The following is a 70,005-nucleotide window of genomic DNA, read 5'->3' as shown; positions in this document are numbered from 1 at the left end:
CATTGGACAGGGGTACATTTTTTATAACGTATCTGGTTCGGAGATACTAAGGCTAAGAGTTTTGCATAGATTTTGATAACTTGGGTTGTAGTTGAGTTGACTTACGGGTGGGCTTGATGTAGCTGTTCCCCAGAAGGTATAAGGCCCACTTCAGCTCCACCTCTTTGTATGACTGACAGTCGGATTGAGTCAGCATTTCCAATATGGCTACTGCCACCGTTGGCTTGAGAAATCCTCTTCAGAAACCAATGGGTGACATCACTGAGATTATGTCCACTACAGTTTATGAAGAATACAAAATGGCTTTAAAAGGTAAAGTTCAAGACTCCGGCTCCACCACCAGGAGCAGTCAAGTTGTGACTGGATGAGTCATTTTGTAAGGGAAATATGTCTGGAGCATTATATTATTTTAAATAAAAATATTTTGTGCTGGTAATACGATAATTTCATACGAGTAAGGCTGACTATATATTGCCACCACTTTACCTCTGCCAACATTGAGATGTTTTAGGGCTCCTGTCAGTCATGGGTCCTTAGAGATGTCCTAACTTTTCTCTCTCATACGGTAACCCTGAACACACCTACATCAAGCATTATTTTGTGGACTCCCTTTAAAGCCTTGTTTTTGTGTTTTTGTGTTTTTGTTGTTTGTTGAGCCACAGGAGGCCAGTTTTAGACAAGAGGGTTGGCATGTCTCCAGTAACGCAATCCATGACGGTTTATTCTTTAGTCAACTATTCAGTGTCAGTAATCCATGAGAGTTTGAACCCTGGTGGTAGCTGATGACAATTATTGTTTTTTTATTGGGCTGAAAGGTGAATTTGTGGGATGCATTTGACCATCTCCTGTTTAGCACAGGTTGAAACATATTTGCTTTTAAGATTTTTTGATAAAAATGTTTGTCTTTCCCTGCAGCACTTGTTAAGTCTTGCGTCAAGTCTTCAGCCTTTAACCCTGCTGCATTTGGGAACACGCATTTTGCTGTCAGGTGTTTGCCTGTTGTAAAAGTCACTTTTCTGGTCCTTACTTACTTAAACAACAAGAGTTCACTGTGTTCCCATATTTTATTTGTACTAAAGCTAACATAACAGAAAAACAAATGCTACACGGATCATTTAGTCATTCCCCCTAAACATCACGCATCCCATAGTTCTGCTATAATGAAGTCTATTTATGATGACTGGCTGTTATTCAATAATTATGTGTTTTTGTTTCAAAGCATTTGCAAAAAAGTATGGGCCAATAGTCATTTTTTAATGCAAATTTTTCACACAATCTCATTTTTCATGAAGATTCCTTAAATTTGACGTTTGTAACTAAGTTTTGTAATTATTGTCTTTCTGGTCAAAAGGAAAAGCCCAGTATCGGTGCAACTGCTCTAAGATAATGTCAGCCCATTCTGTGGGCTGGGCAGATTTACCATAAAGTCTGTGCGGTGACGTGCAACACACTTAGCTCTTAGCATTATGTTAGCTGAGGTGTGCAATTTGTTGCTATGAGCAAACTCGGTGTGCTGTACACCAGTACAGTTTTTCTTGAAGGGATTAACCATGCACCTTGCAAATGTTTTTTATGGAGTCATATAATGCGTCAGTACTGAGAGACAAAGCCTTTTCTGATTCTTTGGCATGCATCAGATGGCAATGAGTTGCAACAGGATGCTGCTGATGTGTGGGCTTACCAAGAAAATACAAGGTTTGGATGTTTTTAAGACATTCTTGGAAAATGATATTTGTACTAACATAATGATGGTTGACGTGCAAGAGACAGACCAGAAAAGAAATGCTCAAAATGAAAGAGGCAGAGCTGATGCTGACTTTTTCTTCCTAAAGGTGGCATAATGACTGGATTCTAAATTTTTTACCTTTTTACTTCACTATGGTGTGTGAAAAGTTATTACATTCCAACTTTATACTTTTGATTTATTGCCATTTTTTTTTTTTATCAATTTAGAATTTATTGCTTGATTGCTTGTGGTCATTGTCATATTTAGTAAAATGCTATGATGCTATGATGCTGCTTAGTAGCAGATTGGTAGCCACACCTTTTCTAAGGTGTTCCGTCCGTCTCTGCAAATTTTTTTCCTGATGAAGGTCTAGGACGGAAAATGTTGCCAATAGATTATTTTTTTTGCAAGTTGGACAGAGTGCAGGATTTTTCTTGTTTTCTTCTCACTCCTCCCCTATACACCATAATGCAGCTAAATGCATCCATTTTTTCAGGCCCTAAAAGTGTATTTACAGTTTCTCAATGATGGTTAAGCTGACCATTAACTGTAAAACTGGTGGCGCTCACCTTTAACACATGGCCAACATGTTTAGATAAACATGAGCTTGAACCGGCTAAAGTTGCAGAGGACACTATTGGTTGTTGATCTTGAGGGATTTGAGCGATGTGTCACTATGGATTTAACATTGGCACTAGTGATGATCGCTTTTTACAGCTTTAGGTAACAAATCTCATGAGGGTCTGGTGCAGTTGCTTTAGGCAGTGGATGGCACTTCACTGTAAATCACAGCCTCATATGCTTCATTGATTTATAGAACAAAAACAAACAGGTTTAGGGCTAAGAATGTGAGTGATAAATAAATCTGTGTTAAAAATGACAGCACATAATCTGCTGACAGGTGATGTTAAATTCTTTCTAATGTTTCAGTGACACTGGCTGCATAATTCATGAGGAAATGACATTTTTACTGCTCCCGTATCCACACTTATCATTTATGTCAGTGATCATCATTACAATGTCATTTTTTGTTACATCATTGTACTCAGTGCTGCTGTATTGTTAAACCTAGACTCTCCAATGTAAACGTATAATGTCTTTATGTTTGATGCTGTCAAACAGCCTGTTTTGTAAGCTTTATGTGCAAACTTAAGCCGTGTCATTCATTTTTGTCAAACTGCACTGTATCACAGAAATCACTTCAGAACAAAAGTTCAAGAAACATCAAAGTGAATATACATTTGGACAAAAACCTTCACCTCTACTTTCATTAAATACAACGTTTCTGTTTCCCTCTTTCTTAAACATCAAAGCTACCTGTGACCTGTGAGTACTCCCAGAACTTCTACCGAATTATCTGACGACTTAGTTTGAGTTTGTTTTAGGGGATGCATTTATTTATCTTCACTCTGTTGGTTCTGTCTTTATATTACAATCAACATATTCACATATCAAGATATTTCACATTATTTTTTCGCAACATTTTAATCCAAGCAGACAGTTTTATCTGAGGAGCTGATGCATCAACAGTAAAGTCTCGTACTTATCAACATTTGGTGATCATGTCTGCTCACGACAGCTCCACACTTCCACTTTAAAAACTCTAAAAGAAAATGGTGCCACCATGGTCATATTAACTGTTCACAACGTTTAAACTTCAAATAGCTTTATTTATTGCTCCCTCAGTTTTCTGACATTTATCCCAGTCATGTGCTTTGCCGTCTGCAACAGTGTCATCTTCAATCCTTCCACTAGGGGGCGCCAAATAAGCATACATTTTCCTATTCTAAACTCTGAGGCTTGTAACTTGTTTTCTTTTACAAAATGTAAAAGGTTCTCACACCAAGGGGTCTGTAACTCTGCTTATCTACAACAAAAACACAGTATGATATAAAATAGTCATAATAGCAAGAGGGTGCATAATTAAATAATGTGCAAATTAATTTTAATATAACAGTCACAGATGCTTTTGGTTCTTAAGAAGTCTACATTTTGCTGTCATGTTTGCAGGGGCCCATCTAGACTTCTTTGAGTGGTGTGGCACAACTTGGGCAATGACTCATGCAGGGGGTACATAAGATATACATTTATCTACTTTCACTACTGATGTTAAAGTATATCATTATACATTATACATTATTTATACGTTTATATGTATAATTTATTAAATCTTAAAGTAACACAACAGAGAGGCAACATCAGATCTTCTAAACTTAACTCTTTAAGGACAGAAAAAGAACATGTTTGTCCAAAGTCCCAATTGAAAGTAGCGTCCTTAAAAAGAAGCAGTAGCAAACTCAACGTTGTCTGATTATCAAAAATACTTATATTTGCAACATTTCAGGAGAGTTGCCAATAATGTGTTCTTGACATTTATATGTGCAGGGGTTCACTTTCAGTTTTTTACAGAATGATTCCTCTTCTTCACCCTGCTAGGAGAAATTGCTATTCCTTTTTATTGTACCTTTTATGTTCCAGCAAAAAATGTGCTGAATTGAAATTCAAAGAAAGCTACCAGAAGTCTGTAACACAATCTAAAATGCTAATTTTAACATAAGTCCTGCCTTTGACAAAGCAAGTAGCCCATCATAGTTTAGGTTTTTGGGGTGGCACAAGGGATGGCCAATCAGATTCCAGGGGTGGGGTGAGGGGGACATGCCACCTACAGTACATGTACCCTTAAGGACATTTCAATTTTTTAAAATTGCCTCTGAACAGCCTGGATTCTCTACCAGACAATGGTGTATATTGGGTAATGTTGCTGCGGTCAGTTTCTCTGTTTCATGTCATTTTTGAACTAGATTTAATCATTTAAGGGCCAGTCTCACTTCTCCCAGACACAATAAAGAAAACATGAACATGTTTCTATCTACACTGACATGCTTCTGTATAATGTATTGTCTGCACATGTTGTGCTCACTTCTGTTCAACACACTGTTCTTGGCAGTGATCCAGTGCAAAACTGTCATTCCGGTTACAGTAGACCAGTTAAAGGACAACTTGTTCAAAGCGTTAAATTAAAGCCGGAGCATGAAACCTTGCTGACGTCAATCCACCGAGGATCGTCTCTGCTCTGAGTCTGTGACACATTGCTGCATGAATGCTGCGTCTAATAGTCTTGAATAGTAGTTCCAATGAACTCCAAAATATCAAACGTTTATCACAATTTCCAGAAAATCAAACAAAAACATAAACATATGACTCTCTATTTTGTACTTTACACTATTACTTTCTGGGAAATTCTGGGTCATTCCTTTTCTGTGTTCAAACTTTACAATCAACATGTTAAGGAGGCACTCCACAGATTATACCACAAAGTTCTTTTTTAGTCTGTACAGTCAGTGGAAAATGTTGTCAAATATATCTGACTCTGTAGATTCTTAGAGGTTTGGAGTCACAAAGTGATAATAAAGAGTCTTACTTTAATAACTGAAGGCTCAGGGTTGGGAAGATGTGGGCTCTTATTGGACAGAAAGACACAACCAAAAACAATTCATTTAGTTTTTTACCTTTTAGGAAATATAGAATCCAATGTAACTGGAGTTAACTCAAAACTTATGACTAAAGGTCAGGGTGTCTCATGCCCGGCGGCTTTGGTGCATACTATTCTTTCCCACAAGACTTGCAAATTTATGGAAGTGTTTCTGAATCACTGCAGCAGGTGGTCCATTCATTTATTTATTTACAATGTTACAATGTTACAATGTCATTCAGCAGACGCTTTTATCCAAAGCGATGGACATACGAGAACAAGAACAACACAAGCAAAGATCTGGACAAGAGGAAACAAGATCAGTACGAGTAACAAAGTGCTTCAAGTCCATTTGGGTGCAGGTACTGCCAAGCAGTGTAAAGGCAATGCACAAAGTAAATAAGGAAGTTTTTTTTTTTTTTTAAATAAGGAACATCTACTGTAAGAGCCATATTCATGTTTTGAGCCAAGCTTTGAAACACATTGTTTATTGTGCCACAAGGTGTCATCATTTTGCTCATTACAGGCACAGGTATAAAAGTACGTCACCGCCTGGGTATCAGATGTGTGTCTTGACCCGGAAGGGCAGTTGGTTTTTGACCGTTGTTGCGTTGTCACATTGTTACGTTGTTACCTTGTCACGTTGTTGCCTTGTCACGTTGTTGCCTTGTCACGTTGTTGCCTTGTCACGTTGTTGCCTTGTCACGCTGTTACGTTGGATGCTGTGACGCTGCGTCGGCAGGCGGCATAGAGAACCGCGTCTAAAATGTTTGTTCGTGCAATGAATGAAAAAGTTGTGGACGCTGTCTAACACTTCGTACGGTGATGCAATAAATGGATTGTTTTGTGCTGCAAACCAGAGTTTCGCCTAAGACCTGTTATTTCAACAACTACAGTAAACGGTATTGTATGGACAAACAAATGACAGTACAACGCGTCAGCCAAGTCATTCCCGGGAGACATCAAAAAACACCGGCAGCTTTAGTACGAGACTAAGCTTCTATATCTACAATGAAGCAACCAAACCATTTAAGACATTCCGTTATCATCATCATCAACAATTAACATCACCACAATAATGACCTAAGTACCAAGTGCTGGGTCCCTCAAGAGCTGAACACAGATTCCCAGAGTAGAGCAGGACAGTGAGAGTCAGTTGTAGCTGGAAGACATGATCTGCCACCGGGGACAACAGTGGAGAACAGTCTAGCTAAGTACATAGTGCTTCTTAAGGAGCTGGGTCTTTTGCTGTATTTAAAGGTAGATTCAGAAGAACACAGCCGTCAGTGTGACCACAGACACGTTCTCAATGATGCTCAGTGTAGGGTCATTTTAATGTCATTATAAATCATTTCTGTGAGTGGAATGATGCTGTGTGAGACTGCAGCTGTTCTGTGGTTGCTTTTGTTGAAATTCAAAGAGTTTACACTTTGAGTCAAATGTATGGAAGACAGTTTCGAAGGATTTTCTGACTGTGTCCTCGTCTTCCAACTTTGTTATATTAAAATGATTTATACACTTTAAAGTCTTGTAAATGCGTACACCTACATGTGTTTAGTTTCAACACTACAAATTTACAGGACAAAATCAGTAAAGACTGCTTTATCAACAGGGGGCGCTAAATCCCCATAAACTAGAAGCTCTTCATAGGAGCTTTAAATAACCTATCCTGCTGTATTTTTGTTGATTTAAAACTTTACTTCCTGTGTATGAGATCAATAAAGTGGATATAAACAAATCATATTATACCACCACTCATCATTGTTTGTAAATGTATGGACAAAAAACAAGCAACTTTTGTGTCGAACTTCTCCTCTTTTGATATTCTGGAGGCCCATCTAATAATTTAAACATGTTGATACTCCCTGGCTGAGGCTTCTGGACTTGATTCAGACTATACAATCATCTTTAGCCATGAGAAAAAAGAGGCCGTGTCTGCAGTTTTCCTGCAGCCGTCGAAGCCCGATCATTACCAGATCCCAATCAATGCTTGTGTTTGGAGACAGTTGTTGAAGCAGCTGCAGTGTTGCTCAATTAGGCAGCTGTACAAACAAGCAATCCATCTGCAGAGGGCTACATACAGAGGACACAGGGAAAAAATGAGGTACCAGTGAACAGCTGGAAAAAGAAGTGGCTTGGTTTCGCATAAGCGGGACATCCGATCACCTCCACTGTGTGATTGTAAATGTGATTTATCAGTCGAGGAGGCAGACACAGGCCATATCTGTAGCCCACTGCTAGAGTTCACAAGTCTCTACTTTGGTCACACCTCAGACGACACTAAAGCTTTTGGTATAAAATGGTCTCATATGGTGTAAGGAGGGAGGTGCTACAGCAGATTTATGTGAGAGTATAAAAAGATCATGTAAGTGCGCCCCAACAAAATAAATCCTTTTTTTTTTTGTGCTTTGGTTATGGACAGATGATGTATCAACATGCTAAAGTGTTTAGCTTTGCCAGGTATTAAAGGAGACAAGAATCAGGATCAGTTTTTCTGTTTTTATAGGTTGGCTTGATGGCAATGACAATTAAATATGTTGAAATGTGAAATTAAATATTCCAGCCCAAACATTTTTTTTTTCAATAACAGCTGAAATAACTGTTATGACTGAAAATAAGCATCATCAATATAAACGTCATGGTGTGGTTGTCATTTAGAAACCCGATTCTCAATTAACCATAGAGTGCAGTGGTCAGTTTTCACCACTAGATGGCGGCAGAACAAAGATATGTCCTCATATACACATATAGAAACACGATTATGTTCTGTAGTTATCACTTCTATTAGCATGACAGTCATAGATTATTTCAAATATTGTGTGTTGATTGATGTCTAAAACAAAAAAGGTATATCAGGTCACATGATCAAAACAAAACTTTTAAAACTGCACACAGCAGAAATAACTTTTGAGCACTACACCTTGTCTATTACACATTTCACCTGCGTCACCTTTGACCCCAATAGTGTGAGAAAGAACCGAGAATAAAGGATGCAGTCTTAAAATTGAATTATCTGCAAAAGTAACGCTGACCACAAACTACTGTTCATTACACAGATTTCACTGTATGAGATATTATTATGTAACTGTTACTGAAACTGTTTCTAAAACTCAGCCTCTAACCCAAACAAAAGTAATATGTGAAATAGACTCAAGCTGAAAAGGATAAGCGCTCTGTGAAGAAATCAATCCCATTACGCTCTCATCCAAACATTTATGCTCTGCTGATAAGTTACATAACCTACCACATAACCCCTAATGTCCCAACATCACCCAAACATGAAGATAGATGGGGATGGACAAGGCAGCAAGAGCCAGCACAATACAGGGTTATCAAGTGGGCACCTCCCTCCACTGGTGTTTCATCAAGTTAGGCCCACGACACCTCAGGGAGGCTTAAACTCCAGTGTCCTGGAACCACCCCACTCCATGTCAGCTCCCCCTCCCCTCATACCCACACTCAAGGAGGGCAAAGAGAAAAACAGAGAGAAGAGTATAGCTCTATCTCCCCCTACTCCCTCATTTTTAAGAGCATAGAGGAGAAAATAAATACATGTAGAAGGCAGTTCTTAGTTTAACAGTAATGTAGTATTTGCTTTTGCATGTGGTTTACATAATGATACATGATGTAATCCTCCTCTGACTGGCACATCAGCCGGGTTAATGTTTGCTGACATGAAGGTGCTACAGTAACTGTGGAGCTTTTTATCAGCCTGGTGAACACGTCCATGTTCACAGTTCTGAGTGACCCACATTGATGAACTTTATGCAGCTGAAGGAGTGATATAAAACTTTGCAATGCAACAGGTACATTTAATGGACACTTTCACTTCAGTGGAGTTTAAATGCATCAAAACTTGATTTTTGTTTTTACCTTATGCTACGTTATGCTTCTGTTCCCTCCACCATATTACAGAAGGGAATTCTTAATTATTACTGAACAACTTTTATCACAACAAAATACATTTCAGATTTCAAGTCTCAAACAAAAGATATGATCAGCTTCTGAAATATCATGAAAATGTAAAGATAAAATTATTGAACAGAATATTAGGAAGTCTAAAAAAACAGCCTATTTGACGGTACTGCAATGCTCACTCTTTACAGATGTACTTTTACACCATGGTTACTCCCTGTATAACATATTTTAAGTGTATATAGAAGTAAGTGAGTATATATTTTTCGAATAACTCTGCTTTAAGTTTTCTTAGCTTTATGTTTGAGTTGAGTTGAGTATTGGGTATTTTTTACTCGTATTATCCCTTTCACGCTTTGTGCTTGCACTGCTTCAGGCCTGGATTATTAATATGGCTATGCAATACTGTCATATTGGTCAATTAAATAACTCAAAAAATGTAAATATAACAATAATAAAATCAAAGCAAAGGCACAATGACAAAAGTGAAACAGAGCTGTTTTGAATTACATTTAATAATGTTGCATAATACAAAACATCACAACAAAACACAGTTCATTCTTTAAGCATCTTTGCTTTGCACTCAAAAAGCAGCCAAGCGGTTCAGAGCGAATGAATAGTAGCATATAACTGGCCCAGTTTGCAAAAGGAGAAAACAGCAGAGGCAAAAGGTAGACAAAATCTGATATGGACCGCATACTTTTTAAGTAAATATATAAAAACACTAATTGTCGGGAATTCCAATAAAGAGTATGAAAATATAAATAGAACCTTGTCTGTTCAATCAATTAAAATCTTTACAAAATAAAATACTAGAGGAAATAAGAAATTAATCTTATTTTATGACCTACATAACAACTTTCATACATTTCTTTAAGTAAAAAAAATACTTTGGAAAAAGAGAGAACTGTGATTTCTGACTTTTCATGAGGAGGTAGCTTATCTCCCCGTGTGCCCTTTGTTAGGCAACTCTCACATACCAAATTGTACCTTGTCCTCAAACGTTCTGACTTTCAGATGACTAAGCCATGAACAGCTTCACAATAGCCAGGCCAGAAATGCAGTTAATATTGAGATTACTGATTGAAGTGATGTTCATTTGTTGCTCGAGCGTAAATAATTGAACAAAGCTGTTTGCAAAGGCGCTCTGATGCACAGCCATGTCAAATGAAAACTATTTAAACATGTTCATTTAGGTTAGAAATACCCAATCCAGAGAAAGACACGGGTGACTACTGTGTTTTTTAAGATTGTGTCACACAGGTTTGACACCCAAACACACACATCATGTGTGTATACTTTTTAAGATGGGTTTTCCAAATTTAACAACAGTAAAATTTTTGCATCACAAAGCTCCAGCCTTCATTAACCTGTGTCTACACACACGATGGACTGACAATACAGATTCAACAACTACAGTTATGTTAAGATTTGGGTCTGAGGCTTTCATCTTCAAAGCTCAATAAAAACTGCCTATTTCTGGCATGGCTAGTGGAAGTAGGACTGCAGTGTTCCACGGCGGCGGACATCTGTTGTCCAGCAGTGGAAGCCACCACCCAGGGAGTTGGCATGGCGAATGTTCACCTTTATGGTCTTAATACCTGCAGCACAAACAAAAATGCAATTAATTACACAGCATAGGACCTGTATGTTCTGATAATAACGCTTAAAGTACAGATTACTTCCCCCCAAAATAATCAGAAGTTCAAAATTACTGTTGAAATGAATATTTGAAGGACCAAAACTGATACAAAATAATTGGAGTATCTTGAATAAATGTGTTTACCGAGACTCTCAAACATTTTGTGGATGGTGCTCTCATTGGCGTCCACCATGACACGCTTTTCATCCAACATCAGGACATTCATGGACAGCCACTTGGAGGACATCCACAGGGGATGGTCTGCGATGAAGAGAATAATGCATTATTTTTCTGTGTAAACGTTCAAAATCTCAAAGTTTAGTTGAAAAACTCACCATCAGGAATCAGAGGTGTTGGAGGCTTCACGATAGTCCAGCCAGCTTTCTTGAACATGTCAATCTGAGGTCCAAGGGAAAAAGAGCAGTGGTGACAAAGGGGCACTTTGTGTTTTTTATAAATCAAACTTCAATATCAGTCCACCAGAGGGCAGCATGGGACACTATTATAAATCAACATCAGCCTCTCCCTCTCATAGTACCTGGCGACATGGGCGGTCAGGGTTTGACAGCACCAGTCCTGGCCCAATGATGTTAAAAGTGGCGTCGATGTGCATGGGGTTGGGGTCCTTGAATGAGATTATGTGGATCTTATACTCTGGGGCCAGATGACGACGCATCCACTCAATCCCCATATAGTTTGTAACCTGTGAAAAGATATTTGAAGAGGTTTTATGGAGCCCCCTCAGATGCAAATTCTAAATGTCTGCACTGCATCTTTTATGCATCTGTATCAGTTATTAGCGAGAACAATGGCATTCACAAACACAAAGGAATCTATGAGTTAAGCCATCAGTTTAGCAGTAGCAGATTGTTGCTTTATCTTATCTTTCATTCGGCATGTTGCATGTTGTTCAGCACGTGACTGACATTTGAGCAGAAGACTGTTGGATAAGAACTGGGAATTTGTCCTTGTGCATTCAGAGAAGCAGATGTTCACTCCAGAAAGTAGCAATGTCACCACGCCAAGGTTTAGCATCCTTCATACCTGACTCCTCTGGACAAAAAGATCCCTGCCAGCTCGGATGAAATCTGCAGCATCAAAGCAGGGCTCATGCTCTGTGGTCACAAACTTTCCCTCGGCAGCCAGCTTGTGTCTGTCCTCCACAGTGCGGATGGGGTAGTCCTGAATGGCATCATAAAAATAATACTTTACATTCAAGCTGTAATATACAGCTTATTGAGTTCAGAGTTCAGGGACGATATAGAGTCTAAGGTGTTTTAATGCAGTTCTGACTTTGTATTGCTTAGATACTAGTCCCATATCATCCTGCACACTCAAAACTATTAACAAGTGACAAGCAACAGTCTTAAACATTTTCAGCAGGATGCATTGCATGTCGTTGTCACTCAATGAGGCCTTACCTGATCATAAAGCTCATCTGACATGGTGGGTTTGGGAGCAGTGGTCCATTTAGCACCTTTTCTGAAATACTCCTTGATCATGGGTCTGTAGGCTCGATACTCAAAGAAGCGAGCCCTCCAGGCCATGGGGGCCTCGATAATCTCATTTCCCACAACCATGAGGATGTCTCTGGGCATGGCGGCATACATTCCTACAACAGATTTAATAGCACAGGATCAGGAGTCATAGAGTGCTTTATGGGATACAGTGTGATGCTGCGTCACTGTAAATGCCTTGCATGCGAACATATACCTTACACATATACAGCAGATTCTACATAATGAACTGAAAGTAAAAGAACTAGGCCGTGCTTGTGTTACATCATTGTGTCACAGGACTTAAATAGGGCAGACATAAAGAAACATTGTTTCAACAATTATCTTAAGTCTTTGCGTACTTAAACTTATAAGACCTTAACATCTTTTGTAAAGTGTTCACATATTTAGGTATATATTTTCAGTTTAAAGCAGCATTAAAGTGAAATACTCAAAATAAAACTACAAGCACCTTAAACTAACTGTGAATAAGTACACTATGATTTTTGTCTTCATGGTTTTTTAGCTTGTTATTGATAACTACTTGTTTACACACACACATTTTAGCCCTAATAGGATATTAAAGAGAACAGGAAATAGATTTCCGACATGCAGATTCATGTTTTGAGTTTCTGTTGTTCTTTTTACCTGATGATGCGAAGTCTGGAGTTTTGTACACCATAGACCAGTCGATGGGTTCAGGTCTCATCACATTTACGCCCTCATGGCGCAGAATATTGCACATTTCTTCAATCTCGGCAACAGCTGTTTTCAAGTGGTCCGCAGGAAAAGGCTGGCCCCCATACTTCTGGTAGAAGGGCCAATACTTCTCGTATGTGTTTGCCTGCAGAAAAGTGAACAAAATGACAGCACGGAGTTAATCCCAGTTCAAGTTAGGTATCATTTTACAATTTAGACTCTCTGTCAGTAAGAAACATGCAACATGAGCACTGTGTATCTTACTTTCACTTCCACAGTGAAGGGAGGCACATGGGCATTTTCAGCACGACCCACGATCACCTCCTCAAGAGGGTCCCATTCATTGTAGGCGCAGACAGGGCACTCCTGCTGCACAGGCTCAGTAACATGTTCCTCTTCAACTGCACGCTGTGATTGTGCAGCAGCTGCACTCGAAGTGCTCTGGAAGGTCCTCTGCACCCATCCAGTCACCGTCCGGCCAAGCTGGGGTGGCAAAGGTATTTTTTAAGTCTTTTGTAGCAAAAACAAACAAGCAAAAGCCCTCAGTGTTGTGCTGTGGGAGAGACACTAAGAAAGACTTTAAGGTACATTATGCCAATTCTTTAGACTTAGTAGACTATTTGAAATATAGGCTGCAACTAAATGTAATTTATCTGAAATATAGTTGGGAGACCTACTGATAAAAACAATATGTTTGATAATTGTACGCAAACTATATGTTATAACCACATGCTGATGTTTTTTCACTTGATAATTCATTTTATATGTGTTGGCTGGTAGCCAACACATATAATGGCTATTCCAATTAAAGTCAAACAGTGCAGGCTGATAAAAAAGTCAAAGTGACCCCAGATATCCTCGCAAAAAGCCTTATGTTTGCCAGGTGCCAAAGTACACGTGTTATTAAGCAGCGTTATCTGCACAGATAGGCGTACTGTGGCCTCTGCTGGCTCAGGAGCAGCTCAAGTGTCTCTGGGTTTGGGAGCGCATCTGTGCCAAACAGCTGTTCACTGTCACTCAGATAGCTCAGAAAAAAACTCTCTCAGCGATTAGAAACTTATCAATTCTTGGACCAAGGTCTCAATGACACAATCAGGGTTTTTGAAAACAAAGTTCTCGACTAGATTTGATTTTCTTTAAACGACTGTTTGTATTTTTGTCAAAAAATGATAAAAAAAATAATAAAAAAGAATCAATATATCAAGCAAACTGATCAAAAGTGAAATAATTAGCCCAGATGTAGCCTGGTGAAAAAAAAAAAAATCCAACATATTTTTCTTTATTCGAGTTGACTGAAATGTGCTTTTTTCAAACAAAGTAAAACTTTTCCTAAAATTTTGGAAGAAAATGAAGAGCATTAAACGTCCAGAATACCAACCATGGCTCCGATCAGATGGGCAGCCTCGGCCCCCCTGCTACCTCCTCTCAGACATCTTACTCGCAGCATTGTCCAAAGTAATAGTGAGAGTGTCAGTGAAAATAACACGTCAGCTCAGGATCCACCTCGCAGTTTGTGCGTGAATGAAGACGCCTGGGCTTTATAGCCGTGGGTCTACGTGTCTGGAAGACTATTGGTTGCTTCCATGTTGTGGGGCAACAACGTGACTTGAGAAAAAGCATTTCTGAAATACAATCCCTTACGCCAGCAAATTCTTATCAACTGGGCCACTAGCGTTAAAAATTTCCAAGGCGAACATCTGAAAATGTCTCAAGAATTATCATCCCTGTGCAGAACGTGTTTCGTCTGGAAAGCTGTTATACTGAACTGACTGAGCTTTTGTTTAAGAAAATAAGAAAGTTTAAAAAACACAAGGCATGTTTGCACTGCAAAAGAAACTCTGCAATGCTATAATGCATCTGGTCTGAATCTGGAAATATACTAACACTGTTGCATACTTTAGAACACGAAAACTTAGCCTTTAAGGGATTTATATCATTTTATAATACAAAAGATATAGCCTGAAAAAAAGAGGAACCTTCTAGATAACTGAGAGCCTTCACAGGCTTAACAAAAAAAACATTTTTCATCCCTTGTGTGTTATTACCTTCTCTGTTGGTCACAGTAATACCCATGTTTTATTTTCTTTTAAACAGAAGCACTTTAAATAAGTCTACCTGACAACAGCTCCAGACTTCACAGATAAATATTTGCAGGGAGTGATATGATTCATTCAGATCATGCATGCTTAATTGGATGCTTTGAATATATTATAAGAGCATTGACAGTATCATTTCGAAAAGTGACCACTGCTTCCCACAGTCCAGAGGGTGCAGCAAAAGGTGAAAAGGAGCTCACATAATCAAAGAGATAGATAGCCTTGTGCCGGCTGTGTCACCACATGCTTCGCTGCGGTGTGCTCACAAGAGTTTCACAACTCAAAGACCTCAGTGACCCTCCATAATACTTGTCCTCAGGAAAAAAAAATCCCTGGCTGATGCCCAAGGTTCAAAGGATACACATAGAGGATACCCTTCAGCTGTGAATAGAGTAGATCATTTTATTACATCCTATCACCAAAGCTGCAATAATACATTTTTGGTCATATGGAGGTATACAAAAAAAAAGTGAGCAGATATATGCACAGCTGGACTACTTTGAGTTTCCATGGCTGCTCTTATGAAGAGAGCAAGAGTTCAGTTAGCAGGACCGTCACACTTGGGGGTGAAAGGGGGATCCACAAAAAGCCCCCATGTGAGAAGGGCCCATTTAGATACAGAAACAAAAGGCCATGGATGTTGGGAGGTGCCCATAGAGAATTGCTACATGCAGGGCACAGTATTTCATGCTATAACTAGTAGTCCAGAATACAACATGCTTCAGATGTTATCAGACAATTAAACTGGCTGCTATCAGGTATTATGCCTACTATTAAAGTGTTTCAGACAGACCGACTGTATCTTCCATAAGGCCAGCAGGTTCATCATCACCATTTATAATAATCTTCAGGTTTACAGCATAGACTGATTAAAAGATGGAGGACAAGACAGCTCTCTAAAAGTGATGCTAAAACATTTGGAGCTCCCTCTACTGACTGTCTGAAATAAGTCATGAAGCCTGATTTATGAAAGAGTATTAACGTTTTAGAGAAGTTTAACTTTAACTCTCTTCTCTCAGCTCTGTTGTCAAGTGCTGCTCCTGGAGGGAGCAAGAGAAAACAAACTAGCACAACAGTCCTTCCCCTTTGTCCTGTCACAAGTTTTCCCTTCAAACTGACAAATAAAGCTGTTACTCAGTAAACTTTGCTGACTTCAGGGATCCTTGCTGTTTTATCAGTAAGTTAAATGTGTGATTTTGTTAGCTGAGGGGTCTATAAGTCAATACTGTGGCTCTAATAGCCGATCCCTGGCTCCAAATGACGTAAACAGCCCAATATTCCAGTGCCTGTTGTGGGGCTATTATGACTTCACTTTTGTACAACTGGAGGAGATGGAGATGCTCCTCCATCTTTACATAAGGGAAATGATACTGCATCAGGCGGAGCATTACCAGACTTTTGTGGTCTTGGTAACCAACAGGAAAACACCAGGTTTATATTGTGAGAGAACCAGTGGTTAAAAGACGGTACCAGAAAGAATCAAAAATAAAGCCGCAAGCGGCGATGAACGGGCCCTCACACACCTGCAGCCGCTGCCTATGTGAGCCACCGCCACATATAAACCACCGCCTGATATTTGCCACCACATGATGTGAAAGCAAGATCTGAGAGTATATACTGCCTGTGTCCCTTAGGTGGTGCAAATGTTCCAAGTTTTTGGCAGATTGCCAAGAAAACCTCCAAACTTCAGAGCCTGCCACACCCACAATTTTTGTCTAAACAGAATTCATTTAATAATTTTTAATTGTCTATGTGTCTACTATAGAATGTGCCTACTTTGGACTGAATCGGAGAAAAACCCTAGGAGGAGTTGTCAAAAGTATGTTGGAAAACTGTAGGGGGCGCTAGTGAGCACTTTTTTGCTAATTTTTTTACGAGACCAAAAGAAATCGCAAATTGTTCACCAGGCCTGATAAGTGTGTTGGATTTGGTGAGATTACGTGAATTTTAAAGTCCCAAAAATCTATTTCCCGTTCATGGCGAGACATTTTTTTTTGATGCACCGCCTCAAAGTCTGCCACGCCCACAATTTTAGTCTGAACGGAATTCCTTTAATAATTTTTAATCGTCAATATATCTGCTATACAATGTGCCTCGTTTGGACTGAATCGGACAAAAGCCCAAGGAGGAGTTAGCGAAAGTATGCACCCTTGTTTGGACACCTTTCGGCACCATTTTTCACGTTCAAAGCTAGATGGTGCACTTCCTGTTGAGCTTCGGATATGGGTGCAAGAGGCTTTTTTGTGCGCCCTGATGCCATGAATATGCATATTACTTTTCATGCATGTAGCTCAAAATAACTCTATAGGTAGGGGGGGTTTACCTCTAGGGGGCGCTACTGAGAAAAATTTTGCGAGACCTATAATAACTTGCAATTTTCACCAGGCCTGATGAGTGTGCAAAAATTTGGGTGCTTTCATTCATGTTCAGGGTTCCAAAACTGCAATCTCCTAGGCAGAAGAATAATAAGAAGAATCCTTAGGGTTTCAATCGGGCCTTTGCCGCCACTGCGTGGCAGTGCTCGGGCCCTAATGAAGGAAATATATGAAATATATATGCTATATTTTTTTCTGTCGCATCAAGTAACTCAACTGTCTATTGTTCTTTCATGGGACAAGAATCTTGGTCTCCTTGGTATCAATCTATTATTTGTTTGACCTATTAGTTTGATGAAGCAATGTTTCCTGAGCAGACTCTCTCGCTCTTTAGGCTATCGTATGTGATTTATCAACTGTGCTAGTAAGCTGTAACGGTGCTATGGTTTGGTAATAATTAATGACCCTTTTATGAGTACCCCTCTTAATGCAAATACAGAGTGTTCCACCTCACAATAAATTATAATGACCTACTTGGTTCAAGGCTTAACAGCGCCCTACTATCATATAGCTATGCCACCTTTGACAACTGATAAAGGCAGTTTGATGGGCTAACAACACTTAAATCCACTGGGGTCATAATCCCAAGTAAAACTCCAACCTGTCACTTATTATGCTGGTAAGTGAGTGAGCTCCAGATCTGCAGGTAGAAAGTATTTGTTACCTTGGAGCTATGCTAACTAGGTTACCCTGTTTCCAGTCCATGTGCTAAGCTATGCACACACCAAGCTTACAAGCAGCTGCATCTAACCTTCTGGTACATACGATGTGTGCTTGTTAATATTGTGAGCTGTTAGGGTATGACCCCAGACAATGTTTCGCCATCTAAAATGGCAGCATTTGGTCCCGTTTTCCAACCAGAGTTCATATGGACAGCCTCCTGGTCCCCAGATGAAGGAACGGCCAACAATTGCTCCTGGTTTTAGTCAAGGGTTAAACCTGGTCCCATGGGGTCTAGCTGACACCCTTACCAGTTTCTCGCTGGAGTTTTAACCCAAACCTGCTTTCTGTTTCTGTTATCCACAGTCAGCAATGAGGCAGACAGATCTCCTATCAGTGGTCCGTTTGATGCCTGCTCCTGGTTCTTGCTGGTTCAGATAGAACACGTTCATGGTTTCTGTATCTAGCATAGTGTATTGGAAAATTACCATTGTAATATAAGACAGCATTATAATCCATCTCGTATGTCCATGTTCTTGTATTACCCATCCAGTACACAAGGGTGTAATCACAAGACAGATCAGAACATGCTTGTGTGTTCTGAGCCATAACTGTAAAAGACAATGCCTTGTGACTCATGCTCACAAGGACATGTACCTGTACATGGTCTGGATCATGTAAAACCCTCCTTCCTCAATTGGTCTTTCCTGTTCTGTATATAATATCAATGTACATTCCCTTCCACAGACCTGATGCACTGTTGAATGTTTGACCTTGAACAGTTACTTGCTCTTTTCCAGACAAGGATGTTCCTAAAATTCTAAAAAAATTCTAATACAATAGCATAGTTGCAGGTTTCTCATAAGGCTGCCCGATGGTCTCTGATAGCTTACAGCATGAACTCTCTGAGCCAAGCTGCAGTCTGTAGTTCCTGTGCTACTTTCTTTAACCCCGCTCCAAGGCTCAGACGTCGACTGAAACTCCACTCCAGCCCACAGTACCTGGTCCGGCAGCCCTATCATCACCCCTCTGTCCTTTTCTCCAGCCTCCTATCCCCTGCTCAGCTCTCGAGTGATCAACTCATCCTGAACCCTTTCCAGCCCTTGGCAGCACCAGCATTTGCCACGCAGGCCACCAGAGCAGTAAGGGTCTAGAGCTGCTTCACCTACTTTCCCTACATCCTTTAGAGCAGCTCTTTCCATCTGGTTGACATCTGCCTCCTCCAAAGCTGTCCTCAAAGCTAGGTGAGTTCTTGCCTATCTGGATGTCTCTCAGAATAATCTTGATGACCAAATGGAGGGCAATTCGATCCAGTTTAGCATGCTAGCTGAAGATTAGATTAGATTAGAGATCTTTATTAATCCCCAGTGGGGGAAACTTGTGTGACACTAGGGTCTATGGCTGTTGAACATAAAGAGAGCTGTCTTCGTTGCTCCGTATGTGCCTCTTCCTTCCATTCTTCTTGCATCTATGTTTGTCTTATTCTGTTGCATTTTGTCTTGTATGTGAACAAAATCTCTAGATGAAAAAAATAAAAGTCTCAGGCTGCTTTTCTGAAGTGGAGGAATAAACTCTGAGTTTGAAGTACCTTTCATAAGAGATAATGATCAGACAAATATGAAATACAAACCAGCTACATCTTTGACAAAGAAAACAACATTTTAGTGTCAAAATGAAACAGCAAATGTTCCAAATTGCACTATCATTGAAACTATATGCACTCAAATGCTTATTCTAAGTTATGGCCGTTACATTATACACAATTGTTCAGTGGCAGTATAAAGAAAGAGTGCCATCTGCAGGAATTTAAAACTGCTGCAAGGAAACAAAGACACATCTGGGATATATCTAATTTTGCTAACAGGAGTCACCAAAAACAACACAAAATAAAAACACATTAAGGTGAGAATTGTCTTATCACTAATAAGAGTGTCCACTTTACCTTTGGTGTAAGTTAGCTAAAATAAAGAACTTCAGCTCAAAGTTCTGAGGCTCTTACACTCATGAGCATTTCCATGGGAAAACCGCTAATCTACTTTATTCACAGTGAAATTGTACTTATGAATCTGCAGCTAAGCCCTGTTTTTAATTAGCATTTTTAATATTAAGGCACACAAATAACTTCTAAAAATAGGCATAAAACACATTGCTGTAGATAAAACTAGTGGTTATTGGCCTTGTTGCCCTTTGACCCCTTGGTCACATGTGGTATGGGATCCTGTCATTTATCAGATGTCTGAGCTGTTAGCTGATGAACCAAATTGTAGTTTCAGCTCTTTACTTCCATAAGGGTTTCCTTATGCAACAGTGGGTCTTACAGGGCTAAGGGAGACCTTAGTTATATAATTGTCCTATATTTTACTCCAAAACTGTATTACTGAATACCGTTCACATATATGTTTTTTTTATTGTTAATTTGACAGGGACAAATGCACAAACATTACTTCATAAAGTTACAAAGTAATGAAGATTTGTGAAGCAAAACTTCCCACAAAGCCTGACGTTCTCTCTGGACTTCCTCACCAAAAAATGTCCTCACTAATATGTTCATGAAGGTCTAATAACACATGTAAGAAGATTTAAACTCAACTCCTGTAGGAAAATTGACTGCAAACATTTATTTTGCACAAAAAACACTCCCTAGTGGAAAAACGACCACGCACATTTTTACACTTACATTCAAAAGTAGCTTTATTTGTTTTTTTCAATATCTCAAATACTAGTTACAAAACAATACTGCCAAAAACAACACAGTCAAATATCTCAAGAGTCTTGGTCTTGGTATTCTCCAGACTTTACATCCTCATGGATAGGGTCCTTGGTTATTGGCCAAATATGGTCTAATTTTCCCTGACCTTCATGGGATGCACTCACCTACCAACCTGTAATAATGTCAGAAGGCCCTTTTGTCTGGGTAGTGATCAAATAAACCTAACAGTGCACTTTTCTGTCATCTCAAACTTCCTTTACGCTGAGTAATCCGTGGCTCCACCACCTGCATTTAATCTCTGTCGAGTTGTTTTCATCAGATAATCCCAACAACCCCTTCCACCTGACCCAGAGATTGGGAAACAAGTTGGTGCGTTTTAAAATAGAATCCTCTAACTTTATTTTTCTCTCGTGCTTACCACTTCTATAAGCCACAGTGTATAGGCCACGTCAATGATTCCTCTTTTGCAATATGATGTTAATGGCAAAACACTAATGTTGAGTAATGTTCCCTTACATCGACCCTTTTCTTAATGATTCACTCATTTAACCCCTTCTTTGAACCAACGCACCCTATATTTGAGAAAATGCCCCGCCCCTCTGAAAAAAAAAAATCTTGTATGCAACATTCCCCATTTTGCAGAGCTGCACTTTCTGTTTTCTACTTTTTTTCCTCTGGACTTGCAGCTTTTAAAGTCGAAAGCATAATGGAGATGTACTCAGTTTCAATAGTTTTAGCAAGTTTTCTAATAATACCATTCGTACTCAAAACTTTTTATCCTTATGTTTGGATGGATATTCTGTACTTCAGGGATCTGCTGCGGATTTCAGTGAAGTTTCTTTCGAGGCGGAGAAAGAGACCTCTCTTCTTTGTTTTGGACCGTTTCTTGGAGCAGACTGTTGCACATCCAGACAAACCTTTCATTGTGTTTGGAGATGAAAGCTTCACTTACGCTTCTACGGACAAGAGGAGCAACAAGATCGCCCACGCGCTGCAGGCTCAGCCCGGTTATAAAGCAGGGGACACCGTCGCACTCTTTATGGGGAATGAACCCGCCTTCGTGTTTACCTGGCTGGCCTTGGCTAAATTGGGCTCCCCTGTGGCTCTCCTCAACCACAACATCCGCACCAAGTCTCTTCTACACTGCTTCAATTGCTGCAAGGCCAAATTGCTGATAGCAGCCTCAGGTATGCAGCTGTTTGTTTGTGTTTTGTGAGAAAACTTTTACTCAGGTCTAACATCTAAGTTAAGATAGGTTCAGGGGTGTGCTCAGAGGTGGGGAAGGGGGGTGATCACCTTTGTCCGCATGACTGAAAAATGCCAGAACAAGGGCCCTCTTGGATGCCTATTGTAATAGATTAAATTCAAAATGCCCTCTAGATGCTGTTTCAGTGGCAACATGTGGACATATTCTTGTAGGTGTTCTTTCAGTTAATAAAATGATATACTGCGCCCTCCAGACGCTGTCCAATGGCTACAAAGTGATAAATTGCCCTACTAGGCGTGTTGGACCTGGCTGTATATGTTTGGCTGTTCTGCAAATTTTGTGACTGAAGTTTAATACTCTGGAAAGTTTTTTTCTTCAAGGGTTCGATTGCTAAACAGAATTCTAGAATTTGATTGTGTGAGTTACATTGCACTATTCACCTTTAAACTGTCATAACACTTTAAATCTTACTATGATGTGAGCTTCATGCAGAAAGTAGAGTTTATTTTTTGTCAGTTATGTGTCTGTCATTTTGACACTCAATTCAATTTATTTATTATGATAAACCTCCTGAGGTGCACCGTCTCGTTTTCAAGGGGGTCCCTTGTGTTTTCCCTCTACAGTCATGGCCAAAAGTTTTGAGAATGACACAAATATTACATTTTCACAAAGTCTGCTGCTTCAGGGTTTTTAGGTATTTTTGTCAGATGTTTCTATGGTATAATGAAATACAATTAGAAGCATTTCATAAGTATCAAAAGCTTTTATTGAGAATTACACAGAATTCATGCAATAAGTCCATATTTGCAGTGTTGACCCTTCTTTTTCAAGACCTCTGCAATTCTCCCTGGCATGCTGTCAATCAACTTCTGGACCAAATCCTGACTGATGGCAGTCCATTCTTGCATAATCAATGCTTGGAGTTTGTCAGAATTTGTGGGTTTCTGATTGTCCACCAGCCTCTTGAGGATTGACCACAAGTTCTCAATGGGATTAAGATCTGGGGAGTTTCCTGGCCAAGGGCCCAAAATCTTAATGTTTTGTTCCCCGAGCCATTTTGTTATGACTTTTGCTTTATGGCAAGGTGCTCCATCATGCTGGAAAAGGCATTCTTCATCACCAAACTGCCCTTGGATGGTTGGGAGAAGTTGCTCTTGGAGTACGTTCTGGTACCATTCTTTATTCATGGCTGTGTTTTTAGGCAAGATTGTGAGAGAGCCCACTCCCTTGACCGAAACGCAACCCCACACATGAATGGTATCAGGATGCTTCACTGTTGGCAAGAGACAGGACTGATGGTAGCGCTCACCTCGTCTTCTCCGAACAAGCCTTCCTCCAGATGCCCCAAACAATCGGAAAGGGGATTCATCAGAGAAAATGACTTTACCCCAGTCCTCAGCAGTCCAGTCCCTGTACCTTCTGCAGAATATCAGTCTGTCCCTGATGTTTTTACTGGAGAGAAGTGGCTTCTTTGCTGCCCTCCTTGACACCAGGCCTTCCTCCAAAAGTCTTCGCCTCACTGTGCGTGCAGATGCACTCACACCTGCCTGCTGCCATTCCTGAGCAAGCTCTGCACTGGTGGTGGCCCGATCCTGCAGCTGTAACACCTTCAGGAGACGGTCCTGGCGCTTGCTGGACTTTCTTGGGCGCCCTGGAGCCTGTTTGGCAACAATTGAACCTCTCTCCTTGAAGTTCTTGATAATTCGATAGACGGTTGACTGAGGAGCAATCTTACTCGCTGCTATAAACTTCCCTGTTAGGCCCTTTTTGTGCAATGCAATGATGGCTGCACGGGTTTCCTTGCAGGTAACCATGGCTAACAGATGAGGAACAATGGTGTCATGCACCATCTTCCTTTTAAAGTGTCCAGTCACTCAATCATGACAGATTGATCGCCAGCCTTGTCCTCATCAACACCCACACCTGTGTTAATGTGTGTGACACCTGTGTGTCATTGAAATTATGTTAGCTGGTCCTTTAGTGGCAGGGCTGAAATGCAGTGGAAATGTGTTTTTGGTGATAAAGTTCATTTTCAAGGCAAAGAGGGACTTTGCAATTAATTGCAGTTGAGCTGATCACTCCTCATAACATTCTGGAGTATATGCAAATTGCCATTATAAAAACTGAAACAGCAGACTTTGTGAAAATTAATAGTTGTGTCATTCTCAAAACTTTTGGCCATGACTGTACACATGTACTTTCCTCAAGGGGTGTCCCTGTCCTGAACCTACTTTTTAAGTTTTGAGTGTCTGCCGATGCTGAGTCCTGATTGCTGTGCAGTATAAAATATTTCTGATTGCTGTGTAGTATAAAATATTTCCACACTTCTGAGATTTTAGCCATGCGGTTGCTAATGCTAAGTTACTACTACTAGTTACTGTTTACTGTCTGCCACATATTGGGCTCAGTTTTCAACAGCTGACAACAACAGGTGCCCATCTCCTTTTTCTTGCCCCTGCCTCTCAAACACACATTGCAATGTAACTGCAGGAAGTCTTTGTCTAATAACAAATGATTTCTCTGCTATTTAAGTTTTTATCATGCTTGTATTTTCTATAAAGCTGAACAGTTCACTACCAATATGAAGCTTCATTTAGGAAAGTCTGTTTATACTTCAGGTAACTAGTAATAATGATATCACTGTGTGTCCCCTGTGCAGAACTAAAAGGGGCTGTGGAGGATGTGCTGCCTTCACTGATGGAGCAGGACGTCACTGTCCTCCTGATGAACAAACACTGCGACACACCTGGAATACTGAGTTTCTCTGATAAAGTGGATGAAGCATCAGAAGACTCTCTACCCCGATCCCTGAGATCACACCTCACATTTAAGAGCCCAGCAGTCCTTATTTACACCTCAGGAACAACTGGTACTGGAGTGGTCAGCTTGTTTCCCTGTTTATGTCTTAATTTGTTCCCACAACAACAACATTATTGCAGATTGGGGATTATTAAGGATTGTGCTGTTTGTGTGGTGTTGTATTTCAGGTCTCCCTAAAGCAGCTGTGGTCAATCAGAACCGCCTCCTAACAGCTATGGCTGTTTTATCTTCAAACGGTGTATCAGCTAGTGATGTCATCTACGTCAACTTACCTCTGTACCACACTGCTGGATTTATTATCGGCTTTATTGGCGCCATCGAGACAGGTGAGAGTCAACAGCCCAAACCAAAGACTTTGTGAGGGCTGTTAGATTTCTTGCAGACTGATGAATACTATTCTGACCTGATAAGAGGCTGCTGAGTTATTTTGTACAGACCAGGCACTTATTTAATATAATGAAATGCATAAAAATCATGCAGATTTTTATTAATCTTCCTTTTTACTTAAATGTCTTGGGGAGAAGAATCGTTCTTGTCACTGCTGACACCCGCTGATGTCTTCAACACTGAACAGACATCTGGGTTGCAGGAGCTGAAAGCCAAATAACTGCATCACTAGTCCTCTGGAGTGAACGTTTTCGAAGCCAAACTGTAGCAAGAGGTTTAATCTGCACCAGAGAAAGTGTCATAGTTCACTATTTGAGTTTACAAATTTATCATTGATTTCTATTATGCGAGTCAAAGATCAAACCATCTTTCCTAGCATGTAAGCAGATCAAGCTGCTGTATGCAAGTATTTCTGTTCCTTACATCATATTAACCTTCAAGGTAACCATATCAAATATGATCATTTGTCAGTTATACTTAACAAGAGCAATAAATCACAAAGTTTACAAGACGTAGTGAGTGCAGAATTGCTGTTGCGGGGAATCTCAGCAGAGTGAGACGAATCATTTATGCAGATTTAGTTTTAGTTTAAATCACTGCTGTACAGTCACTGCCAGAAAACCAGAGGTCTTCATGTTTGAGTCATTGAAATCTTGAGATAAAATAATGTTTTAAGTTTTTCTTATTGGTGTGATTAAACAAGATATAAGACAAGCAAACTGTTTTAGGAAGCTGTTGGGTAAGCTAAAAACAGTGGGTAATCATCTTTAATCTTAAAATGTGTTTGTTCTTTTAAAGTTCAAACAAGGTTGGCTTTTAGAGATGCAACAGTTGACCTACAATAAACTCGGTCTTTGCTCAAGGATTAGCTGTGCCCTCCAAGATTATGCAGATACATGGAAGTGTTACTCTGTTGCAAGACCTTTACGAGGTTCTCACACATGATCGCAATATGAGGCTTGGTGCTGCAACATTGTTAACTCAAAAATGATGCCCACACTCCTCCTTCTCCCTCCGAGAAACTCAGTGAAAGAGTCTTTTGTCCCTGGGAAACAGTAATCTGAACAGAGCTGGGTCAACCAAAACCAGATTACCTCTTATTTCTATCTGCTTTTCTCCATGTGGGGTAAAGTTCATTCCAGTGTTATATGTCTGGTTACGCGGTATATTAGATACGTTTATTTAGAATTATCCAAGTCATGCATAAAACACTGTAACTTCTATGTACAACTGTACTGTACTTCAGCAAGATTCACTCTGAATACTGTGTTCAATATATCAGCTATATTTCCATATTTAACAAATGCCAACATGGAAAATGTTGGTCAATAGTTGAAAACATTTTGGACACACATCCTTAATTAAAATAATACTTCTGTTTGTCAATGTTGTGAACAATAGCAACACTTCTGCAGTAAAAGAAGATCAGTAGAAAATTATATTATATTCTTTTGCTGTTTAGCTGAAATTCAAATGTTCTGTTTTACTCTTATTTTGAAGGGTCAACTATTATTCTGAAGAAGAAGTTTTCTACCTCTCAATTCTGGGATGACTGCAGGAAATACAGCGTGACTGTCATCCAGTACATAGGAGAGGTGATGCGTTACCTCTGCAATTCACCAAAGGTAAAACTGCTTTTACTGTTTGTAACTGTTCACGTAGTGTTTTTTTTTTTTATAGAATAAGTAGTTTTAATTCCTTTTGCTCAAGACCATGAGTTCATTATTGTGTTATCTTATGAAAACAAGCATTGTCACCTCAGGATAATGAAGCAATCAAGCAGATATCACAAGAACACAGATGGTGGGTTTTCTCCATGTGATTGATTTGAGCAGAAAATGTCTGATCATAAAGTATCTTTCACTGATTGTCAGATCAGACTGTATCTTCATCAGTGTATTACACAGGCAGACATTACAATGTCTCTGTGTAAGAGATAACACTCAGATGTGTTCTCAGCAGTTCAGGAGGATCAGGATAGCCTTGCAGCTGAATCAGATGCTCAATTTTGGGTTCTCCGTATCTATCCCATGACAGTTGAAAAAAAAGTCTTAAGAACTTGGGTTACGTTAAGGTTTCATAACCTGAGTGTTTTAAACTCATACAGGCTCACAAAGGGTTTAGATAATGCTGTTGTGGGAGCCATATGTCATCACTGCAATCCTTACCCTTCAGGGGGGAAAAGATAATATATCTTCTTCACTAAATACATCTTTAGAGGCTGGGCACTTTGAACCGGCTGCGGCAAGATGCCATCCAGACAGATCTACTCAGAGGTTTACTTTCCAAATCTGTACATTCCTACAGAGCAGCACAGCTGGCTTACCAAAATAGAAATCATTAAATCTGTACTATCGGGTTCCTGCCTTCTGCGTCACCATCTGTAGGGGTCTGAACAGCATGAAACTTAAAGGAAACATTAAAAAAAATCCCAGCTTCAAAAGTAAACATTAATCAAAATGATTGCATTATTTTAAACTCCTCCAAATGTTTATTTACTGCATTTTGGAGTACTGTAAATATTCGACTTACATGTATGGCCATTCAGAGTATCTGGTTGCATCACATGAAGTGCAGTCTCGGTTTACTGCATGACCCTGTGGCAGGAGGAGGAGTGGGTTTGTATGTATCTGGTCACCTCTAGGAATAGATGCTGGCCTTTACGGAGGAAGACCATATCAAGTAGCTGGGTAACCAAATCTCACAGGACTAGTGGAGGACTTTAGGGTCACATTTATTACAAGGAATGATTTTTCAAAGAAAATTGCAGATTTTGGCCACTCAAGCTATTTTTGTTTAGTGGAACTAGTTAATTATTATTTTATGTAAACAGTTATATTTGATTATAACTCACAACAAGGCAATCAGTCAAACCAAACGATTGTTGTTATGAAGCATAAACTTTTCCCCATTCATTTAAAGTCATTACAGTCTTTTAAAGTTGATTCTAGTAGTTTAACTTTTTGAAATAATTAGGTCACTGATGGTTTATTTTGCATAATGTTTGAGCTACTTGTGTTTTTTTTATCTGACAATGCAGAGAGACAATGAAAGAGACCATAAAGTGAGACTGGCCATCGGGAATGGTGTCAGAGCCGAGGTATGGAGAGAGTTTCTCAATCGCTTTGGGAACATTGAAGTCCGAGAGTTTTACGCCGCCACTGAGGGAAATGTTGGATTTGTCAACTACGCTGGGAAAATTGGAGCTATAGGGAGAGTCAACTTTTTGCACCGGGTAAGATTTAGATTGAAAACCCTCTCATGTTTCTGTTATTAGTTCCAGATATTTCGTCCTGTGGGCATACAGTTGTGTGTAGCATAAGGACCATTTGTTTGTATTGCTCTTTCTCCCAGCGGTCATTCTCTTTGGGTCTTTTGGGTCATGAAAATGCCATATATCTATCAAATTAAAAACAAATTAAAATACTGCACTATTATTAGGGTAAAAGTCCTGCATTCATAAAACCAAGTATTGACTTAAAACTTGTAAAATTATGTGAATAAATTCAAGTAATACTGCAAGAACTTATAACAGTGTTTACTAAGCTTTCAAAGGTAAAAGTGCTTATTTGTAAAAATGGTCCCAACCACTTCATTTTACTTTATAAGATGTTATTGTATTTTCATCATCAGCAGTTCATTGTTTTATGAAAAATTCAGATAATCTGGAGAAATGTCTGTACAAAAGGGACTAGGCCAAAAACCAGTACCGGATGGTCTTGATCTCCAGGACCTCATGTAGCACTGCATTCAAAATAAACATGACTCTGTTGTGGAAATCACTGCATGGGCTCAAAATTACCTTCAAAAACCATTGTGTATGAACACAGTTTGTCACTGCATCCACAAATACAGTTTAAAACTGTACCATTGGAAGAGGAAACCATAAGCTCCAGAAATGCTGGTGACTTTTTTGGGCCTGAGGCGAAGTAGTAAAGTGGGCTGTGGTCTGACGAATCAAAATTTGACATTATTTTTGGGAATCGTGCACGGCAAATCTGTCTTAAGAGAAGGGTCCACCCATCTTGTTAGTGCACATTTCAAAAACCAGCATCCATAAGTGTATAGGGATTCAAAAGTGCCCAAGTTGCCACACATCTGGGATGCAACCATTAATGCTGGACAATATACAGTATACCAGGCTCTGGAGCAGCATATGCTTCCACACAGGCTCCAGAAACTGGTCTCCTCAGTTCCCAAATATTAACAGTGTTGTTAAAAGAAGAGGGGATTCAACACGATGGTCAACATTCCCCTGTGCAAAGTGTTTTGAAATGTGTTGCTGGCAAATTTGAAATGAGCAAATATTTTTCATGAAACAATAACGTTTTTCAGTTTCACTGATTTGAATGTCTTCTTTGCCCTATTTTCGATTAAATACATGGTTTACATGATTTGAAAACCATCAAAATCAGTTATTATTGACATTATACAAATGCTCCCAACTTTTTTTATGAGGTTGTAGTTACTTTTAACCCCTTAAAAGAAAAATATGTGAGTTTCATATTTTATTCAGCTGCTTATCAAAAGATAAACCAGAGAAAATAAGATTCATAACAAAACACTGACATCATTGTTTCCTCCTGTAGAAACTCTTTCCCTTCACTCTGATAAAGTACGACACCGAGCGGGATGAACCCACCCGAGATGAAAACGGACTCTGTGTGGAGGCACCCAAAGGTGAAGACACTGCTGCAAATGTTTAAAATAAATAAGAACACTTTATCATTGCCTCTTCTATTTGAGGTTGACATAAATATCTCTACATGTTGTATTCATCCCTGTTCTTGACATTGTATCCATTCTTTGATCAAGTCTGGGCTTGAAGATTGGGCAGTCATTTATTTATAGACAACTTCAGTAAAATATCTTTTTTCTTTTGCTTGAAGGCGAGACAGGTCTGTTGGTGTCAAAGATCACAGACATTGCTCCTTTTGTTGGCTACGCCCAGAATGAAGAACAAACGGAGAAGAAAAGGCTTCGCAATGTTCTTAAAAAAGGAGACCTCTACTTCAACAGCGGAGACCTGATGAGGATCGATAATGGCAATTTCATTTACTTTCAGGATCGCGTCGGTGACACATTCAGGTATAGAATGTCTGGGCGACATAATATGAATCTAAAACGTATTGTTATTGACATACTCCTATAGCTTTGTATACTTAAATAGCAGCTGTATTCTATAAAACACATGAAAGACAAACAAGAAACGGGCATTGACCAACTAACCTGTTGATAAAATGTATTACAGTGTAGATCCATTAGACTTAAGAGTGAGCCAGAGTTAGTGATCATTTGTTTAAAGCCTCTGGTAACCCAAATCAGCAAATACATTCCACCTATAATATTTATAGTCATGCATACTATTATATTATTTAAAATATTGGAACTGAACTTTAATCATTTTTTGAAATATTATCAGCCAAGTTTTTGATACGATTCTAACACTAGGGTAAAGAAGGCGGGGTTAACTTTGATATTTATGACGAAATAAATAATCTAACCAATCAGAGACCATTTGAAATGAATAATTTTCAGATTCTGGAGTTTTTATGTCTGTAGATTCAGAGTCAGACGGCTCAAACACGTAGGCTGTGAACTCTCTTGATGTATCAATCAAAAAGTTAGCCACAAAGTCCTGGAAATAAGCTGTTTTTGAACAGAGTTTTTTCATAGTTATGCATGTTTATTTTTCGCTCAGATTTTTGTTGATGCTTGATTACACATTACATTTTCACATTGTATATGAATTTTAAATATTCCATTTATGTTTCCAGAGGCTTTAAAGCTGCTGTTGGTAGGAATGGTGTAAAAAATGTTCCTTTTTTCTGCTGGGTTTGGAGAAAAGGTCATGATGTCCATCGGTACTCATCAGTAAGAGAAGTCATTTGAGACTATCGCGAAATCTCAGTTTTCCAATGCCTTTGTATCAAGCAATGTTACTATTCCCTCGTTCCTGTTATGACCGACCAATCACAGCTAATCTCCAATCCTCTGTCCTGATTGGTTAATGGGCAGCCTCTACTATGTCTTCCGATTGGTTATGAGTCCGGAACTATCATGACTGCACACGCCGATCTGTGTTAGGGGGCTAAGAGGAAATCTGGTTGGGAGGGATAGTGTTGACATTCAAAGTCCCTCTCTCTGAACAGATGTTTACTCTGTGACTACCAACAGCAGCTTTAAGTTTCTGCAGATAATGTTGATCTCTTCCTTGTTGACAGGTTTCATAAATATTCAGTTTTCATAACACTCTAGAAGGAGACTTTACTTTCTTATTATTTAAAAAATGAAGATCAGCTCTTTAGACAGTCTTTGATTGTAATGCAGCACTACAACTGTACAACCTTTATATGCAATATCACAGGGATGTTTTCTGTCAAGCCCACAGAACCGGTTTAAAGATAGTTACATTTAATCAACAACACTAAATGCCTCGGCTTGTTATGCACCAGGCGCTCATGAGAAAGTTTTGAAATTCTGAAAAAACTTGTGATTTGCTCAGACATGTCTGAAATTAAAAACCTGATATAAAGTCGTAACTTGTTTTATCCCACAGGTGGAAAGGTGAGAATGTAGCTACAACTGAGGTGTCTGATATCCTGACGATCAGCAACTGTTTCAAAGAGGCAAACGTTTATGGAGTCCAAGTGCAAGGTGATGGTCATTTTATCTTTACATTTTGACCTTTCATTATGATTTATTAGAGTATTATGAATTTGAAAAGGAAGAAGATTAAAATGATTCATGTTTTAGTTTGTAAAATCAAGTGTTTCCTCTGTTTTAAATTGTTGTTTGCAATGTAGGACACGAGGGGCGGATAGGAATGGCAGCTGTAACTTTGAAGGAAGGAGTCCAGTTTGACGGAAGTGAAGTATACAACCATGTGGCCAGCTACCTGCCCTCATATGCCCGACCCCGCTTCATAAGAATACAGGTAACTTGGAAACATCAAGTGTGTTTGCAGCATGTGATCAAAATGATGATCAGAGAGGGTACCAGAGGAAGTATGTTCTATTATTTTTTCCTCCAGAGTGCCGTGGAGCTGACGGGGACTTTCAAACAGATGAAGGTGAAGTTAGTGGAGCAGGGTTTTGATCCAGGATGTATTCAGGACCCTCTTTACATCCTCAATGACTCAGAGAAGAGTTACGTCCCTCTCACAGCTCAGGTCTACAGCTCCATCATTTCAGGAAACATGAAATTATAAGGAGGATGATGGTGTCCACTAAATGTGCAGGCTTTTCTCTAAGTGGCTGTATTGACAAATCTATTTTCCAGGAACAAATCTTGTTTTTTGTTACAAATTTTTATATTACTTGTGTGTTTTTATCATGATAATTATATGAAGACAAACACATTATATATATTTGTTTCAGCAGATGCAGCCTGTGGGGGGTGATAATGTTAATGTAAATACATAGATAAATGTATATTTCTATGAAAGTAAGTATATATTGCATATTCATTGGCAATGCTGCTGCCTCAGTCTAATATTTGTGTTGAGAGGTGTTTATATGCTTCTGAGAGTCTTGGTTGAAAAAAAAACTTTATTACAGGGCTATTTTACTTTCTCTGATGTAGTATCCAATGTACTTTAATGAACAGGTTGTCAGGAATTGGACAACAAATGGTCAAGAATTTGTAATACAGTGTTTTTAAGAACTTTCTATTTTTGTGGAAATATCTGTAAATGTGAAATACTTTCCTAAAAATTAAAATGATTCTATGTAAGAATTGTACTACTTTTTATGTCTGCTCTGATTTCAATGATCACAGATGAAAGAACAATGCTGACAAAAAAAATCAAAGACGAAACAGAAAATATTTAGGTGTTACAGTCATGGGAAACCACACGGTGGAGACAAATACACATGCTACCAGGGTCTTTCTGAAGTCCTCATACACACTGTACAGTGCTGTACATGTTACAGGATGACAGATTAATGTGGACATTGCAACAGCATAGTGGCGTTGGACCACATGGTTCAAATTCTGATACACAGCTCCAGATAGCTTGACACACAAAACAACCAGGGAAAGGTTAAAGTTATTTACCAGGTGAGGTTAAAATATAGTCAATACAGAAAAATTTAACCGGGCAGGAAAAAAGGAAAGAAAGCTAGGAGGGGTGTAAAGACTGTAAGTATTATAAGCCAGCGCTGTATATACAAAGTGAGATAACAGTGAAACTTTGTCTGTCAGCAGGTCGGGTTGATGTTATTGCATCTACAAAGACAGTGTGAGTTTGAAAAGGAATCAAGAAGCAGAATGATGGTGCATCCATGAATGGGGTTAAGAACTGACCTTTATATTGCCCTTTCAGAAGAAAATGCATCAAAAAAGTGCCCTCTAGATGCTCCATCTATGAAGAAAACACAAAAAGTGCCCTCTGGATGTCCCTAAAATGCAAAAAAAGAAAAGAAAAATACAGCCCTCTGGATGCCCCTAAAATGTTGAAAAAGTGCCCTGTAGATACCAATGTAGTTCATTATGTTATGTTGTGTCAATTATGTAATTTAATCAATAACAGAGAGAAATAAATACAGGGTTTTGTGTTTTCCTTTTTCATTATTAAATTTCCAGCAGAAATGGTCCTATAAATATTCACCATAATTCAGGGACATAATCCCCCCCCTTCCCCTTTTTGGGGGTTTGCGCCCCTGCCCCTCAAACAGCCTGAGTATGCCACTGCTTAGCAATAACTTCTGACTCATGATTCTCTTGCAACATACTTTTCTGAGAGTGTATAGAGTTAAAGCTTTACAGGTCATTATTACACTGGTGCAGTCTCTGGCGGTGCTTGCTCTGGTAACACGAATATTGAAGACATATAAAGTAGGACTGTAGAAGTAGCCTACACATTTTGCATTTCTATTGACACCAGTAACAGGAGAACTCAGTTCAACGCAGAAACACATTGGCTCTTTTGTTACACGCCCATTGGAGAAAGTGGTTCAAGGTTCAAGAGGCGTAACTCTGAACTTGAATACTTGGGGCTATATTCAGTTGTTATTTGCGGTTACAATTGTGGACTTCTCGGGACTCTACCAGCTGCAGAGCTCGCTCATTCCCTCTCTTTACAATGATTGCATATCTCATTACACTTCTGGCTGTTTTGCCGCTGTTGCTTTACTGGAGAAACCCGTATGTTTTTAGAGACTTACATTACACAGTTACTTCACTGCAAATTGGAATGAAGCTGGCAAAATACAGAAAAAATAAACCATTTTACAGTATTTTGGACTGTTTTCTGGACAAGGTGGCGAAGCATCCGAACAAGAAGTTTGTTATTTTCGAGGACAGCTCCTTCACTTACAGACAAGCGGACACAGAAAGCAACAGAGTGGCACGCGCTCTGGCCACGCACGCACACCTAAAGGAGGGAGACACCGTGGCGCTCTTCCTGGGAAACGAACCGCAGATGCTGTGGGCCTGGTTCGCACTGGCCAAGCTGGGATGCACAGCATCTCTGCTGAACTACAACATCAGATCCAAATCTCTGCTGCACTGTTTCTCCTGCTGCGAAGCTAAGGTGTTGGTTGCCGGTGCAGGTAGGCGAAGCTAACAGAAGATCTATGTGATAATGTACTGAGCTACCAGTCATATTGTGACTCAATCATGCAGATAGATGTCAGAGAGTAATACATTCAAAATATCGTACAGGAGTCTCGTGCAGAAATGAAACTCTCCTCTTCTTTCATAAGATATAAAAAATATAATATTAAGTTCCCAGGGCCCAAGAGGGGAGGGGACCCTTAATGGGCCTGAAATAAAATGTGTTTTCTACTACGCTTTTATTTTGTTATAACTGCTATAAGATAACTAAAATTGTCTGAATTAATAAACAAATGTTCAGAATTACATGGCTCTGGGAGATGTGTGTCTCATGCCTAAAGTGGGGAATTGTCATATATTCACAGCATCAAGTGTAGCTGAATCTGATTGAAAGTAAACAGTAGGTTTTCAGAGTTTCATTTGACTTCATGAGGTTAGATTATACCATATAATGCTCCCTTGTTGTTATTCAACAAGTCACTTGGCTTCAATTAATCTTGTTTAAAGAGGTGGACAGTCTGAAGGTCAATATTGTGCAGGTACATTTGGAGAAATTGTTAAATAAATAATATTGATATGAAGCTTAGATTTGAGTCAGTTAACCAGGATAGTTTTAAACATGTTTGTTTAATGCAAATAAACCAGTATTATAGCAGCAATGTTATATTTTGTAGGGTTGGCTGTGCTGATGGGGACCCCTGAGATATCTTATCAGGGGGCCCAGAATTCCTGGCGATACCCCTGTTTTTTGCATGACATTTGAGACCTGACTGATACTTGATTATTAAAGAAAATTCTGATACCAATATTACTCACAATTAAAGTGCTTTCTTCAACATAAGCGCATGACACAATCCAAAAATATTTTTAGGCTGAAAAGTAATTTAGCATTTCTTTCTGGGGAAGTATGACTCCAAAAAGGAACATGTTTTGAAAAGTAAAATGTTATCTCCAGAATTAAATACTGTATGGATGTGAAAACAAGAAACAGTTTAAACAGAAAACATCATCCATAGTAATTTTGTGTCCCACGCCATGCTCTCGAATCTAAAAATGCGTTATAGGTATATTTTTTGTAGTAACATATATTGAAGACTCTGTATCTTAATAACCTGCACACCCTTTTGCACTGTCATCCATGAAGCCATCACAAATTATTTGTTTTCCTCTTTCTTCATGCTTGTTCCAGACTTGCAGGGGGCTGTAGAGGAGGTGTTGCCAGACTTGAAGCAGCAGGGTGTACGTGTGTTCATCCTCAAAGACGACTGTGATGTGGATGGCATTGAAAGCCTCTCTGACAAAATCAAGCAGGCCTCAGATCAGCCGCTGTCACCTCAGCTGAGGAGCAACATTCACATGAAGAGTCCTGCACTTTACATCTACACATCAGGAACCACAGGTAATCTTTAAATCTTGCTCTGTATTTTTGGTATTCAGGTCTTCAGTAAAACAAAAGAAGACTTTTCAAATATGCTATGCTTGCTTTTAAGTTGATTGTTATATTTTAGGGCTTCCCAAGGCAGCTGTTATCAACCATGAGAGGCTGTGGATGGCAACTTATCTTCAGTCTATTGCAGGCATTCGCTCAAACGATATCATCTACATTTACCTTCCTCTTTACCACAGCGCTGGGTTTCTCATGGGACTCTGTGGAGCCATTGAAAAAGGTGAATTATGGCATCATAAAAACTACAAAACCTGACACCCAGACTGCATTCTGATGAGTTTATTCTAGGTTAAACTTAAATGACCTCAAGTAACAGCCAGTTGTCCTCTCTGATTTAACACTATTTGTATTTCAAAGTCCTAAAGGTCATAAAATGAGCTTTTAGGGTGAGATTGTACTGTGTTTCTAAAATCTGTGTCTCTTCTTTTCTAGGCATCACTATTATTTTAAAACGGAAATTCTCAGCCTCTCAGTTCTGGAACGACTGTAGGAAGTATAATGTGACTGTTATACAGTACATAGGAGAAATTATGCGCTACCTCTGCAACACACCAAAGGTAAAACTCTGGATCAACTCCGTTATATTCTTTCATTGCTTTATATAACTGATAAGCAGACACATAACTAAATTACCTCCGCTAATTTAAAATGACTTCTTCCAGAGAGACAATGACAGAGATCATAAAGTCAGACTGGCGATAGGGAACGGGATAAGAGCCGACACCTGGGCCGACTTCCTGCAGCGGTTTGGAGACATTCGCATCTGTGAATGCTACGGAGCCACGGAAGGAAACGTGGGCTTCGTCAACTATGTTGGCAAAATTGGAGCAATTGGCAGAGAGCATTTCCTCCACAAGGTATGATGCTGGAGATCAGTCTGCTAGTGCATTATGGGAAGGGTTCCAGTATTTATTTGTTTTGTGTCTACATTTAAAGGTCCAGAAAAACCTTGTTTCTCTCAGCATGACAACCTTTCACAAAAACAGTGATATTCTGGGCAGCTATGGCAAGAGTGGAAGAGTGGGTTGTTCTTCATTAGGTGGGTTGGTGGTCCAATCTCTTGTTCCCGTAACCCACTTTTGAAGTTGGCAGGACACAGAACCCCCTGCTCCTGATGAATTAGAAGAGATTACAGTAAATCACTACTGATGGGCAGTGTGGCACTTTCTTTTCCTTCATGTTCATGTGGAGTATGTGGGTAGATACTGTGAGGCTGTCAGAAAGTGTGGATATTTTGTATTTATGTTTTCTGTGCAAGTATACTCTGTAGATAATGGAAACAACACAGGTCTATCTATTTATTTATCTATTTATCTATTTATCTATTTATCTATTTATCTATCTATCTATCTATCTATCTATCTATCTATCTATCTATCTATCTATCTATCTATCTATCTATCTATCTATCTATATCTATATCTAGAATTCATTTTCTGAGTTTTATTCTTGAACTGTTTCTCAGATGGGTTGTCCGTACGCCCTCATAAGGTACGACACAGAGAAAGAAGAGCCGGTCAAAGACTCCAGAGGATTTTGTATTGAAGTCCCCAGAGGTGAGCCAGTTCCCTCCAAAAGTGTACATATATACAGTGTATATATATAGCTCTATCTTAGCATTGTATCTGTTACTTATTCATATCCTATGTTGGCTGTTTTCACCCTCAGGAGAAACTGGACTGTTGGTGGCAAAGATTGGACAAAGAACACCCTTTATCGGCTACGCCAAGAACCAGCAGCAGACAGAGAAGAAGAAGCTGAAGGATGTGTTTGTGAAGGGGGACCTTTACTTTAACAGTGGCGACCTTCTGAAGATAGACGATGAGGGATTTGTCTTCTTTCAAGATCGCATCGGAGACACTTTCAGGTATGTGAAGGAAACAATTTGAGCAGATCTGACTAACTGAACAAGTGATGAAAGTCATTAGTATTCCTGAAAGCTTTGCCAACTCAGGCGTGTAATTTTTAGACAGTAAGATGAAAAATGTGTTTAATTTGATCACAGTAAAATTGAATGTGTTAACCAGAGCAGAACGTTTTAATTAGTCTCTTTTCTTTGTCGTTCTTTCTTTTCATTTGTGCTATAATTGTATTTGTGTTGTAACACATTTTTCCCAGTGCTCAGTAAAAACATGCAGCTCAATGATTCATATTTCTGTCTTTGTTTTGTCACCTCAAATAGATGGAAAGGAGAAAATGTGGCGACCACAGAGGTGGCCGATCATTTACTCATGGTTGACTGTGTGGAGGAGGCTAATGTCTACGGTGTGAAGGTGCCAGGTAATAATGACATGGTTAAAAATGTTTGATGAAGAACAAACTCATGAGAGAAAAGTTATCAGAAAGGCCGTACATTAAAGTGTGCATCTTGAAAAGAAGGTCAAATGGAGTCACAGCTGCTCATCACACACAATCTGTTGAAGTGTTTTTAGAGTTTTAAAAGCTTCCTATATACCTCTTCACTACTAATGATTAATTTATCACACCCATGAACTTTAAAATGTGCAAATCAAGGTAAAAATATACAAAAAAATGTAGAGTTTGTGACAAAAAAAGCACTGTTATCCTTGATCTTTTCTATGTTATGAAACAGAGCTGTTAATTTCATCCTGAAATAAACCCTCTTTTTTCCCCCTCAACCTTGACTGATAAGGACACGAGGGAAGGATTGGAATGGCAGCCTTGAAGCTGAAAGAAAACATGGACTTTGATGGCAAAGCTGCATACCAGCACGTGAAACAATATCTCCCCAGCTATGCTCGGCCACGTTTCATTCGCATACAGGTAGACAAAGTCCTTCTGTGATATTGTCATCATAAGAAACAAACATTTAACAATGCGACTTCAGTTGTCTTGCAATTGTTATATATCTATTAAATGTCTCCTGGCAGAATACGCTGGAGTTAACTGGGACATTTAAGCAGATGAAGGTGAAGCTGGGAGAGGAGGGCTTCAACCCCGCTGTGATCGGGGATGCTTTGTTCTACCTGGAGGACTACAATGGCTACATACCCATGACTCAGGAGATATTCAACGCCATCACAGAGGGAAACACCAGGCTCTGAATGAGTTATTTTATTACCAGATCTTCAGTCTCAAATTGTACAGTTAATTTCTTAGACCAAACAGGATGCCAGATGATGATAAATGATGCACATTAAGGTTTTATCACAGCAAAAAAACCAAAAAAAAACCCACTTAACCTGCTGTGGGGATTTTGTACACAGAAACATTTCAACAGATGTAATTAATGTTAAATATACTTTTGAATAAATATATTTTTAAAACATGAGAATGGGTTAAGTATCCTCAATGAAGTGGCACACAGAATGATGTTCAGTTTGCATAGAACTGCTTGTACTGGCTCAGCACCAGTACAAGCAGTCCTGATACCATCCTGACAGATGGTATTGAATTGTTTTTCATCTCAAGCTGAATTTTTGTGAATGAATTAACTTAATGCTATTTTCAGGGCCTTCACAGGAGTGCGGGTGCATTGGCAGCTTCCATTTGACCCTGAGATTGACTTGTTTTGCCCACAGGAGAAGAGGACATGCAGGTCATCCTCCTGCAGGTGGAAGACAAATGTTTCTGAGCCGTATGTGGCACCTTCACAGGGCAGCACAGTGGGTGCCGGCTGCTCTGCACCCACTGGTTGCAGAAAATAGGCACGCTGTAGAACTTTGTCAGCTTTTTCAGGACCTGGTTTCCCAGAACATTTGAAGGCATCTGAGTAACCTTTGACTTAGGATCTTGTCCTGCTGTTGACTGTGTTTGCAGAGCACCTGTAGCATCTTCAGTGATAGGGCTTGTTTTTAAGCTGTAACCAGATATTGGCCCGATGTAAGTGCATGGCAGAGGCTCGCTGTTGCAGCTAAGAGAGCGCATCGGCCTCCTTGACTGATCCCACGCCTTGTCGATCCACAGCTCCACCTCAGCTTCCTGTCCAACTGCATCTAAGTCAGAGTCTTGTTTTTTTCCTGCTCCTATCACCTCTTCTTTCCCTGGTTTTGTTTGGTCTTTATTGTTCATAGCTGGTGTCTCGGACAAAAGAGTAGAAGCTGTTTTGGAGATGAGGTTCCAGTCTTTCAGGATGTCATCCGCTGTAGTGAACTGGGATGTCAACGTGAATCTGATGATGCGTTTGGTATGAATGTCTGCAGGGATGAGGTACATGGCGCCTGTGTGGGTCAGTCTCCTCAACAGCTCCTGGGTCAAAGCGTTTCCTCTCTAGAAAAAAAGAACATGAAGTAACCAAACCCCTCTTTCTTCCAAACTGAACAAGAGCATTTTCACTGACACACATTCAAGGTTTCTGCCTTTTATTGATGTATGATATTACTTTGACCTTCACATGTGCCTGATAAAACTAGTTAACCTTATTCAGTGGCTCACCTTTGGACAAGGTGTGCCTGAAACCTTGTACATTTGAACAATGATTAGCTTATATATTGCCCCAAAAGGATAAAACACAATCACATTTGTATGTATTACTGCATAAACTGAGAATGTGTGCTTCATACTTTCAGACAAAAAACCACCAGACCAAGGTGCCTTTCTGCAGGAATCTCAAAATGTGGGTCACTCCTGATGTGAGACTCTAAGAGCTTTGCCATCTCAATGCCCTAAAAAGGAAGAAAAAGATATGAATGTGAATTCCCAAACTCAAAGAAAAAGCTCTATTATACGTTATGTTTAACACTTACATGTCTGATATGAGCCTGGAGATTCTTCAGTCCAAAGGAGCGCATAACAAACCAAAGTTTGAGGGAACGGAAACGTCGGCTGAGAGGAATTTGCCAATGCTGGAGAAAAGGAAAAGAAAGTGTTTTTGTATGAAATGATTTGGTGGGACAACAGAATATTTCATTTGATGAAGAACTGACAGTTTAATACCATAAAGTCTGTGGCTGCCTGTGAATGATCATGTCTGAGGTAAACTGGATCAACACTGAATGTCTGTTGGAGCTTGTATTTATCCTTCACCCTGAGAAAACAAAGTTGAATTACATCTCCAACCAACACATCCTTCATGTTTACTCTGAATTCTTTCATTTCTATAGAGCTGAGATTATGCTTCTTTAAAATATAGTTAGATAAGGCTTTATTGTTATAACTCACCAGAAAGCTGTGCAGTCAAAATGGACCAACATCCACTTGGACGGGTTGAAAACAAAAGAATGAGAAAACTCGATTCCCTCCAGAGACCAGCGGAGCTCAGGACATAAGTATGCTGCGCCCGCGTACGCAGCATCCACATGGAGCCACAGTCCCTCCTCAGCACCTGTGAAAAAGATGTAAACACAAGGACTTAAACTCTCCTTGATATAACAATAGTTTGAAACTACAGGTAGTTTAACAGAATATGTTATTGGGGGGTTCATCTGAAAACATACAGACTGGTCCCAGTTCAGATAGATTGTCGAAGGCACACACTCCTGTGGTTCCCAGAGTTGCACACAGCTGAAACAAGAGACACAGTGCCAGAATATTACTGTTTTAGTCTTATTTCATGTGATAAGACTGTGGATTTTCACAATGAATTTGATATATTGTCACATGTAGTTTCTCTAATGATACAGCAGTTTGAGAATTGCTATACCCTCCAGTCAGCATCGTTTGTGTTTTGTTTCAGTATGATATAAAGTTAAAAGCTTAGCTGTATGCAGTCTAAGGTCAAGGATACAGTATTTGTTCGTGTAGATAGATAAGGTTTACAGTGAGTGAATCACCCTCCTTTTTTCACACACATACAAAGAACACAGGACAGGACATGATAAGCAAAGTGACGACCTTGTTCAGTACTAAAATATGCTTAAAAGAAGAGTACCCATATTTTGATGTTAAAATAGTTAAGTAGAAGTCCTGGATTCAAAGTGAGTAATTCTAGTGAGTAAACATATGTAAGGATTATCAGCACATAAAGTGTAAAAGTGCAACTATTTATTTTCATATATGGAATGATCAGGTAGTTATAAAAGGTGTAAACAGCATATTAAATATTGGATGTGGAGTTATTTCCAAGAACTTAATTAACAGTTCAGTAAACAGGAAAAAAACAGTAAATTAAATCAAATGGACACTTATTTGATTTTAAGATGTATTTAGTTACAATATAATCTGCTGAAATTTACTGACTAAAATATTGAGTGACTTTTTGACACACTGCGGATTTTGCTCTTGTTCACATACTACATACTACATTTTGGCCAAATCAGTACATACAACTAGTATAGTAGGCGGTTTTGAAAACAGTAACAATCAGTGACAATCTTCAGTTGACTTTGAAGTCTGAGATTGACCCTTAAATGCACCAACAGTAAAAGATTGTGAAACACTTTCAGCATGTTGCCACTAGGTGGGAACCTGACCTTGAAAATGAAATAAATGTCCATGAATGCCAAATGCACTAAACTCATTACTGCTAGTTCAGCTCCATCAAAAAGCACTCTGCCCAGTTTGTGATGTCAGCTAAAACATGAACAAAGACACTGGTATTGTTCATAAACTCTCTACCCCCTTATCCCCCTGATACCCATCCACCCGTCAGTGTCAAACACCCACCATGAAAGGGACCAGTCCCCTCCTCCTGTCCTCCTGAATGGCCTGTTTCAAAGTGTCTCCTCTCAGAGACAACTGCTCATCAGTGGGAAGAAACCTAATCTTCACCAGTGAGATCAGACCTGCTTTCTCTACAGAGGAGTGAGCCTGTAAAAGTATTTGCACATGATGTCATCATTTTATTTTGTCTAATTAGTAGAAAGATATTTCACATGCTGAAGCTACACTTACCTGGTCTGAGGCGTAGGCCACTAGTCTTGAATTCAGGATCGAGTCATCCACATCTTGGTCGATTTCAACACGAAGCTGCAAGATTTTGTCTTTTCTTGCAGCCAGCAGAGCGACCAGAGTGCTCTCACTGACCGTACTCTATCAGGAGTCAGGTAGGAGAGACAGATAATAAGCCCACAGTTATCATATACACTTTAGATTAAAACAAATAGATCAAAGTCTCTCAAACCTGTAGTATTCCTCCTCCTCTGCTGTCAGGATGGTGGTGCAGGAAGAAGGAGGGGAGCCCCAGAGCTTTACACAACCAGTCCATCACATTCATCTCCAGCTCTGTACAAGCAGGGCTGGAGGCCTGTTTAATCAAATGATATACTTTATTCTGCAGAGGTAGGAACCCTCAGAACAACAGACTATTTTAACCAAACTTCAGTCAAGACACAATATCATGGGGTGTAAACATTTTATGACATACACGATATAATGATAAAATACACTTAGTGATTTCTTGACGCCAAATTTTGACCCCAAAGAAAAGAAGTAGTCAATTTATTTTTTTACCTAATAAGATACATTTTTCATTCAGTGAGATTCAGACAGTACTGATGTATTTTGAACAATTCAAATTTTACAAAAAAAGGGAAGCAATCCTTTCAGAAACTGTCCCACGGAAATGATGCAATGTCACATAAATGTCTGTTGAAACCCATTCTGACCCCTACTTCCCCATGAGAGAAAGAATAAGCACCCACACACCCTCCAGAAGGACTTCAAAGGCTCCTGTTTAGCAATTGTAGTACACTACTACAATCTTATCTCCATTCACAAATATTGTTTATTGCCCTCCAAATGGATACATTATTACCCAGCAAAATATTGCAATACCATGCAGTTTTGCCTTTTCCCAACCATTCAGATAGTAAGACTCCATTGTTGTGATGTCCAAGCAACTTTAAAGAGATGTAGAGGCCTGTGGTGGCATGAGCCCCCAACCTGAAACCCTAACCCTCTAATGTGCCATACCATAAACTATGATTGACTATCTACCCGGTCAGGAGCTGGACTCAGGGACTCAGGGACTCCATTTTCCATGTCTGCACACATTCTGTATGCCACCCCTGAGGAAGTAAGTGCCCCTGCTGGGCCACCCTTGTAAAAAAGTATTCTGGACATACCCTTGTGTAGTGGAGAAAAGTGCAACTTGTCTCCTTACCCAGGTGAATCCAATACAGTTGATGGCATCAGCCAGCATGTCCCCGAGCATGGAGGGCCATGAAGTCAGACCTGGGAAGTAGGCGTGCATGTGAGGGCTCTGCCAGTGAACCATCTGGAGAAAAACAGAGGAGAAGATCATTTATTTTCCATAGTTTCAAACAACTGATTGTATTTTCTGTGACAGCATGGACTCACCCCAGGCATGATGACGTTCTCAATGTCCCTGAAGATGCTGTCCCAGCTCTCCGGCTCTGAGGGTGCGGTGTCAGGGAGAAGCTCCTTCATGTATCCGGGCTTCACATCTGGAATCACCTTCCTCTCCCTGATGGAGCTCAGGTACTGGGTGATGTAGTCCACCAGCTCCTTACCTGAGCAGAAAGTAACAGTATAAATGATATTCTTATTAAAATCTACCATTCATCTTTATTATGCCTCTTGTTTACTTCTCATTATCTGCAGAGAAATCATACAACACGTCCAGTCAACATTGTAAAAATAATCCTGTATTACCTCTACGGTTGTATTCCTCAGCCTGCATTTCTTTTAGATGAGACCTCTTGGAGTGAGATTGTTGTGCGTAACAGGTGGCTGCAGTGATGCTCTCTGTATTCAGAGACAGAGATCACAGGACTATATAGACTGTTTTGTGAAAGCACGCCCTAAACTGGTGACGCATTTGAACCAACAAATGCTTTTATTATCATTACAAATATTGATAGTGTTTTCTATTGACTTTGTATTTTATGCAACTATTTACCTTGCTGGTTATGCTTTATTTGCTGATGGCTTAGTGACAGGATTTTTAAAACAGCATAAGTGATAATAAACAACAATATTAAAAATCAATCTATTTGTTTATGGACCAAAAATATGTTGGTGTGTGCTTAATAACATGTAGGCTTATTCATTATAAACTGTGTGTTTCCATATTTTTCAGTTTGTTAATAAGTATATTAATTTTGTGACATTTGTTAAGCATATTTGCAAGATTTTACAGGAACTTTTCAATTTTTTAATATTCCACATGTTTTTTTTTACTACCAAGTACCCTTGTAAAAAGGAGAATTGAACATGTTTAATAATATTTTGTGGCATTTTATGCAATAACTCCAGGCAGTATGTGTTTATTTCTAACTAGTTGTTAAAAAGCCCATTGAAACATTAACGTGGCATTTTACTGTTGAAACTGGTTATAATATAGTGGAGCTATGTACATAAGATCATAAATAGAAAGACCCAGTGTGATTCAGGATAGCATGAGCTCAACACTGAACAATCTATTAGCAATCAGTTTCAGGATTAGGATGACGAGGGCAAACCCATTTATGTCACGGCTCATCCCTGCCTTTAAAACTCTGACAAAAGCCAAGGAATCACCTGGCCTGTTCACACACTGTCCTGTTTACTGTGCTTTGTGCACGGCATGTGTTCTTTGGATTTCTGAGGTAACCTGTGGTTGAAAGCAAATGTAACCATAATCCAAAAATGGAAAAAGCAGACACCAATGTCAAATCAGGAAGGCTATGTTGTGAAAGCCGTCATTTCATTCAGTGAAACTAACAAAGCACCAGAGGATGTTAAAGCAGTCATTTAAACCCCATTTTAAAACAGTATATTTATTTCCCATGAAATATAATCTAAAAATGTAATCTTCCTTTGATGTCCAACTTATAACCCCAATTCCTTTGAATCTGAGCAATAACTGCTGCACAGACTTTTGATCCTGCTGCAGGCAGGAAGCCCAACAGCAGGCAACAACTGGAGCAGTGATAAGTGTGTGTGGCATAATACACAGCAATAAGCAGAGCACACTGTGACTATTGTGCTCCCTGTGTGCCTTTACGTTGGGTGGTCTGAGCCTGATCAAAGCAAGTTTAATTGTACAACTGCAACTTGTGACATCAAAGTCAAAGTGCTTCCTGTTGGATCCTGTTTGGTTACTTTTATTCGAATAAGCTGATTTATTAGTATGATATCAGCCCATCACAAAGAAAACAGTGGTGTTGATCAATCAAACCAAAAGTCAGAAATAATTTGCAGACACAGGGTTTGGCTATTTATTTTGACACGAGTAAGTACACAAAGAACTATCTGTGAATGAAGGTGAAGATCATCTGTTGATTCAAAAAAATACAAGTACAATATATTCAGTTCAAATTAAGTGTTTCGCTTTAATGAACTTTTTGTTGCATGTTTTTCTTGCTGTTAGCTTCGTGCACAGTGACAGAGCAGCACTTACAATAGCCTCATTGCTGACACTGAGGTGCCTTTGAGCAAGGCCTTCAGCCCAAAACAGCTGCTGTGGAGCCTTTTAGCAGATAACAGGTCAGACAAGTTGTTCTCCCCCATCCCTATGTGTGTGAGTGTTAAAAGGGCAGACCTGAAAAAAACATCAACGCACCTTGCCTTTTATGTCTCTGATCCTACAGCATTTTGTTAACTCTAGATTTTGAAAAGGGGTTATAATTGATCTAATTTGTAAACTTAATAAACTATTGGCTTGAATTAACACAGGTAGAGTGGGGTTGCCTGATCCACTGTGTTGTTTTGACAATATTTTTGTATTTCCGGATCAAAATATCACTTCCTTTGGCCAGTTTTCATTCATCATTTACATATAAAATGCTTGTACCAAATGTAATGTAATGTATGTAATGCTAATGTACCAAACACTTCTTCTGTATGATGTTCAAACCCAAAGCAACAACCTTTGGGGAATCAATGTTTTGACGAATATATGACATGTTAATATCAATTCCTCTTCCTGTTCCACCATAACAAGAATGTGTTTAACAGACCAACACATTCTGTAATTTTTAAGACTTCATTCTTCATTGAACACAAGTATTTTTCATATATACCTTTCTATTTGAAAATATTTGTTCATGCTTTAATTTGTTTGGAAGATGAAACTCTAGATGTCCAGACTACTGTTTTTTCTGCTGCCGCTGTACAACCTGTTTCCATTATGCAAACAACTGACATAATTCACACATATAATGAAACATAATTGCACAATTGCATGCTGATTTGAGTAAATTTGGAGTAATGGAAAGACTCAAATATGTTCTTGTTTTTCTATATCTCTTGTCAGCCGTCCAATTCAGTTCAGACGACTTTATTAATCCCCGCAGGGCAATTCTGTTTACAGTTTACCCTGCCTTATTGCAACAATTTAAATAATTAGGGAACAAAAACAAACAAATGCAAACATTCACAAACATATAGAAAACCACATTCACATATCAGTGCCAACAGATCAGCAGGATCAGCGATAAATACAATGTCAATGATGCTTCAAGAAGATACACCTGAGACTCCAAATATGGCATAAGCCACAATTGGTTCCAGTGAACTTCTCAGCATTTAGCAGGCTGATAGCTGAAGGTATAAATGAGTTAGATAATCTCTTTGTTTTCCTTGGGGGTGCATAATAGTATTAGAAAGGTTCCTGTGGGAACATGACTGTATTTATCCACAGTACAGAGAGCAAACTAACTGGAAGATAGAAAATAGAGACAAGCGAAAAATACAAAGAAAAATATATTATAAAGCAAAATAACCCAAAATATTATAAACAGGAGAGTTGCAGTATCAGATTGACATTGTAGAAAAATCAATAGAGTTGCAAAAGTTGTGCAAGACTACAGTGCAATGCACTTGCATGTTAACAATGGGACATGAGAATGTGAGCATAACACATATCAGGAACAGATCTAACTGGTTTATGAACAATGCAAAGAATCTGAAATATCCAACACAACCTGTAATAGCATAAAGGTTCATATACACATAGATTATAATAAAGTGAGATATCATAAGAGATTTTAAAGGTTTTCTCAGATTGGCAGCATTAGCTACTGAGGTGGTAATCCATTTATCAGACCCCAGAGGGGGGCAGTGATACAACATGAAGGCATGCCAGCTACCACAGAGCAGCAGAGAAGAAGAAGAGGAGGAGGAACTGAGGGCGGAACAAGGAATCAGGAATCAGCTGTCAGAAGAAGAGTGTAAGCAACCCATCAGACTGAGGTAATTTATACATTAGTGTTATTTAATCAAACTAATGGCGCCTTTATATGTGTGTGCATTATTTTAAGACAGTATCTGTTTACTTGTTAATGTGATTATATCCGTGTGTGAAACAGCTCACTGAACCCAATGCTTAACTGCGTGAGCTGCTAACGGAGCTAGCTTTGCGGGCTAACTGGGAAAACAACAACAAGTTAGCTTTAAATTAATCTATAATGTTGAAGTAAAACTAGTGTTTGGTTTGTGCTCTAAGCTGAAATACGTTAACTTCGTTTTCATTAGCTGGCCAACACGTTTCCAGCTGACACGGATGTCTGTGGCTAACGTTAGCCAGTGAACTCTTACATGTTGTCAGTGTTGACATTTCCAGCTCGACTCAACAAGCTAACTCATGCTGACTGAAGAGCAGACATTCAGGGAAACAGTCTGCTGTGAATACATGAGAGCTAGTTGGATGTAACGTATCATTGACATGCCGTTTCTGACGTTCTTAGTTTCTGTTTCTCGCCATTTTTAAATGCTACATGACAGCTGAGACATTACTGATCAGATTAGAAACCTTACAGAGAGCAGTGGTGGACAAAGTACACAGCTTCATCACTTAAGTCAAAGTATAGATACTCCATTTCAAATATTACTCCAATACATGTGAAAGTTGTTCTGTCAGATTATTACTTGAGTTAAAGTACTGAAGTACTTGCTTTTAGAAATACTGAAGTACTTGCTTTTAGAAATACTGAAGTATTCAAAATACTTTTAAAAATATCTCAACACTTTGTATTTTCACAAAGCATGATGTCAGTCAAGAATACATAGAAGTACATTCTGTTACATCATGTTTATTTAGAAACCATTATTTGAAATCTCTAAAAACTTTATCATGGAATAAAAACAGACACTAAGTTGCTCCAAAAACAGACAACTTAGTTTGAAATGTTCATCAGGAATGAAACAAATGTTATGCAGCTCCAAACGCTCTCTCAGGTTGGACAGTGAATGTTTGTATGTTTGTGCAGAGTGGGAAACAGGGAGAACATTTCAAACCATACGTATCATTCTTCATTTCAAAACCTCTAACACGGGCTGAAGATATGCCCATGGGTGCTCAGGTGGAGAATTCAAATTCATGAGCTGACTTCAAAGCTAAAGTAGTGAGTAACTAGAGCACTGATAGACATGTAGTGGAGTCAAAAGTACAATAGTTGTCTTCTGAATGTAGTGGAGTTAAAGTAATACGTTTCCCCAAAAAATAATACTCAAGTAAAGTACAGATACTCAAAACATGTACTTAATTAAGTACAGTACCCAAGTAAATTTACTCTGTTACTGTCCACCACTGACAGTGACTTGGCAGAAGTTATTAGATAAAATGAAGCAGCGTGTGTTAACTTTGTTGTTTGTCACAAACATGTTTCCAGAGATGTCCAGAGCTTGTTTACAGCTCTGACTGCTGTTTCCCTGCTGTGAGCTCTGACTGTACACACCCGCGAAGATGCCTGCAGTGTCCACCGGGGTCAAGGACCTGTACCTGTCCACATCCCTGGGAGAACTCAATAAAAAGGCTGAAATTAAGCCTGACAAGACGAGTACCAGAAGGTAGGCTTTATGGTTACTGCCATATAGAGATGTGTTTAACTCAGCTCAACTCAACTTTATTTATAAAGCACTTTTCATACATATAAACATGCAGCCCAAAGTGCTTCACAGAATAACACAGAGACAGAAAACAACAGCAATGGTAAAATTCAAAAAGGCATTATCATGAATAAAAAACTTAAAAATAAAATAAAATCAACACAGTAAAATTAATGAAATAAGTAAGAGTGGAGATGAAAGTTAAAAATAAGGTAACGTTAACAAGATCAGATGAATATAGGGAATAAAATAGATAAATAAATAATTAAATAAGATGAATGAATGTTAAAGCAATGATTATAATACTGCAGTCCAGGGCAAAAAATAAATTACTCCAAATTAAAAGATAGGTTAAAAAGGTAAGTCTTAAGTTTACTTTTAAAAACACCCAGAGAGCTCGCCGTTTTAATGTCCAGAGGCAGAGAGTTCCAAAGCTTAGGGGCGTAAAAACAGAAAGCTCTCTCTCTTTGTGTGAGAGACACGAGGAACATTTAAAAGGGAAGCATTTGAGGACCTCAGTGATCGGGCTGGAACATTAAATGACAGGAGATCAGTGATGTATAGACTGAAGGAGTAAGGCTGTTAAGAGCTTTAAAAACAAATAAAATTACTTTAAAATCAATTCTAAAAGAAACTGCAGAGTTTTAAGAAGAGGGGTTATGCGATCAGTATTCTTTTTCCTTGTTTAACTCATTTACAAAACAAAAAATTATCATTCTGAATGATATAATATTTTCTCTACAAGTCAAAGTTTTTGTAACCTATATCGTACCCAATATGTCCACTCTTAGTAAGCTGGTTTTGAATGTGGTTGAGTTTAAGGTTCACTCTTATTTAATAAGTTTGTCATAAAAATTAACAGCTGCTGAGCCAGTGATTGTTTTGACCAACAGGAAAGGGTTTATGCCTTTACTTATAGGTCAGCTGAAGAGAGACATGAAATGTGGGGAATAGAGAGTTGGAGATGACATGTATATGTAAGCGCATTTAAACTGTCAGGCCAATGGCGCCCTAACAGGAAGGATTTTAGAAAAACCTGAGAAGGGGAAGTAGTATAAAGTTGCTCAAAAATGGAGATAGTCAAGTAAAGTACAAGAATCAAAGAGCTTTGGACAAGAGTAATTGTATGTATATGTTTACATTCCACCACTTTGATATGAAAACACCTGGCGATATCCCCCCAGTAGAGATCATGTGAAACCAGTAACTGACTTGTAGCTGAATTTAGCAAATTTGTCTCTTCTGTTCTTGTATAACTAAATGAGGTCAATGAGAAAGAGATTGGGACATCATGCAACATAGGTCTCCAGTAAAACTTGGGCTCAGAGCGTTGCAATCATGGCGAGCTAACGGTGTGTTTGTTTTTTCTTGATGTTTCAGCTATGTTCAGAGTGCCTGCAAAATCTTCAAGGCGGCAGAGGAGAGTCGTCTGGACAGAGATGAGGAGCGATCATATGTGCTGTACATGAAGTATTTAACAGTATATGACATCATCAAGAAGAGACCAGACTTCAAGCAGCAACCGGTATAATGAAAAACTAAAGTTCTAACTTTGGAATGTTTGTTTTATAAAGTGTGCTTATATGGAAGTACTTGTTTATCAGTTGAAATGTTACCACATTGAACTGAACTGATTTTGTTTTCTATTGTGATGTTTAAAGGAGTATTACATGACCATGCTTGGGCCAAACAGTTTTAAGAAAGCTATTGAAGAAGCTGAGAAGCTCTCTGAAAGCCTTAAACTCAGGTTGGAAGTTTCAGTTGTTTTGACCTATCATATAATACACAATCTACAAGAAAAGTCAGCAGAATATGAGTGTTTTTATTTTACTCAGCTGATCGTTTTAAACAGGTATGAGGAAGTTGAGGTTCGTAAACAACTTGAGGAGAAGGAGAAGCAAGAGGAGAAGAAAAAGAGGGAGGAAATAACGGAAAAGGATAGCGGTCGAGGGTCTCCTAAATCATCAGCTGCAAACAAGAAGGACAGCAAAAAGGTAAATATTTCAAGAGACGGCTCAGTGGGTAGAGTCGGTCATCTATCAATTAGGAGGTTGGCGGTTCGATCCCAGCTCCGGGGGTCACATGCTGAAGTGTCCTTCAGTGAGTGAAAGGGTGAGTGCGACGAGTTGAGTGAAAGCACTTTGAGTGGTCAGAAAGGCTAGATAAGCCCAGTGTACACAGTGTTCCAAATTATTATGCAAGTTCAATTATCTAAAAAATATGTTAACAGTCATTTTCAATTTGGTTAGGAAGTCAGATAGTGAATGCATTTCCTCAAATGTGTGGTTAGAATTATGCTTTTCAAAGCAAGTTGGCTGTATTTTCAGATAAATGCAGAATCTGCAGAAACGAGTGCCAAATTATTATGCAAGTTGGTGATAAGAGCATATAACTTCTGAAAAAAATAAACTAGGCACATTTAAAACATCTTATTTATTGAAAATAAAAATATTTACTACAAATGTATTCAAACTTCAACAAAAGAACCCTGTATAATAAAGCTGCTAATGTCTTTGAAACATTTTAAATCTAAAGTGTTTCTCTAATGTCCAATATAACCTCCTTTTCTTTCAGTGAGGGTCAGAGGTCACTGTAAACTGATACAGTTTCTGATGACTTCTCTGCTGACACTGTGAGCTGTACCTTGTATGGCTTTCCAAAGATGCTCTTTGAGCTGTATTTCTTGCCATTACTGTAAATTATCTTCTTTATTATTGACCACAAGTTCTCAGTCGGGTTTGATGGGGTGAGCAGAAAGGCCAGTTCATGAGGCAATCATCTAAACGTCTTCACATAACGTGAGGCATGTGATGGTGCATTGTCATTAGGGTTGCAAAATTCCGGGAATTTTCAAAGTTGGAAACTTTCCATGGGAATTAATGGAAACGTATGGGAATGAATGGGAATAAACCAGGAATTGATTAAATTGAAGGTTGGCTCTTAATAGGGAACTTAAATATAGTTGGGGAAAATATATTTTATCATAATCCTGACTTAAACAACCAGATTTCATGCAGGTACAGTTGAATATCTATGCTTTTCCTCAATCACATGCACATAGCACACTGATTACTGCAGGCATAGATTGTAAATAAATAAAAATAGACTAAATGGATAAATAAATAAATAAATAAATAAATAAATAAATAAATAAATAAATAAATAAATGTAAATAGACTGCAGGGCTATTGAGACCACGCCCCCTACATGCACTGTGCATTCCTCCATCACATGCACACATGATTTCTAGAATCCTGCAGAGGCTAGGTTTGACAAGCTTGAGAGAAGATGCTTCTTTATTTAACATTTTGGGACTTTGTTGGGATTGCATCTTTGTTCATTTTTGAATGGGTTGGGTAGGGGGGGATGAGTAATATTTAACACAACACTCATGTTTTTGTTCTTCAATGAAAGAATTGATCGTTCAATAAAATATTTAACACTTGATAAAGTTCTTCTAACAAATAAATCTGTTTTAATTGTATTATTTTGGATGGATGTCTGCTTATAACAAAACAAAATATTTATGCTTGGATATGATACCTTTCCATTAAATTACCCTCAATTCCCAGTTCATTCCCATAATTCCCATGGAAAGTTTCCAATTTGGAATATTTCCAAAATTCCCCAGCTTAACTTCCCATGGAAATTTACCGGAAACTTTCCAGATATTTACCAAAAATGTTCCACCCCTTTGCAACCCATTTGTCATGCATGAACACTAGCATCTTCTTGTAGCAGCATGGCCACTTGAAATCCAATCAGATGTCCACCCATCTGGTCCATCTAGGGTTGCCCGGCTCTCATCAGTGAATACAATTTTGGAGAAGTCAGACTTCATGTATTGTTTAGCCTATTCCAGTCGTTTTTCATGTTTATTTTCTTCAGTGGAGGTCTTTTCTCTGCCTTTTGGACCTTTGCCATTGGTCTTAGCGTCCTACATGGAGTAGACCTGGGTACATCATCGAACCCCACAGCTTCAGAAATGGCCTCATTTGTAGCTAAGGTTCTTTTAGCAACCTCTTGTTTGTTTTTTTGACAGTTCTTGACTTGATAATGTTCAACAGGCTTTTCTCCTCTGGGTTTTCTCCCATCCTGACTATTTGAAAGTATCTTTTTATGGTTTTATGGTCACGCAGTCAAACCTGGCTATATCATTGGTGGATTCCCTCTTACTCAGACTCTTGACAGTTTGACTCTTTTCCTCTTCGGTCTGGTCACTTTTCTTGCCTGTGGACAAATTTGAATAGTATTTGCATAATAATGTGGCACACCTATATACACGAAGTCTGTGATAAAGAATATCAGAAAGCTTTGTAGATTCAAACAAAAATGTTTTTGTTAAAGCACAAGGCCTTAAATACATCAGACTAAAACACTATTTCTTTCTGAATAGCAGCCTTCCAGATGTCCACGAAAAGGTTACCTGCATAATAATTTGGAACAAGGTGTAAGTCCAAGTCCAAATGACCAATAAACTGAAGAGTGCAGATTCAATGTCCCCAAGGCGCAATTTGGTTTGCATTTAACAGACTGTAGCAGTGAACATCAACGGTGCAGACTTAGCTGCATTTAGCAGAACAAACTTGTTGGAGTACAGTATTCATAAGTCAGTTCAAATGAGTGTATGATTACCTGGATATAAAATAATTTTGTTTTGTTATCTTAGAATGAACCTTTTGTATCTATACAGCGGATCCTCTTCCACTGAGGCTGTTAGTTTCTAAAGTAGCACAGAATGGACAAACTAGTAAAGGCCACATGCATTTTTGTATGCAGTAAGTTGCCATCTAAAATGCGCTGATTGGAAGATAAAGAAGAAGAAGACGAAGAGAGCGGTTGTTTTGCTTAATAGCAACAGAATTTTTATTGATAGGATGGAGGATCATCCTTGTCATGCATGACGGCAGCTTCTTGTCCTCGAAGGCCTCTATCCCTTGTGAAGCTTCCCCAACGGGAGGGTTGAACATGGAGCTTTTCAGTCTAGAATCTTAACGCCAGATATCTCCAGATATTCCCATTTCTACACCCTGTACCTTTTAAAATACAGTAACAGCTTAGAAAGCAGGACATCACTAATCCCAAATTAAATCCTGTTTTGTTTAAAATTGTTATTTTACATGGACGATAGCTGAATCAAAGACATGTACACAAGTTATTTGAGCTTCTTCTTGTGTCTTTCTTTTTCAGGTGAAAGGAGAACAGAATGAATTGAAGAATGCAACCTCAAAAGGTGAGCAGGTGAACGTAATGAAAGAAGTCTGAAAAAAACGTCTAGTTCATTCTACCACATTAGTAAAAAGTTGTTCTCTCAAAGTAGAACTCTGCAGTTTTTACATGTCCTTCTCTCGTTTGGTTACTTCTTATAACAGCTGCGGGGCCAGCTGGTGGGATCACAGCAGAGAAACTTTTCCACATGATAAAGGACCAGACAATCACAACGATTGTCATGGATGCCCGCAGCCACAGGGACTTCGAGGAGTCTCACATTCAGGTCCCAACTCAGACCTGCATCTCTGTGCCTGAGGAGGCCATTAGCCCAGGGTGAGAAGGGTTAGGAAGCAAAGGAGGACCTGGATGTTCCATCAGACACTGAATGTGTAATTACATCTGATTTCTTTTACTCCTAAAACTGACCTCTTGTCTCGGCTTTTCAGTATCACTGTGAATCAGATCGAGGCAAAGCTCCCAGAGGTGTCCAAAGAGCATTGGAGGCGGCGGGGATTAGTGGATTATATAGTCCTGCTGGACTGGTTCAGCTCTGTGACAGATCTTAAACTTGGCACCACCTTACAGAGCCTAAAAGATGCCCTCTTCAAGGTAACACTGTGAGGAGGCTGGCTTTCTGTGAACCTGCATATGCATGACTTTTACTTTGAGGAGCAATAACACATTGACTCTCTCCGCAGTGGGACAGCATCACTATCCTGCGTAGTGAACCGCTGGTGCTGGAGGGAGGCTATGAGAATTGGCTTTTGTTTTACCCCATGTTCACTACCAATGCCAAAGTCAGACCCCCTAGACAGACCTGCATCAACACCTTCCCTCAGTGTGAGTATCACCAGTACAGAAATAATGTGACAGCTTTACCTATCAGTCTGGTGGGGTTTGTGTCAGTGTAGTTGTTCTTATTTTATCACTTTAGCACTCAGTGGTGTTGAAAAGTGAAGCCAATACACAAGTGCACAATACTGCCGAGTCATGAGAGTCCACCAGAGACTGGCTCCAAAAACCAAGGAAGGCCCATTAACTGACCCCAACCCTAACCCTGTTCTCCTTATGTCTTTTACAGTGAACTTCAGTTATCCATCTCTAGAAGAACCAAAACCTCCGACGCCACCTCCACCAGAGCCTGAGGTTGAACCTGAGCCTCAGGAACCCTCAGCTCCTGTGCTGGTGAATGGGGTCACACCAGCAGAACCTCCCACATCTAAAACCTCCATGATTGCTGACAGGTTGCCGGACACTGTTGATTCCCACGTCATAGGCACTACTAACTCCGGGTTAGACCTTAATAAAGGTCCCGCAACAGGCAACTCCAGCCAATCACCCACAACTGCCAAGGCCTTCCCACAGGTGTGGTATCCAACCAGATAGGTATTAGAGTTTTGGCGATTATAAAAGATGATGTGTTTTTGATTCTTATGTTCTCCTCTCCAGTTTGACCGAACTAAGAAACCCTCTGTCCGGGTTTCTGATGAGCCAAAACCCAGCCAGAACGGTTCAGCAAAGGATCCCACCCAGAACGGCCCCGTGATCCCTGACCGCTCAGTCAAACCCCCCTACGACACCAGCTCTTCTCTCTCCAAAGAAGAGCAGAGTCAGATTCACTCCGAGGCAGTGGCTGGGATGGAGAAGGCGAGACTTGAGCAGGAGAAACGCAGCCAGGAGCGTAGATTAGAAGAAGAGAAGCGGGACAAGGAGTCGAAAGAGAGGCTAGAAAAGGAGGAACGTGAGAAGAAAAAGAAGGACGAAGAGGAGAAGGGACCCCAGGACAAAAAGAGACTGGAAAGACAGAAGGCTGAGGAAGAGGAGGACAAACGGAGCAGAGTGTGGGAGGAGAAGGAGAGGAGGGGGAAAGAGCAGAACTCTGATGCACCCTCAAAGAGTATGTCACTGGACTCCCCTGCTCCCAACCATGTTGTAAGTGAAATCAAGGTGAGGGTCAATGTTTGAAGCGAGTACACTCCCCAAACTGTTTGGTGCTAAGTGTTGTAGCTCGTTGCATAAAGAGAACTTGAGAAGTAAAGGATCTTTTGTGTGGCTCTTTTGCTGCTTGGATGTCATTTGGGACAACCAAATCACTAAATTCATAAATGTTTTCTGTCTCATGTAAAATACTGGAGTTATTATGTTGTAGACGTTCTCAGTTTTCTATAAAGATCCAACAGAGTTCATGTACATGGATGTTTAGTTTCTGTGTCTTACTGGTTGACAGATGTTAGACAAGTCCGTGGCATTAGGCTTAAAGAAAAAAAGCTTTGAATGAAACGTTCTTAGGAATGTTTTTTGTGTGTCCTCCACAGAGGGAGCCTCTCACCCGAGCAAGGAGCGAGGAAATGGGTAGGAGCGTTCCAGGCCTTCCAGACGGTTGGATGAAGGTAACTGATGTTATAAAACTGTCTTCTGTTTGGAAGTAGTGTTAATGAAAGTTCAATAAAGATGTCAAGAGACAAACTGTTATTTCTCCTTTTCACCCACTGTTCTATCTCCTCCCATATTCCCCCTCCATTTCTGGATAGTTCCTTGACACAGTCACAGGAACGTACCGGTACTATCATTCCCCGACCAACCGAGTCCACCTGTACCCTCCTGAGGTCACTGTTCCCCAAACCCCACCTTCCACACCACCCACAACAGTCAAACAGAAGCCACAACAACCAGCTGAGCCTGAAGCCAACCCTGAGCGAGAGCGGGAGCAGTCTAAACTGAAACGCTCGTATTCCTCTCCCGACATTAGCCAGGACCTGAGAGAGGAGGCACTGAAGAAAGCTGTCGCCCAGACTGCTGCTCCTGTCATACCCACCATCAACAGAGAAACCAAGTAAGGAACCCTGAAGATGACCCGTCTGTCTGTCTGTCTTTTACAAAACATGTTCAAAATTCCCCCGTTCACACTCCCATTCATACTCCAACATGTAGACACAGCAGGTGCAGCCTTAGGGAGCAATTTGAAGTCCAGTATCTTGCCCAAGGATATTTTAACACCTAGACAGAAGGAGCAGAAAATCAAACTGCCAACTTTCCCTCAGTAGTTCTGCTCCCTGGAGAGTGGAGACATAATTTGACACGCAGTTTAATAAGTCTTTGTCTGCTGGCTAAGCCTCCAGTCATTTCCAGGACATATTGTGCTCTGTCCAGCAGCTGCATGTACACTTCAGATCAGCTTAAGCCTCTGTTTGATCAAGAAAAAGCTCATTCTTTTGTATGAAACATGACCGGACAGGACAAGATGGTGTGAAAACAGTTAGCTGAGCTGCCCTGTATCCTCTTTGATTTAAAAGACGTTGTAGTTGTTTTAGTCTTTTCTCTTGTTCCAGTCTTAATATGTTCTTTTGTCTCTCAGACCTCCCCCTGTTAAAGTCTACACTAAAGGTGAGATTGTGAGGCCTTCAGCTGCCAAAATCCGCAACCTGAATCCTACATTTGGAGGCCTGGGTGCATCTCTGACTGGCCTTCGTAACATGGGAAACACATGCTACATGAACTCCATCTTACAGTGTCTGTGCAACACTCCTGCCTTGTCTGAGTACTTCAACAACAATATGTACATGGAGGACATCAACAGGTCAGAGATTAAGTCCGTGGACGTAGCTACCATTGAGTATCTTTTACGAGAATCATTTTAAATGTCTCTGTTCGGTTTCTCTGACAGGTACAACATACTTGGCCATAAAGGGGAAGTAGCGGAGGAGTTTGGTGTGATCATGAAGGCTCTGTGGGCCGGTTTGTACAAGTGCATCAGCCCGCGGGACTTCAAGGTCACCATAGGAAAGATCAATGATCAGTTTGCTGGCTATGACCAGCAAGACTCCCAGGAGCTGCTGCTGTTCCTCATGGACGGACTCCATGAAGACCTCAACAAGGTAAGAAGCAAACTTGTTTCATGATACTCTACGACTTGCATTCAGATGCATTCAGATTCAGATAGGGTATTTACAGAGAAACATTGACGCATAAATATCCTCCTCCTGATTAAATATTGAGGGAATAAATAATAAGTAATTTATTTGTTTCAACCATGGCTTCTAAGGCGTCTACTACACCCCTGTATGTTGTTGCACATTTGCCTGTTTACAATAAAAACATAGTTTCATTTTCCTTCTTTCTGTTTTTCACCGGGTTTCATTTTGATGGGAAATTAGAGAGTAAGTAAATAGCTGTGTGTCCTTGGTCCTCCTGCAGCAGTGTGAGTGTGGAGTGTCTGCATCTGTCTGATCTGATACTCTTGTCAGAACCTCTGTGCATGTAGACCCAAGACATGCCTTCATTGCCTGTACAGACTGATTTTACTGGATTCATGTACATTTGAATTGGGGGGAAAGGACAAGTTAGATCTGAAAAACAAAACATGGGAAAAGATCATTTCAAAGCTTGGTCTCTTTTTTTCTATTTTAAACTGGCTGAAACATCAGACACCAGATCGTTTCTCAAACTACTGAAGGCTGCCACAGAAGCTCTTTAGATTTCGTCTCCCCCTGGGGTAGACTAGAGGTCGTGCATTCAGAGCACTTACCTCATCAAGCTATTCACTCTCTCAAATTGAAAGGATGACATACATTTCTCACGGCACATTTTCCATCTCATCACATCCCTTCTGTGTGATGTTAAGACCTGTCTGCCATCAGACTGGCCCAGTCCCAGTCTACTTTAACCCTCCAGGCTAGCTGATAAATCAATCAGTGTCACTGATATTTGATATTGATTAGCAAGTCTTACCCTTCCTTTCATATCTTCCTGCCTCTCATACCGAAAGTGAATTGGCTGAGCTGCATGTTAATGAAACTGAAAGTTTGTATCACTTGTATATTGAGTATTTTTTATTTACTGTTATACTATAAATGTAACCATGAGGATATATTGGAACCTCGAAGGCAGGTTTTTCTAACTCTTAAAGGTGCAGTTGTAACCAGTCATGTTGTTTTCTGTGTCAGGCGGACAACAGGAAGCGATACAAGGAGGAGGAAATCGACCATCTGGACGATCAGACTGGAGCCGACCTGGCCTGGAGCAAACACAAGCTGCTGAACGAATCCATTATTGTAGCGCTGTTCCAGGGTCAGTTCAAGTCCACTGTGCAGTGTCTCACCTGCCATCGCAAGTCACGGACGTTTGAGACCTTTATGTACCTGTCACTGCCTCTGGCCTCCACCAGCAAGTGCTCCCTGCAGGTCAGTGAGATATTAGTGCTGGCTGTGCAGTTTCCTTTACGTTACTTAAATAACATCAGAGTTCACTTTAACTTTCACTTTGCCCTACTCACTGATTAAGGCTCTACTTTTAGAGACAATAGGTTCAATAGGATCTTTGAACAATTATTTTGATGTCTAACACATACCCAAAATGTTTGCTGCTTTTTGGCAGGATTGTCTGAGGCTGTTTTCCAAGGAGGAGAAGCTGACCGACAACAACAAGGTGTTCTGCAGACACTGCAAGGCCCACAGAGACTCCACCAAGAAACTGGAGATCTGGAAAGTTCCACCTATTCTCCTGGTGCACCTTAAACGGTCTGTAGCGACGCTTGAATTTGAAACAATAGTTTCACATGTGTAGTGTTTGGGATGAAAGATTCAGTTATGTGGAGCTGATATTTTGAGCATATTGTTGTGTAATCACGTTGACACTTTTTTATTTTATTGTAATCATTTCTGCAGATTCTCCTATGAGGGCAGATGGAAGCAGAAGCTGCAGACGACTGTAGATTTCCCTTTAGACTGTCTGGACCTGACCCAGTATGTCATTGGACCCAGACCGACCCTGAAGAGATACAGCCTTTTTGGAGTGTCTGTAAGTAGAAATGATTCTTTTTTGTAGCTCTGAGACTTTTCTGAGATAAGCTCCTGTAATTATTTATTAATTATTATATTAAATATTAGGATGCTGTCTAAAATGTTGTTTTAAAGAAGATTTTGATAGTTTGAAAATCATTGAAAGCCTAAATGTTATTGAAAATAAGCAAAGACAACATAAAAAAAAGGTTAAAAAAAGAAACATTTTATATAAAATCTGATACCAGCAACATGTTTCAAAACTGTCAGGACAGGGACAACAAAACACAGTGAAATGCTAAAATAAACACATGGAGGTACATCTGCTGACTAATTTGGTTAATGTAAAACAGGTTTGTAACATGACTGGTTATACAAAGAGCTTTCCAGAGAGGCTGAGTCTCTCAGAGGTAAAGATTATAAGAGGTTCTCCATTCTGTTAGAGACGGGGTGAGGAAATGGTTCAACAATTTCAGAACAATGTTGTTAATGAGTTTAAAATGGCAAAACTTGAGATTTCATCATCTACAGTACATCCAGTATCATTATAAGATTCATAGAATCATAAGAACTCTGTACAAAAGTGACAAATTAATACTGGATGGCTGTGATCATTGAGCACACAGGCGTCACTGCATTAACAATAGTCATGAATCTGTAGTGTAAATCACTGCATGGGCTCAATATCCTTTCCAAAAACCAGTCTATGAACACAGTTTGTTGCTGCCTTCACAAATTCAAGGTAAAACTGTACCAAGCAAAGTGAAAACCATATATAAACATGACCTAGAAAGGCTAGTTTGGGCTTTTTGAAGTGGGGCTGTATGTGGTAAATATTACTACATACAGTGGATAAAAGTCAGAGCTGTTCTTGTTTAATGAAGCTGGTTGGGGTTCTTACAGGGTTGCTAAGCTATGTACTTCTATGAAGCTGTTTCCATAATAATGTTGTTTCTGTGACTTGTTGTCTCCTTTAATAACTGATGACTCAAACAGCTGTTCTGATACTGCGTGCTGCATGGGGAAGTATACAAACATAGCACCTGTCTGACGTCAAGTTGATGTAAATCACAAATATGGTCCCATAGTGTTTAGTGTATACATGCTTGTAATATAGTTTACAACTGAAATGATTTTTTTTAAATGTAGGACTGTTTTTAAGTCACTGAAGCTTATGGGACGTGTGATACCATCTGAAGCCGTACATGACTTTTGTGTAGGAACTCTGGCTGGCTTCTGTAGTGACTGGTATATACTGTACGTTGTACACCAGTTCAAAACTTTGAATACTTTTTGTTTTCTTTTGGGTTTTATTTTGAAGAAAGGGGTGTGTAGCAAAAAACTTTTAAACAAGAAAGCTTTGCTAATTAGAAGTAGTAACCAGTGCTGTGCTGACGAGTATCTGTCTATTAAAAAGGCCTTCTTTTCTTCCTCTGCCAGAACCACTATGGCGGTTTGGATGGTGGCCATTACACCGCCTACTGTAAGAACTCCCCCAAACAGCGCTGGTACAAGTTTGACGACCACGAGGTGACTGATATCTCCACCTCCACTGTCAAGTCCTCCGCAGCCTACATCCTGTTTTACTCCAGCCTGTGATGGGACTGTAGGACACGGAAAGAGAACACTACACCAGGGGCAGCGACGCTCAAGCCTAGAGGTTGTTTTTCTCCCCCCTCTTTTTTAAAAGCCCAGCTCTGAGGATCTGGTGTACGTAGCTGTGGGTTCAGCAGCTATGTATGTGCACGCGAGGACGTACTATAGCGCGTGGCATAGAGATCCCCCTCTGTGGTGGATCGGAGAACGGTGCAATGCTTCAGCTACTAGAAGACTGTATACCTGTTAAGAAATGCTGTCTGCTCATTTTACTGATGTAGTCTTGAGACTAATCAGATGCTCCTTTAACTTCTATACCATGATGGTTCTGTTGTAGGGCGGACAGCTGGTTCAGATGCTCTTCACTCTGTTGCACTCCGCAAACGCAGAACTGATTTTCAGCTTTCCTGTACTGTGCAGACACAAGATTAAGATGGCATGTAAATACTTACCAATGCTAATGTTGCACATTCAGACATGTATATACTGGAGGGCAAAGTGTTTCTCTGTTAAGTGACCAAATTTTTTTTCCTTCAAAGTAGCAGCCATCATAGCGTCATCATACTCTTAAAAAGTAACCACATGATTTTGGGGTTGAGCTCTTCGACCCTCTGATGTTTAACATGATGTTAAAGATGGTAGAGACTGTGATTGTTGAAACTTTGCATTCTTTAAAGAGAAGAGGGAACTGGGATGGTTGCTTGTTCATAGATACGCCTCATTGTTGCACTCACACAATATGCAATCAAGTTATGTTGTTTATGTGGATCACATTGTTTAACAGCAGACATTAATCCTCGACTCAGAATGCTTTAAACGATACCGATGCTGTGATCTTGTCTTTCTCCTCTCTCTGAGCAGAGACAGAAAAACCTGCTTCTAAAATCTTTGTTATGAGATTTTCTCTCAGTTTAACATGCTTAAATCTTAACATTAATATACTCATACAAAGGAAGTATTTAGAGGAACACTTACTGGGATTACTTGGCATCTTTCTAGGCTCTAACTAGTGATTGTGGATTTGAAGGAACGGGTTTCTAACTGCTGAAATTCAGATTTCTGTGACTAATCTTATTTCTGTGTTTCATATTGACCCGGTAGTATAAGAATATGTGACGAATTGACCTTACTCACTTACACTGGTGTGTTCGCATCAACATTTGCTGCCTGAATGACTGACTGACCCACCGGCTGACTGACTGACATAAGCAAGCACAACATATACTGATATTTTCTCTGAATGGACCAGAGACATGAGCTGGCAGGATTTGACTCTCTTCTTCTTGATTACAGTTTTATTGCCTAGCATGAGATCATAATCTGTTTTCTTTTTACTTGTAAATGTTGATTTTATTTCTTAATGCTCTATACAATAATTTGTTTCAGATATAACGATTATAATAACCTCAAACCGCTCATATGACTATTTATTAAAAGTGCTACAAATTAGCATGTGTGTTTCTGTATGAATGACTGCTCACATTGTCCCAACAGGATGGATGAGACCTTTCCTGTAGCTTCTCTGAATCCTTGATTCCTGATGATGTAGGGTAACAAACAGCTCCTGACAGAAGAAGTCACACAGACACGTTAGGGTTGGATCTTTGCATTTATTTGGAGTAAAGAAGGTTTTTGTATTCCTGATCAGTAAGTTATCTGATCAGGAATCAAAATGCTCCAAAAGAGTACTCCGTCATTCACTGTTGGACATCTACAACATGGTTTGACTCAGGAAGTTGAAGCTCAGTCTCCTCTTGGTTTTGGTATGCTGGTTAAAAAGCTCACAGTCCACTGATCTTTGGTTTTTGAAATGGTTTACGGCTGTAGAGCAGCATGTAGGCATTAGGAGATTGAACATGGCTGTCCTGAACCTCTCTGACCGCTGAGTCGTCAAAGCAGTGCCAGGTCCGAGTCAGGGAGCTGTGACACACAGCGGTGTAGTGACCCATGTTCAGATGACCTGAATGGTTCTGGAGAAGAGAAGAGTTATGAACCCCGGACAGACAAAATAAGGGAATAAGTTACGAGGTGGAAAATGATAAATCTGCTCTCAGTTAAGGCAAAGATACAATATTTGTATGAATTTATTTTTATATATTCTTGTTTTGCAGATTTTTTTTTTAAATTGCAGCCATTATCTAGAAATAAAATCTCCTGTAAACTTTAGTTAACATCACAACATCATTTGATAACCACTGATAATCAGTCTGTCTTTATATAGCGCCAAATCACAACTGTTATCTCAAGATGCTTTACAAACAGAGCAGGTCTTGACCATACTCTATGTTGTATTATTAACAAAGACCAAACATTAAGACAGGGTAAGACTCAGTCTGATCTCATCTTAATCCACTATGAGCAGAGCACTTTGCAGCATTTAGCAAGTTACAGTGGCAAAAATGTCCTTTTAACAGGCAGAAACCTCGAGCAGAACCAGACCGAGTTTGGGTTGGAAGATACCATGACACAGCTGCAGCAACTTGTTGCCATTCCTAGGTGTGAAGCTGTCTTTTAAAATAGGCGAAATTAGAATGAGGCCGATTAAACAAAACAAAACAATAATGTTGCAGACTCTGCTGACTCTGCTGACTCTGCAGACTCGCGTCATTATGGCTGCTGTCAAGCAATGCTGTGGAATTGTGGGAATGCTTCTATCACTAGATTTCACGTGATGTGACCTGAATACAAACGGTAAGACTTAATACCTTTTCTAGAGCTTTTCAAAGCTTCATTTGAACAGAAATCCAAAAGTCTGTTGCAGTAATATTTTACTGAGCCAACATAGTTTATTAAAAGAATGATCTGTCAGTTTCAGAAATGTTGTTTCTCATTTGTTATCATTAAAAATGTTGTATTTTATTAAATGCAAACAAGACTTGATATCAGCATTATATTTCTGTCATCAGCCTCCCAGCTCTCTAATTATCGGCCATCATCAATCGACCACCCATTACAAAGATTCAACAGTTATTTAGTTTAAGGTTAAAGGGTTCCTTTCTGTGTACTCACCACGACAGCATATAGGTGGTATGAGGAATATGTGATGTTCTGCAGTGAGCTGCATAGAAATGGGTTGAGGTCCAGCTTCATAGAGAACAGAACATTATTCTTCAGTTTCACCTGGTTCTTCCCCTTACAGCCAAACCTGCAGAGATTGGAATGATTACATTGATTTTACATGATAGTAGGCGGCATCCAACTAAAAACAGCCACCACACGTACTCTATGATAAATCTATAGGTAGATCTTCATAACAGAGTACTTTGCCCATGTTTGCTAATAAACAATGCATGACTCTGGTTGAGTTAGTAAGTGGCTAAATATGACTGACTTTGGTCTAGGCTCTGTGCATCCACAAGGCACTGTTAGTTTGAGTACTCAACAACAGTCATACTGCAAGAACTGTATGACTGAGTTAAATCATCCACTGTCAGAGTTTTGAATGCACAAAAAATAAGCATGTGCAGGACATATGAAGGCAAATAGAGGTGTATAACTATGAGCATGGTCATTATGTGATTTAGAGCTCTTTAACAAGCAAGAGGATCTCAGGGTGTGAGTGTTTGTCCGTCTTGATTTAAATGTGTTCAAGTCTCATATTGCAAAGTCAACCTTTACAGATACTGAGACATTTATTACCCACCGTTTCAGATGTAACATGAGGATCTCAGGAGGTTTGTCCAAACACGTCAGCACTGTAGTTTCTCTCCTGAGACCACACACTGAACACAGCATCTGCTCTCCACCAGTCAGGACAGTCTGCTCAAAGAACAGCGCCAGGCAGTCCTGCACCGCACAGACACAGAACAAGATGACCCAGAACTAAACTCAATCAGGAGGAGGTTTTAAAATAAAGCCAAAGTGAGACCCGGTGTACCTGAATGGAGCACTTAATGCTGCCTGTTGGTATTGGTAGTGACAGAACAGTGAAGGTCTGTGTGCTGTGAGCCTCGTGGTCACAGTGCATGCACAGGGTCATGTAGCTCAGCTGGCCCTCAAACAGATGAGAAACGATGGTGGACTCCCCTGCTGCTGTGGCGTTGTTTCTATTCTGGACTTGTCTTTGCTGTTTAATCTGGCGCTTCGACACCTTGTAAACACACACACACACACACACACACACACACACACACACACACACACACACACACACACACACACACACACACACACACACACACACACACACACACACACACACACACACACTGAGTCTCTCTGTAGGTGTGGTGATTTGCATAAAGATATATGAAAGATGTTGCTGTACCAACCTTTTTGAGGTCTTCATGAAGCGCATTGAGCAGAAAAAGCAGCAGCTCCTGGGCGTCCTGCTGGGAGTAGTTGTTGAACTGGGGGAGGATGGAGGTCAGCACAGATCTGGCCTCTACAGGTGAACAGCGGGAGCTCCTTCCTAACCACATCTCCTGCAGCAGGCGCACAAACACTTCAGCCATCCGGCACTTCGATCTGCATGAGGAGAGGCTAATCAGCTGGAGAAACATGGCTGTCTTCATTAAAGTGAGACAGACGGACAGATTAGTGTGTGGTCTTACCGTGCCAGCTCTTTGCGTGTGTCCTGATTAAGGAGGTTCTCCACAAGGGGCACAGTGGAGCACAGACACTGCAGTACAGCGTTCAGATAGCAGGAGTTCCCTGAGTTGTCCAAACCACAAACTCCTGGTCTGTTCAGCCTCTGCAGCCTCACTGGAGAGCTGCTGCCTGGTTTCTCTCTTTCCATCCGGGCAGAGCTGCTCGTATTTATCCTGAGAGACCAGTGACAGAACAGAAATAAAAAACTCTCTCATTCCTCTGCCAGTTTTTATTCCATAACACCCCAAAAACATTAAATAACATGCTCCATTTAATAATTCAATTCAGGAGTTCCAGTTTGGTTGCTCCCTCTGTTTGTTACAGGTCCTGTATACTTGAAACTGTTGTTCCCCTTGATGGTAAGGCATATGACTTGTCACACCATGCCAACCTCAGGACGTCCCATACACCCAAGTAACTGGCCTGCAGTCGGTTGCCACCCATTTAACAATTGCTGTGGTTAACTTCTTTGATTTAGTTCATCCATGTGTCTGGTGATTCGGGCACCCTTAAACAGTGCCCTGCCAGCTTTTGTGAAGCTGTTGCCGGCTGACATCAGTCTGATCAGCTGCACCTGAATGCTTCACTCGTACCTTGAGGCTAGAAGTCAAGAAACCTTAGTGATACTTTAATTTCTGTTTTACACAAAGTGCACATTGACTTTCCACTTGTCAACTGAGTCACTGCCGTCTGGGAGTTTTTTTTAAAGTGAAATGTGCCATTCATAAGTGCAGTGGTGTTGTTATTTTTCATTATGGCAGCAAAAAGAGCAGCAGCTTAACTACTGTGCACTGAATGGGACATTAAAGTGTGTTATTGTGTTAATTTCAGACCTTCATCATATAACAAATCACACATCATTGCTGTCTGCATGCTCTGGGCTTCTGTGGTTATTGGCTGAACGAATAATCAATTAATTTCAAATGAAACCTAAAAATGATCATTATGGGAAATATGAATAGTTGCAGCCATAGTTGTAGTGTAAAAATACATAATACACTCTTATCTTCTTAGTCTTCCCTGCCTATTTTACTTTAAATTCTAACATTACTAATACTATTATGTTTTAATTGAGATTTTTTAACAACAACATGAATTGTTTTTTATTAAAAGGAACCAGAAATGCTCAGAGAAACTTAAACAGTCACTTTAAATTGAATTCTGCTGAAGTTAGCTGAAGCATTTTACCATTTGCCTCCATTCAAACACTTTTAAGAACACAAAGTGATCTCTGTTTTTGCCTCTCGTTACATTTTATTATTTTATTTTTTTCCAGTTGCTTGTTTTGTAAAGGCTGGTAATGGTTGGTAACAAACAGTCAGACTAACCTTTGCTTGGACAGATTTGTTAAACTCGCCTCCTGGCATGAAGTGCTGTTTAGACGCTGCAGAACAGGCACAGTGACGCTGCTGTCCACAGCTAGCTGAGAGGCCAGAGCCCTGGTGAACTCTGGGAGCTGAACCTGCCTGCCCGAGCCTGAGCTTTGCAGAGTGTGGAGCACAAATGTGTTGATGCAGATGATGTGCAGTGCTGCCCAGAGGCCAGGGAGAAACACATCTACTGTTCCTCCTTTCAGGTCTGACAGAGGAAACAGAGCAGGTCCGGTCCAGTCCTGCAGGTGGGCTATGAGTTCAGACGGTGAGTCCTCGCATGTTTGTTGAGCAGATGGAACAAAACTGATTTCAATTCTTGAACCAGAGAAGATGTCCGTGTGTCTGCCCTCCATCCAGGCAGATTTGTCCAGCTGGACCAGGTGTCTGTGGCTGCAGAAAGGCCTCAGTAGGTGTCCCACCACCTGCTCGACTACTGGTTTACGACTCTGCTTCTGGAGCTGCTCTGGACAGTACAGAAACAGGTTGCAGATAAATCCTGTGCTTGTATCACAGAGAAGAGCCAGATGAAGAGAGCAAGGACTCTGCTGGGAGACAAGTCTGTATTTCTTCACAGCCAGGTTGGGACCAGGCGTGTACAAAACCTGATATTGCCTTGTCACGTGGCTGCAGAAAGCAGAGAGTATTTCTAGCTTTTCTCCATCCTCCAGTCTGGTCAGAGACAGGAGGCTTGTCTGAAAGCTGTTCCTCTTCAGGACACCCTGCCAGCCGTCCATTTTCAGGCTGAGCTCGGGTCCAAAGCTGCAGTTCTCTCCTACAGATAGACCACTCTGCAAGACTATGGAGAAGCATGTTAACACCTCTGCATACTCCCCCTCAGACAGATCTACACTCTGCTCTCTGTTCTGGCTCTTTGCTCCGGATTTCACCCTTGCTGCTCTCCTGATCAGCTCCCGGACTGCTGCTCTGTCCAGCACCTCCAGAAGAAGCTCTTTGGCCGTATAGTAGACCTGGTAAGTGGGTCCAGTTTGAATCCTAGTGAGCGGCTTGACTTTTTTGGACCTGAAGATGTTTGGTAAGCAAAGGCCATCCCTCTGGGCGTCTTCAAGATCATTTACTTGGTGGCACTCCTCTGTGAACCAAGCGCACTCCCTCACTGACAAAGCTTTGGCCTTCATCTCAGCCTCACTAAGAGAAATCCATCTCTAAGTCGTGACTGCTTCTCTCAAAGCCTCTCATCTGAAACCACTTTAACAACATAAGACATAAGGTAAAAAAAAAACTGACTGCTGTGCTCCTGGAAGTCCTCCCTGTGGCCTGGTTGGTTTGGTGATAAAAGGAGGAGATAACCAGAGACAGAACACATTGCACTCAACGTGTTTCATCCTATAGGATCTGCTCCCAGGTGGATCACACTCTCATGAGAGTTTTGCTGCTGGTGTAAAACAGCAGGCGTCTAGTGCAGCCAGACAACTGTCTCCAGGTAACCCATAAACAAACTTAAGTTCAGCTCTGGTGACATGTTTCTGTCCTCTTGTGGGTGATGTCTTAGTTTGTCTCGACTCCTAATAATAATCACAAGCTAAGAGGGGCCCCATGGGTTATCATTGTCCTCTGGT

The 70,005-nt window shown here is 39.9% G+C and overlaps 6 protein-coding genes across 7 annotated transcripts; 3 read left to right on the top strand and 3 right to left on the bottom strand.

Moving 5' to 3' along the window:
• Positions 1–9,609: 9,609 nt before the first annotated feature.
• On the bottom strand, positions 9,610–14,463 carry gatm (glycine amidinotransferase (L-arginine:glycine amidinotransferase)). Its single transcript, XM_034680115.1, has 9 exons — positions 14,329–14,463; positions 13,215–13,433; positions 12,900–13,095; positions 12,177–12,367; positions 11,800–11,937; positions 11,294–11,458; positions 11,091–11,154; positions 10,900–11,016; positions 9,610–10,714 (listed from the first exon to the last, which is right to left on the bottom strand). The coding sequence occupies exons 1-9, from the start codon at positions 14,395–14,397 to the stop codon at positions 10,602–10,604; spliced, it is 1,272 nt and encodes a 423-aa protein (XP_034536006.1). The 5' UTR covers positions 14,398–14,463; the 3' UTR covers positions 9,610–10,601.
• A 6,940-nt stretch (positions 14,464–21,403) lies between these two features.
• Positions 21,404–32,947, top strand: LOC117810990 (very long-chain acyl-CoA synthetase-like). The gene is made up of 10 exons (XM_034681013.1): positions 21,404–21,978; positions 24,658–24,867; positions 24,986–25,144; positions 26,706–26,830; positions 28,246–28,440; positions 29,795–29,885; positions 30,095–30,293; positions 31,765–31,862; positions 32,012–32,142; positions 32,239–32,947. The coding sequence occupies exons 1-10, from the start codon at positions 21,411–21,413 to the stop codon at positions 32,413–32,415; spliced, it is 1,953 nt and encodes a 650-aa protein (XP_034536904.1). The 5' UTR covers positions 21,404–21,410; the 3' UTR covers positions 32,416–32,947.
• A 1,029-nt stretch (positions 32,948–33,976) lies between these two features.
• On the top strand, positions 33,977–39,500 carry LOC117809966 (very long-chain acyl-CoA synthetase-like). Its single transcript, XM_034679477.1, has 10 exons — positions 33,977–34,759; positions 35,953–36,162; positions 36,272–36,430; positions 36,643–36,767; positions 36,873–37,067; positions 37,676–37,766; positions 37,879–38,077; positions 38,393–38,490; positions 38,864–38,994; positions 39,102–39,500. Exons 1-10 carry the CDS (start codon positions 34,291–34,293, stop codon positions 39,273–39,275), a joined length of 1,851 nt encoding a protein of 616 aa, XP_034535368.1. The 5' UTR covers positions 33,977–34,290; the 3' UTR covers positions 39,276–39,500.
• Positions 39,501–39,687: 187 nt separating this feature from the next.
• hdc (histidine decarboxylase) lies at positions 39,688–44,752 on the bottom strand. The gene is made up of 12 exons (XM_034680360.1): positions 44,725–44,752; positions 44,410–44,582; positions 44,213–44,326; positions 43,232–43,354; positions 43,003–43,140; positions 42,775–42,918; positions 41,607–41,673; positions 41,332–41,494; positions 41,107–41,197; positions 40,917–41,015; positions 40,734–40,835; positions 39,688–40,440 (listed from the first exon to the last, which is right to left on the bottom strand). The coding sequence occupies exons 1-12, from the start codon at positions 44,750–44,752 to the stop codon at positions 39,688–39,690; spliced, it is 1,995 nt and encodes a 664-aa protein (XP_034536251.1).
• A 3,385-nt stretch (positions 44,753–48,137) lies between these two features.
• usp8 (ubiquitin specific peptidase 8) lies at positions 48,138–63,914 on the top strand. 2 transcript variants are annotated; one of them, XM_034680161.1, is made up of 19 exons: positions 48,138–48,246; positions 49,665–49,842; positions 51,262–51,406; positions 51,543–51,628; positions 51,734–51,875; positions 55,072–55,114; positions 55,254–55,425; positions 55,539–55,701; positions 55,791–55,932; positions 56,174–56,457; positions 56,542–57,024; positions 57,408–57,482; positions 57,624–57,925; positions 58,448–58,669; positions 58,757–58,967; positions 60,036–60,272; positions 60,466–60,608; positions 60,756–60,888; positions 62,310–63,914. In XM_034680161.1, the coding sequence occupies exons 2-19, from the start codon at positions 49,739–49,741 to the stop codon at positions 62,466–62,468; spliced, it is 3,246 nt and encodes a 1,081-aa protein (XP_034536052.1). In that variant the 5' UTR covers positions 48,138–48,246; positions 49,665–49,738; the 3' UTR covers positions 62,469–63,914. The 2 variants fall into 2 exon arrangements, with proteins under 2 accessions (XP_034536052.1, XP_034536051.1); XM_034680160.1 differs by having other exon boundaries at positions 56,542–57,039.
• Positions 63,915–64,061: 147 nt separating this feature from the next.
• LOC117810498 lies at positions 64,062–69,564 on the bottom strand. The gene is made up of 7 exons (XM_034680359.1): positions 68,384–69,564; positions 67,019–67,228; positions 66,737–66,932; positions 66,343–66,555; positions 66,109–66,251; positions 65,475–65,610; positions 64,062–64,435 (listed from the first exon to the last, which is right to left on the bottom strand). The coding sequence occupies exons 1-7, from the start codon at positions 69,562–69,564 to the stop codon at positions 64,247–64,249; spliced, it is 2,268 nt and encodes a 755-aa protein (XP_034536250.1). The 3' UTR covers positions 64,062–64,246.
• Positions 69,565–70,005: the final 441 nt, after the last annotated feature.

Source organism: Notolabrus celidotus, chromosome 3, assembly GCF_009762535.1.
Source record: "Notolabrus celidotus isolate fNotCel1 chromosome 3, fNotCel1.pri, whole genome shotgun sequence".
NCBI lineage: Eukaryota > Metazoa > Chordata > Actinopteri > Labriformes > Labridae > Notolabrus > Notolabrus celidotus.
The sequence above is the reverse complement of the archived record's forward strand: the minus strand, read 5'-3'. Positions and strand labels throughout refer to the sequence as shown.

Coding starts and splice junctions, on each gene's coding strand:
- gatm (XM_034680115.1), bottom strand. CDS start 14,397: ATGCTGCGAGTAAGATGTCTGAGAGGAGGTAGCAGGGGGGCCGAGGCT. Junction 12,368..12,899: donor TCCAGACTTCGCATCATCAG/GTAAAAAGAACA, acceptor AATCTGTTGTAG/GAATGTATGCCGCCATGCCC. Junction 11,155..11,293: donor CTGACCGCCCATGTCGCCAG/GTACTATGAGAG, acceptor CTTGGACCTCAG/ATTGACATGTTCAAGAAAGC.
- LOC117810990 (XM_034681013.1), top strand. CDS start 21,411: ATGCAACATTCCCCATTTTGCAGAGCTGCACTTTCTGTTTTCTACTTT. Junction 21,979..24,657: donor ATTGCTGATAGCAGCCTCAG/GTATGCAGCTGT, acceptor TCCCCTGTGCAG/AACTAAAAGGGGCTGTGGAG. Junction 31,863..32,011: donor TTATGGAGTCCAAGTGCAAG/GTGATGGTCATT, acceptor TTTGCAATGTAG/GACACGAGGGGCGGATAGGA.
- LOC117809966 (XM_034679477.1), top strand. CDS start 34,291: ATGATTGCATATCTCATTACACTTCTGGCTGTTTTGCCGCTGTTGCTT. Junction 36,768..36,872: donor ACCTCTGCAACACACCAAAG/GTAAAACTCTGG, acceptor GACTTCTTCCAG/AGAGACAATGACAGAGATCA. Junction 38,491..38,863: donor CTACGGTGTGAAGGTGCCAG/GTAATAATGACA, acceptor TTGACTGATAAG/GACACGAGGGAAGGATTGGA.
- hdc (XM_034680360.1), bottom strand. CDS start 44,752: ATGCAGGCTGAGGAATACAACCGTAGAG. Junction 43,141..43,231: donor GAGGAGGAGGAATACTACAG/GTTTGAGAGACT, acceptor GACTCCTGATAG/AGTACGGTCAGTGAGAGCAC. Junction 40,836..40,916: donor TCCAGGCTCATATCAGACAT/GTAAGTGTTAAA, acceptor CTTCCTTTTTAG/GGCATTGAGATGGCAAAGCT.
- usp8 (XM_034680160.1), top strand. CDS start 49,739: ATGCCTGCAGTGTCCACCGGGGTCAAGGACCTGTACCTGTCCACATCC. Junction 51,876..55,071: donor ACAAGAAGGACAGCAAAAAG/GTAAATATTTCA, acceptor TTTCTTTTTCAG/GTGAAAGGAGAACAGAATGA. Junction 60,609..60,755: donor CTCCTGGTGCACCTTAAACG/GTCTGTAGCGAC, acceptor TCATTTCTGCAG/ATTCTCCTATGAGGGCAGAT.
- LOC117810498 (XM_034680359.1), bottom strand. CDS start 69,564: ATGAAGGCCAAAGCTTTGTCAGTGAGGGAGTGCGCTTGGTTCACAGAG. Junction 67,229..68,383: donor ACAAATCTGTCCAAGCAAAG/GTTAGTCTGACT, acceptor CTGGTCTCTCAG/GATAAATACGAGCAGCTCTG. Junction 66,556..66,736: donor TTCATGAAGACCTCAAAAAG/GTTGGTACAGCA, acceptor TGTGTTTACAAG/GTGTCGAAGCGCCAGATTAA.